Source organism: Amblyomma americanum, chromosome 2, assembly GCF_052857255.1.
Source record: "Amblyomma americanum isolate KBUSLIRL-KWMA chromosome 2, ASM5285725v1, whole genome shotgun sequence".
NCBI lineage: Eukaryota > Metazoa > Arthropoda > Arachnida > Ixodida > Ixodidae > Amblyomma > Amblyomma americanum.
The window spans coordinates 145,324,934-145,396,657 of NC_135498.1; the positions used below are offsets into that span (position 1 = coordinate 145,324,934).

General features: G+C 45.7%; 3 protein-coding genes across 4 annotated transcripts in view; 2 read left to right on the forward strand and 1 right to left on the reverse strand.

The window, feature by feature from the left end:
- The first annotated feature begins 2,039 nt into the window (after positions 1-2,039).
- On the forward strand, positions 2,040-18,463 carry LOC144119149 (glutathione S-transferase 1-1-like). Its single transcript, XM_077651845.1, has 5 exons — positions 2,040-2,402; positions 6,698-6,756; positions 9,860-10,001; positions 13,205-13,375; positions 18,295-18,463. The coding sequence occupies exons 1-5, from the start codon at positions 2,262-2,264 to the stop codon at positions 18,430-18,432; spliced, it is 651 nt and encodes a 216-aa protein (XP_077507971.1). The 5' UTR covers positions 2,040-2,261; the 3' UTR covers positions 18,433-18,463.
- Positions 18,464-26,561: 8,098 nt separating this feature from the next.
- LOC144121863 (glutathione S-transferase 1-like) lies at positions 26,562-36,684 on the forward strand. Its single transcript, XM_077655279.1, has 5 exons — positions 26,562-26,864; positions 29,124-29,182; positions 30,638-30,779; positions 31,342-31,512; positions 36,266-36,684. The coding sequence occupies exons 1-5, from the start codon at positions 26,724-26,726 to the stop codon at positions 36,404-36,406; spliced, it is 654 nt and encodes a 217-aa protein (XP_077511405.1). The 5' UTR covers positions 26,562-26,723; the 3' UTR covers positions 36,407-36,684.
- An 8,507-nt stretch (positions 36,685-45,191) lies between these two features.
- The window catches only part of LOC144121864 (monocarboxylate transporter 14-like), a 30,689-nt gene continuing 4,156 nt past the window's right edge, over positions 45,192-71,724 (reverse strand). For both annotated transcript variants that reach the window (XM_077655281.1, XM_077655280.1), the window contains 5 exons: positions 69,583-69,830; positions 57,500-57,643; positions 49,266-49,561; positions 47,798-48,386; positions 45,192-45,458 (listed from right to left, as the gene is read on the reverse strand). In XM_077655281.1, the coding sequence (XP_077511407.1) occupies positions 45,283-45,458; positions 47,798-48,386; positions 49,266-49,561; positions 57,500-57,643; positions 69,583-69,805 (1,428 nt within the window). In that variant the 5' untranslated portion in view covers positions 69,806-69,830 and the 3' untranslated portion in view covers positions 45,192-45,282. The remainder of the gene's footprint in view (positions 45,459-47,797; positions 48,387-49,265; positions 49,562-57,499; positions 57,644-69,582; positions 69,831-71,724) is intronic.

Consider the following 71,724-nt stretch of genomic DNA (forward strand, 5'->3'; position numbering starts at 1 on the left):
CCCTTCCCTTACGGCGCGGTTCAGGTGTCCAACGACATATGAGACAGATACTGCGCCATTTCCTTTCCCCAAAAACCAATTATTATTATTATTATTAACCTAAGAAAGCAATTCAGCTCTCAGATTTTGCAAGCACACCTTGTAGTCTCAACTCTGATTTCCAAATCGGCAAAGAATGCGTTTATGTGCAAATAGAATTGCTGGTCGCGGCCGCCATCTGTCACAAACGAAGTATACAAACGCCTTGCTTTGTTTTGTAGCCTCCGAGATGAACAACTTTTGTGTATTATCTGCAAGCTCAGAGGCTGGGCCTCACGCATCGCACTTCAACTGCAGCTCGGCAGGTGGCGCTAGCATTTAAGTGTGAACAAAGCCCCAAAGCATTCCAGTATTATGACAAGGCTACGGCTACATAAAGGAAAATGAAAATTCGTTTTTTGAGGAAAGGAAATGACGCAGCAACTGTCTCACATATGTCGGTGGACACCCGAACCGCGCCGTAAGGGAAGGGATAAAGGAGGGAGTGAACGAAGAAAAAAGAAGGAAAGAAGGAAAGAAAGAGGTGCCGTAATGGAGGTCCCCGGAAAAATTTCGACCACCTGGGCATCTTTAACGTGAACTGACGTCGCACAGCACACGGGTGCCTTTTGCGTTTTGCCTCCATCGAAGCGCGACCACCGCGGTCGGGTTCGAATCCGGGTGCTCCGGTTCAGTAGATGTGCCCCTTAACCACTGAGCCACCGAGGCGGGTCGGTTCAAGGAGCAGACGGAAAATGTGATGGCCAAATCTACAGGCTCTCTGTCGAGGCTGTAGTTGCGCACTTCCTTTTATAGTGCTTTAAAAGAAATTACAAAAATGATCTCATCACAAGGTAATCAGTTTATTATAACCACTACATGAGACGAAATATTCTGGGATATCCGCCAGGAAAAGTGTATGGGAGGTTGGATGGTTTCATTCCTACCAAATAGTTATATTATCTCTCACACTGCACACTAGGCAGTTTTCTCTGACACATTTTTAATTGAAGTTCTTCATAATTTTTAATCAGGAATTTCAAATTTGACATCATGCGACGTTAAGCAGCGTCATTTCAACTATTCTGTTGTGAACACACATAGATTTTTATTTCACCGCAGTTATCCTTCGTCGTCGTTTTTCTGGTCTAAGCTGCTCGCCACAGCAAGGAAGTGAGGAACAGGTCGGCAGGTTTAAAGCGGAGTCAGAGGCACAAAGGAGGATTTAAGAGCACGGCTTAGTAGCATTCCTCGTGAATGGTTAGAAGACTCTGGTGCGAGTTTTGAGGTATGCAACTCAAATAGAAGAAGCAAAACGCACCGCCCCGCTTTCTGGAAAAAAAAACAAAAAACATCCAGCGCAGCTCCACCGCAGGCTGTCTTAAGAGGCAGAAACAGAAAAAAAAAGAAAATAAACGAACAAAAGACATCAATCTGCAAGGTAAAAAAAGTCAGCAAAAGTCGACATAATAATAATAATAATAATTGGTTTTTTGGGGAAAGGAAATGGCGCAGTATCTGTCTCATATATCTTTGGACACCTGAACCGCGCCGTAAGGGAAGGGATAAAGGAGGGAGTGAAAGAAGAAAGGAAGAATAGGTGCCGTAGTGGAGGGCTCCGGAATAATTTCGACCACCTGGGGAGCTTTAACGTGCACTGACATCGCACAGCGCACGGGCGCCTTAGCGTTTTTCCTCCATAAAAACGCAGCCGCCGCGGTCGGGTTCGAACCCGGGAACTCCGGATCAGTAAAAGTCGACAGCACAAATTGGCCCCTCAGTTCAAATACACCTGCAGCGATTCCTAGTCCACGACCGGAGTGCCATGTAATGAATGAGATAATATCTGCGAAACAAACAGAATGTATAAAGGGACGGTAGGACAGCTGCACTTTGAGTCGCACCGGATGTGCAAAGAGCAGCTTAAGTGGAAAGGGGGGGGGGGGGACGAACAGATTACATTCACAGCGCCCTCAGACGGACTACACGGCGCTCAGAGTGAGTGAGCAAGTGGCGACACAGATAATGCATGGCAAAGCATATGGAGGTCTTTCCCTTCGCTCTCAGGTGTTTGCTTATTCTTTTACGTCTTCCTGTCGCAAGCGCCAACTGCAGAGACATTTCGACAGCGACAACGTGGCATAAAAAGCGCCCTTAGTCTGCTTCTCATCCTGCCCCTTATTTGTAGACTGTTGAAGAGTGTAGAGCTGCTTTACGTGCACCATTGAACCGCGGGCTGAAAAATGGCGATAGACCTGTACCTGGTTATAACGAGGGAGCCATGCATCTTTATACGGATGCTAGCGAAGCACATCGGCGTTGAAGTCAATTTGAAGCTTTTGACCTACGACGACCAGGGTCGTCTTCCCGCTGATTATTGCAAGGTAAGTCGTTTCAGGAGCCGTGACGGAGGAGGAAATGAAAAGGAGACGCTTACAGTGAACGACAAAACTATCCGGGATTTAGTTTTACTGAAAATTACACTTATGTGCGGTCTGGCAAATGAGGCCGACGAAAAGCACACAAGGATGAAGGAACTTGCGTACTTTATACGCTAGAATAAATAACACTTACTGGCTAGCGAGGCAACGCAGAAGCAAATTATTCGCCGCGAATCCGGATTTCGCAAGCTTTTGTCCATAACTGTACCTAGTGCGAGACTGCTACCTTATGTGTGGATGCGCTCGAAAGAATCGAACAATCTTGGAAATTAAGAAACGCATTGCGATATGTATTGTTGTTATTTATTGCTGATCTTGCTACAAATGCATAGAAATTAGGTATTCAATGTATGTAAGAAATAACAATTTAAACGGGAGGCAAACGACCGTAATAAAATACAAAAATACAAAAGGTGTTCCACGTCCGATACATTGGTAAATTTCCCCTTTCGCGGAAGCGAACAATCGCTTCCTTCAAGAGATCAGATGGGCGACTTTTTTGCAGTTAATATCAGGAAACTGAGCAGAGTCACGGAAGTCAACGAAGTAATGCATAGAATAAACAAGCACTCTGATTTCAAGTTATATTCGACCATGAAGGATACAAGCAGTTAAGTTTAGACACATGCGCCATACCTTCTCAAAGTGCGCAGAAAACGCAAGTGAATCATATATCCTAGCAATGCTTTTCTGAGAACAATTAACCGGAGCTCCTTATCAGTGCTCCGGCCAACTGCTTCCTCTAATCGAGATTCGCCCGCTGACTACGTCCAGTATAGCAAGATGTCAATAAAGACATTTTTTCAACATGGCCATGGCCACAATGGCATCCAAACACCAGTAAATTTCCGACATGCCGCACCCTGACTGGGAAGGAGACTACTCGGCAAACTGCAATCAACGAGTTTGAACCCTTCACCTCCTATAGTGGCATCAGCTGCGCACCGCGTAAACCTGAGGCCACACACATTCATGTCCGCAACCATACTTCGCATAGGATTTCGACCTCTGTAAACATTGTCGCTCCATAGCCGAACGTGGTCTCATCCGCGTCTTCGCCTTATGGCTCCAAGATAATGATGGCCTCACTTTTACCATCGCCATCTTCCGCGCTACAGCGCTCAACACTGCCCGCATCAATCGCCTGGTCGCAGAACCCTTTCAGCGCACGCGTGAAGAGTATACCCTTCTCTCGGCCAGTGCTCCCATCCTTAGCCGCATTCATAACGGACTCCCTTATCATAACTTGCAACGGATGGACCTAAATAAGGTGGATGACTTCCTCACAACACTTCAAAACCGCCCTGGGACTCCTGGCCTGAACGCCCATCACGTGTTTTTTAGCACTGGGCGCATACTATAACCCCTGCGAAGGAGCTATAGAAAGAAGCGGTTCTGACATCTCACAATATCCTTGCCTTCTCGTCATGCCAACCGGCAGGGCGATCTTGCATCGCATAGGAGACCCCTTAGGTCAACAAGCCATGGCTCTGACGAATAATATCCCACATGTTATCCCACTCGCACGCCACATGCATCATGAACTTCACTCCGCACGGCGCCAGGCATGCATTCGCAACCTTCGTCGAGAAATACGACATGAGAAATACGTGGTTTATTTGTACTCTAACAACTCAAGGAGTGCTAAGAACGAACGCCTTTCGATGGAGTATACTCTTGTCCCATTTTTGATTCCTTTTTCCAGAATCGCTGCTTTCCTTCAAAGCGTCAGCCCTTTGCAGGAGTGGATATACTCATGTATTAGGAAACTACCAGAAAAAAAAATCGCAGGAGCGAGTAATTGAACCGCAGAATCTTGTGCTGTGAGCTGGCTGCGCTACCACTTTACTATCGCTCGGACATTTTTTTCCCCTTCATTGCATTGAAATAGTGACGAAAGGAAAAATCTAAGCTTGTTAACGCCACAAAATACCACGCCACTGTACTCCTGCACGTCCCTCCGCTCCCAAACAGGAAAAGTCTGGGAGGCACACACATTCATCTAGATAGGGGAGCCAGCTAGGCGGCTCTTCTAAGGCAGCATATACTCCTCGCACCAAAGAGCATTGCTCACGAAACAAAGCTTTCGACGACCGTGCTGATTTGGCGTGGCGGTCCATCATGCAGCTCCTCCAGAGACCCAGTGGTTCCAGCAACATATTTGATCATATGGCTTAACGCAGTTTTTCTCCACACGCTAAAAATGGATACTGTAGGATGTGGTGTCAATGTCCTTCTTAATTGTTCGTTGCAATGTGTCCCAGAAGAACATAGTATCATTGCACAGAATAAAACAATGGTCAATTCTCTCTGTTGTATTGCTCAGGCGGCAAGAATCTCCTTCGCTGGGACAAGTCAGTCGTTTTGAGCCCCGATAAATGCTTTCATTATGTGTTCCGCGGTGGCTTCCTGCGTTCGTTCTGAGAACTTCTGTCGTTAAACTTCACAGATCGCTGCCGCGTTAGTTGGCACAGCTCAGTAAACGATGAAACAATTTAGACAGCAGCGGCACGCCGCGGATAATCTTCGCTCGGAAGGAATTTCGTGGTGCACGGTATATTAAAAACTCGCCCTTCGTGAACGAGATAACTGCTGCCCTGTTGCATAATTATTTTAATTAAAAATGATGTTGAGCTTCACTTGAGTGCTCGTCGAGCATTCGCAGCGTAGCAGCCCTGCAGTAGGAAGTATTTAGAGTGATGTTTCGCGGAGAATCGAGAAGGTTTACGGAATCTTATATAAGTGTTTTCCTTGAGCTCAAGCATCGCTCGTTTCTGCAATGGCTTTTTCCTAGGAAGGTAGCTGTTTTGAAACAGATGTACCTAACAGTGAATGGCAGCTCCGAAAGGCCATTCACTGCACTATGTTCGATAAACGATAGCGCTATGTTTCGGATAAATTGCGACACTTACCAAACAAGTCACTTCTCATACGCATGTACGTAAAAGCATGCTTTCTCCGAATGGTGCTTATGCAAAACATTTGTTTAGGCATGTCGCTTTTTTACTGCAGGTCAAAAGTAGAGGGCTTTATTTACGTTAAGCGGAATCGGGGTCGTAGGGATGGTATAGGGGACTATATAGCTCGGCTGCATTAAAAAAGCGAAAAAAAACATTCTTCAACTCCTTCTGGCCTTAGACAGAGTGCAATAACAGTTGTACTCTTTGCCGAAGGAGGTGCTTCACTCCTTGTTGCTAGAACTGTTGCTAGAAAGAGTACAGTGGCCGGTATACTCTACCAGACAAAGTAGCAGTTTATAAAGTGTGGGTGCAGCTTCGCACGAACCCGTACACAAATATACCGTGGCGGCACACCAACAGCTCACGAGACGACAGCCTCATTCACTCACCAATCCCCCTGGGGCGGAAATCATCGCTATCGCTCTTACCATTAAAGCTAACGAGATGCAACACCACAGCTCCCAAATCTTTACGGACTCTCAGGCTGCCTGCCACAACAGGTAGGGACACTGCCTTGCTGTACGCGCCTGGGGCGCACGCTAACACAATACCGCTTCCTTGCGCGGACCCCAGGTCACGGAATCTTATGGGGGCGCACACAATTAAGGCTCACGCCCAAGCTTGCAACTACACACACCGAGCGGGGCTCCCCTGACATGACAAATACCCCCTCTCCCAGCTCTAGTCGATGAGTCTTGAGACTGCCACAATACCTGCCTATATCCCCCACATCACAGAACCCTATCTACTGGCTCAATGGAGATGACCAAGGAGGCGCTCGTCTCCATCGAGTCAGCCCGGGCCACTGGGGTCCTGGACTGCGTACCCAACCAATCCCACTACTATCCCCACCTTCCCGAACTAATAAATATTTATTCTTCTTCCTCCTTCTGGTAAAAATCAGTGCGCACTGTGGGGCTCAACAGAGCATTCTACAAAATACCTTTTCGGAACACATTTTCGCTTCTTTCCGGTCCAATCATACTGCATGCCATCAAAGCTTATTACCAATCATAATCGAAAAGCGACGCTCGCATACCCAAAATGCGCCTTCCTTGTGAAACAAATTTTTTCTATGAAATCCTGCATGAATTAGTCTGTGTCTTTAGAAAACATCCGTTTATCAAACAATACAGTGCTATTGAATGTCATTGCGTCAGAAAGCTTTGTACAGAAATAAAAAGAGCGACCTTTGACAATGGCCTTCCTGAGTGAAACCTTCTTGAGTTACCTTCCTGACCTTCCTGAGTTAACGGTTTTCTGGTATTCTTTTTACAGATTAGCCCTTTGAACAAGGTTCCGGCCATGGACGATAATGGCTTTGTTCTTTACGAAAGGTGAGGCTCAGCGCAGCTACAATGCGTGAGGTAGCCGCTTTTAATAATCCAAACCAATTGCGGCAATAAAGTTTTCAATTTGTCTTAAAGCTGAAAATATCGTTCATAACAGCATGAAGTTGCTCAACTCGCTGAATTCCCACCGTTACTAAGAAGTTCTGCATTAAAAGAAAGAAATTACCTTAAACTACAAATTATTACATCAGTTAATACGCTATGTCCTCATTCTTAAAAATTCATGAATTAGAAGCTTCTTAGTGTGTTGTTTTTCTTTTTAAATTTCGTTACAGGTCACGAGCCGGCAAAAAAATTCTGAGAGGCGAATATTTCGTAGCGTTTAAAAGACCTCAAAATCGAAAATATAAATGGCATGGCCTGTAATATCTTCCGGTCAGTTAAGTTGGCTTTCTCGGCCATTTTCAAAGTGATGTTATAAGCTGTCCGAAAGAATTTTTTTTTTTATTCCAGAAAGCGGTAATACGTGCCACTTCGCCTTGCAACCATGTTCTAAAAACAAGACTAAAGTGGTAGTAGTACTTGCAATTTTCGTTTCGATTGCACAAGGTCTCCGTTGAAAACAGTTTCTTCAGCCTGCCTGTGACCATGAATGCAAATAGGAATTACGTGTCATCATATGTATAGGTCTTGTGTACGCGGAGCGTTGGCTCCGTCGCCCACGAATCTTATTACAAGAACGTGTTAAAAAATAATTTTTTTCCGCTTTGAAAATGCGGGCCATGTGTTACGTTAAAATTGTGATTTTTGCATCTCCCTGTTTTAGCAGTGTTGTTCATTTTTCTTGCCTTTGAAAACGTTTCGCAGTGTGCTCACTTTTCTGCGTGCTTCTCGCATCATCGACGAGCCTGTTCTTCGCGGCCAAGACCCGCCACGGCTACACTTCTCGCGGTCACTGAATGCACTGACATGTTAACCGCGACGCCATACACCTCTGGCATATGTTCTGTTCTGTAGGAGCGGTCACGAATTATGGTAAAGCATGATATGTGCATGTGACGTCACTGTGATGGTTGGGACGAAAATAATGGTCTTTGCACCGATTTACAAACACCTTGCAGAAGCCGTGCTTGCCAAGAGCTGCTCAGAATCGGCCAATATCGGCTCGGGGGAAGTTATCATTATGTAGGGCGTGCCTTTAATGATCTTTGAAGGATATAATGCAAAAGGTGGTCTTTTTAACACCGCCTTCAGCACGACGAAACGCCTAGTATGTTGGGAAATGGTTTCCAACAGAAATATGATAATTATGGCTGCCGAGTAAATAGAGGAAATACGGAAAAAATGAAGAGAGACAGAGAAATAGAGAAAGTGACCCAGGAATGTGAAGTAGAGAATGACCAACTTCGCGTGCATGGGCATTAAAGCATTAAACCTATCTCAAGCTAAAAAAGCTAAAATATACCCTGCATTTTTTTTTCTGGTACAGCATGCCAACAGACAACCCAAAAACCTCTGCATGCCAGACGCACATGCCAGACGCATGCTAAGACGAACATAAAGGAAGTGAACGCGACAGGAATCCCTCGCAGGAAGCGCCGTGTTCCAAATCGAAAACTAGAACAACGCCTGTCATTGCGCAGACCTGGAAAGGACGCAAAAATGGATCACTCGGCCTAAGGAGGCACTGCTCGGCGCCGTAGTGGTGCGGTTTCGGAGACTGGATGCTTTCCATGGAAACAACATCAAGGCAGCATGCGTTGGAAGCATGCACGAGAACACTGATAGCAAATATACACAGCACGCGAACGAACGCATGCGAGCGGTGACCAGCTTTTGTTTCAAGGCGTCTGTTTTCCTCGTCCTCTTACCGAGGAGGCACAGCGCTGCTAGTACAGCTTTTACGAAACATATTTTGACCGAAATCGCGACAGACGATGCGGCCTTTCGATTCTTTTTTGAACAGCGCAGGCAAGGCTCTCACCAGAACGCCACGTGGAAGAGCCGAGACCGCCATATGTCTTGAACATTCACTGCTTGCCATGCTTTGGGAACACATGCGGTGGGAGCGTTCCTGCGCGGCGGGCGCGTTCATGCTCTCGGTGTGCACACAGCGCTTCGGCATTGTAGGGAGCCTTACGTTTCAAAACACTTTTCCACAGTACGAGAGCAGGACTTTCGAGTCGTGTTTTAGGCACTAACCTTTAAATTCACGCCGACTGTAATGGGTTTTGTTTGTCCGACTTGGGGAGGTTCTCGGCAATCAATATCAAAGTCAATGTTCATTAAGTTTACTTACTGCGTAATACGCGTAATATGCGTGCAAGCGTCGTCTACTCTAGGCCTGGCTCTCTAAAAACCGGAAAACTTTGTCGCAGTTTATTTTATGGCGTAGTCAACATATAAAGAGGCATTCTAGCCGGAGAAAAATTTCATTGCAGTTTGCCTTCAACGTGCACTGGCATGCTCCCGTGTACACAGCACGGGAGTGTGTTGGTGGTGCGCGACGATTCTGGAGGGAAGAGTGGGTTGGATGTGTAGAAGTGGATGGAGATTTTGAAGGGACAAGGTGGGAAGGGGTTGGGAAGTGGATCGTAACTTCTGATGGTTAAGTTGGTTGAGCGGTGGCTGGCGGGAGCGACTTACGGCGTGTGGAGGCTTCACTCAACGACTCTTCATACAGACAACGCGGGCATTTTCGCCAAGTGCACCGTTACTGCAATCCCAGTAAACAATCTCCTTGGGACAAGCCACAGACTCAACGTGGTGGTTCATTGCTACAGCATGCATTCTTGAACAAAACACAAGGAGGTAGCTTGTTCGCTAGGTGTAACGGCGTACATTAGCCCAATGAGGAGGAGATGAAAAATTGTTATCGATGGACAAACTAGACAAAACTTGAAAACATCCTCGGATTTTAATACTGAACGCAGCGTGATCGGCGGCAGCCATGTATGCTTTCGCAGAAAAAACTCTCAGGCCTAATGACCAATTTGGAAGCTACTCGTGCAGAGGCAAGTGAAATTTTCTGGCAACTCCAAATTTCACTCATGTGTACAAAACTTTCCCAATTCGAATAGCACAAACACAAGAGTAAGTGTTCAGCGTCGCCTTGTAGCTAATAATATCTTCATACGTGTTCCTTCAGCACGGCCATCTGTTACTACCTGCTCAGCAAGTATGCCCCGGCAAGTCCCCTGTACCCCAGCGACTTCCAGAAGCGGGCTAAAGTGGATCAGATCTTGTGGACCGTATCAAGTTTCCTCCAACCGGTAGCCTCGTCCTACATTGTAAGTGTGGATGCAACACTTATGTCAAATTTGAACAGGCTTGTTCAGCACCGATTGGTGCACTCGTTACATCAATGAGCTTTACCATTTACATTTTATTCCGCGAGTGGCTGGGTGGGGACGCGAGGTTCTTCAGCGAAAATTTTGAACTAAACGTCATCAGCACCACCTTATCGGTGTCTGCTGCAGGAGAAAGACCTCTCCCATATTGTTCCAGATAAAGGGCGATTCATTTAATCGTGAGCGTGTAAACGGCCAAAAGGTGAAAAAGGTAATTGTTAAGGTCATTACTGTGGTGTTCTTGTGAATGATTGTTGGGGCAGGAAATTTGGTGAAATACATTTTTTGTCCTTTAAATATAGTAACACAAAGAAACAGTTTTCCCACTTTTTTTTTCCTCGTGGAAAGTACGTCCTTGCCAATTCTTAAGCGCACGTTCGTTGGTACGGCGGCGTAAGCGTCTGCGGTGCCGTTGGTCTTGGAGTTGTAACCGGTGGAACGAACGTAGTGTTACTGAAAAGGTTCCCAGAGTTTCACGTTTGTTTTCCCTGCGCCGCTCGCGCCTCCATTAGCCAAACGCAATCTCGTGGCTGAAAAAGCGTTTATGCATTGCGGAGAAAACTTCTCCGTTTCGTCCAGCACCAGACTGCTGCTGACGGTCAATTGGCACACCTACTCTTCTCGTGCTTTGTGGGATTTAATTTCTTCGCAACGCACGTGTTATTGAAAAAGATAGTTGTTGATCAAATGCAAGACATTTTGAGACTTCGTTATTTGAACAAAAGGAAACGTTTACAACATCTGACGTTTACAATGGATGATGATATCCAACCCTACGGCGAGTAATTCGTTCTTAACTCATTGAGATGGGTCTCACTGCACCCGACGCATTACTAACTTGCTGTGTCATTCAGTGCAGCGGCATTTTGGCTGGAATAACGTTTGACAGCCAAAACGAAGCGTATTTAGCTTGCACTCGCTGTAATCGCTGCACCAAATGTGTGTCTGGCATGCAAGGTTTTTGGCTTATGGGGGTTTAACGTCCAAAAGCATCTCAGGCTATGAGCGGCGCCGTAGTGAAGGGATCTCGGAATTTCGGTCACCTGGGGTTGTTTAACGTGCATTGACGGGCCTCTAGAGTTTCGCCTACATCAAAAGTCGCCCACCGCCGCCGGGATCGTACCCGCATCTGTTGCGGCTTTCCCTCATAGGCTTGATGCTTGTGTAAACATTACGGTGAACATACGCGTAGCTCTGACAACCTCTACAGTAACTCTAAGCGAACGAGCAGCACCGCGAAGGACGATAGACAGTGAACGAAGCAGTGCAGAGGAGGATAAAAGAACGGCGAAAGCGAATATAGCACGGGGAGGAAAACGGAAGAGAAACGTGGCCGCAGCCTGAAGACGGGCTCTACGGCGGCGACCCGCTCAGAGATGGCACCAGAGTAGCACACGCTGTCATCTGTTCACCGATGATAGCACTATCAGCAAGGTATACAGCGAGTGCTTGTGAGGAGTGGTAGTTGTTCCCGCCTCTTGGTCAAAATACTTCAAGACCTGCGCCCAACTTTCGCATTACTGAGTAGCGTAACCGTCGGCTAGTTTTTTTTTCTCTCAAGAGAGCAGCGAAAAGCACTCTCATATGAGGCTGATACGAAGATAAGCAACGAGCACGGTGCGCTGTCGCCGCGCAGACTGTCGCTTCGACGTGAAAACGCAGTTTTTGCCATTCAGAACTGCCGCTGCAAGGAATGCCTCTCGAACGTCGGTGACCGTTCTCGGTTAGATTTAAACAAGCTGGCGTCTTAAATCCCGCAGAGGCGTGAGGTTTTGATGCCGTCCCAAAGTGTGCTAGATGCGGCGCACAACAGCGAGAAAGCCTTTATTGTGTACGATAAAAAATCAGGCATTCCCAGCACACATGCAAATAGACTGTCCTTAACGTACATCATTTTGCATTCTTCAGCACGAAGCTTCGGGTCCGCGGTGCTGAGTTTCTCGCGACGCCACCGCAGCGCCGTTGTGTGATGCGGTGTACGGACCGTGAGTAGGTTCGAGGCGACACCAAGGGGGAGTGGGTGCTTTCAATTCTCTTGCAGATTAAAGTTTCTACCACAACCACCGATTGCCGTCAAGCGCTGTTTGCTTCTCATATTAACTACTGTGGTCTAGAATTGGCTACAACGACAAAAGAAAACGTTGCAACGAGAGTAGTACTTCAAAAGAGGATCATGCGACATATTGCTGACCTTTATTACCTGTCTCCCCTGCGAAGTGCTTTTATAAGCTACAACATAATTAGTGCTGAATATATGTAGCCGTATCACCTGCTCTACTGTTTTTAGTTTTCCACTGTAGCTTTTCAAGATTTTTTAGTGAATCTAGCATCTCTAAGAAGAAGACTTGTTACACTATCTACACGTAATTATAACATTTCGCTCCGCCCGAAATTTCGAAATAATTATAAAGTTCAGTCAACATAATTTGCAATTTATTCTAAATGAACATAAATGTGTGATCAGCTACGGAGTAAAAGAACTGAGAATATATTTTCTATCCAAATAATAAATGGCTATGTGTGTTTGCCTTTCTTTTCAAGTGCTGTTTTTCATGAACATGTATGGATTCTGTTTTTCTTTATATTCTGTCTGCTTAATTTTTTTTGTTGGTATTGTGTTGTGTTCACAACTATAGAAACAATTATTGTAGACAAATTTTGAAATCATCTGCTGTTTATTCAATAATTTTATTGTACTTCTTGTACTTTATAACTCATTGTTCTTCGCATTTCTTGATGTCAATTTATATCGACCCTACCTGTTGCTGTAGACCACTACTCCCGTGTAGAAGAGGTCATGGGCGTATTTAAGCTGTCGAGACAGCTTTCACCTCTTGACCGTTTCCAGGAGCCATAATTTCTGGAAAAAACTGAATTGAATTGAATTAATGCTCGCAGCTCAGAGCTTCCTTTGCTTTGCTCGACCAATACGACGTCATAATTTTCTTTCGTTGCTATGGTTCCTGAATTCAGAGGATCGACCTATGGCGACCAATGTGCGAGTAAATATGATAAAAATTTCAGTCCAAGGAGAGAGCTGTGCTTTGTGCACAAAAATTATGAAAAAACTTCATTATTTCTACATGCACAATGGAATACGACAATAGCAATGTGGCCAATCGATGCTATTTTTATTTCTCCAGCGCGCTGCCATCGTTCGAAGGAAGAAACTAACCGCCGAAGAGCTCAACGCATTTGAAGCTACAGTGTTGAGTCCACTTCAAGAAATGGTACACGGAAAAAAGTTTGTTGTCGGAAATGGACTCACCGTGGCGGACATCAGGCTGGTCTCCATTATGGCTTGTTTTGTTCCGGTAAGTATATATATCTTGGGAGCGCAGCTACCTTTTATAGAAGGTCACACATTATGTAATAAGGAAGCACGCACTTCATGTCAGCCGACCGTTGTTTCTTTCTCTTCATATTTGTGGATTGCAGACCGTATTCACAAACATTTGATTTCCTTCCACCTCCCTAAGCGACGAAGAACAACGAATATCGCTTCAGCCGCGTATTCGGACGCTTCGTGCGAATGCGAGGGATACTATAATTAAGTTCAAGGCTCGCTAAGGGCCATGACCTCTCCCATTTCAGTTTCCTTTTTGCATAACGAAAACTGAGGAATCGTATTCCGTTAGAGCTACAAACAGGCCCGGATTCAGATCTCCTCCGGAGGCCTCCGACGATAGGATCGCCGGCGATTTTCTCCCCCAAACGACACCATTGGGTATGTATAATTTAACAGAGAGCAAGGTCGGTAGAAAGTGACCGGTACTTTTGCCGGCGGAGGTCGAATTTCCATGGAGGCGAAATTCTAGAGCTCCCTGTGCTGTGCGAGTCAGTGCAAGTTATAGAACCCCAGGTGGTCGAAATTCCCGGAGCCCTTCACTACGGCGTCCCTCAAGCCTGAGTCGCTTCAAGACGGTATACCCCCATAAAACCTAAGGCATGAAGCTACTTTTGCCATTTGCTACGGCCTGCCGCTAATCGAGGGCGGTACAGAAGCCTTTGTGATGCAGACTGCAGGCGGCCATCCTGCGTATCGAATAGCGAAATTGAAGACAACCGATTAATCGGCCGGATCATCACTTAGATTGTGTGCAGCTTGAGCTCAGGACGGTAGTTCCCTAGCTTACGAAAGCGTTCCTCAAGTCCGTATTCATATGTAATACGATAAATAACATAATACTGTCCGGAGCACGTTGCCAGTGTCTCCTAGAATGAAGTGCGACGCCGCCAAATTCTATATTCACGGCGTCGTTGTTTTATTGTCATGCTCTTGAGGCTGATTAACATCCGTCACTGTCTTCTTCCCCCTATAAGAAAGAGGTTAAACTATAGGATACTTTTTACCGATATTAGCATGCTACAGGGCTTTCAGGTAAATATGCGTAAACAGAACAGGCCTTCGAATTGTGGCTGCTATTCACAGGTGCTGATGTCCGGAAAAACAAAGACGTAGGTCGTTAGCATATGCAGACGAAAATTCTTGTTTGAAATGAGTGAAATGTTATGCGTCAATGTCGAGAAATTACGTCGAAATAAGATAGTTTTTCTGCTCATAAAACATTAAGGGCCACTAGAATTTCATGAATAGTAGCCACTGAAATATTGATGAAATTGCATTTAGTACTGCTGTGTTTTGTTGGGGAATTTAGGGAACTGCCGCTACACATAACATAATAAACAAATTTATATGCATTCTTTCCTATTACTCCGGGAGGCACATGCTGATGCGATTCGCGGGGCACATCTTCAAAAAGAAATTCAGGCGACCGGTGCTCACAGTTTAATGCTGCAAGCTCGTGTTGATGTGGTGCCGCAAACATCCAGAAGAGGATATTATGTGCAGATCACACGCACACACAGCGTAGAAGATTGCACACGTGAGACAGTAAAACATGCCTTGACTGAAAATCTAGTGATGCCTATTTACATGTTGCTGTTGTGATTGAACGAAGAATGGAAAGGAAATTGCACGGGCCTGCCCACTGGCTAGAGCTGAGCTGCAAATGCTGCCATATGCATACAGAGAACAGTTGGAAGAGACGTCTTAGCTTTATCTTTATATTCTACAAGGGTGTCTCGATCAATACAAGTGATGAAATGCCAATCATCAAAGTTGTGTAAATTATTATTGGTTCTATTTGTTTATGGTGCGTGGCATAGAATTTTTCAGGCTCACATTCCATGTCCTGTTAGTTGAATATCTGGATTCCTTCAAGAAAACCAAAAATGAACCGAATAGTAAGAGCCACTTTTGCATGAACGCGCATATGAACCTCCATGAAACGTATGCCTGTGGCACACTGTAGCATCGGAACTTTTGTTTCCTGTGAGAGAGAGAGTTTGAGCGGCTTAATAGAGTCCTTAAAGACGCTGCGTTCTCACTGAGCATAAAGTACATGGTAAGACTGAGGTGCGTCAGGTGGCGGTGGTGGTGGAAACTTTATTACATACAGGGGTGCGTCATGCTCGATTAGATTAGGCCTCCTTTTTTAAGTGAGGCTTAGCTACATCAACGCCTTCACAACTGAATCTTAACAATATGTAGTCAACTAATAATTCTCTGTAATGTACCCAGCGAAAATTTCATTCAGGCTTGTTGTTTAAACTAAATAATTGTTGAACAAAACCGCATCGGAACATTAACAGAAAATCAATACTCAATTTTGTAAGGCTATATATGTAGACACGCAGGCTCACTAACGGGCTGCCTTCTGTGCGCCGGGCACTACGTCCACGGCGACTTTGAGCCATACGCATTAGAGACAAAATACTACCTTTGGGACAGTTCTAGATGTTGGCAGTTGTCTGCTGCGTCCTTCCTATGTTTACGTTCAAAAACCGTTTCGGAAAAGTGCAAAGACGAGGACGTGACAAACTGGCAGACAAAGTTTTTTCTTACAACTGATTTTATTGAGGCTTTGCCATTGCTTATGTACTGCTGCAAACACAAGTGGAAACACCATAAATTTCTATAACACTGCATGTGGCAGCGGCGACGCATAAGCGATTGTACGCATTTTTTCATCCCATTACTCAGAAAACGCAGTGCTTTCTAGCACAAAGTCATCGAGGCGGTGCTTAGGTAGTTATCTTGCTGTCTATGAATTTTGAGCGCTTGCATTGTTTTTTTCGTCGTTTTGTTGTGACTTGTAAAGATCTAGCACTGCATGAAAATCGTGTATCATTCCTCTTTTGTACTTTTCTTTTTCATTTTTTATTGCAATTTTTGCAGTGATCATATCAACAGCGTGCGCGATTCGGTGGCTGGAGTTGCACGCGCTGTTATTGTGTTCGTGTAAACGGTCATTGACGCATCTACCCAGAATGGTATCATGTAGCGTCCTGTCTGTTTACCTGTTTTCATGTGCTCGAACTTGCCAGGGCTTCTACTTAGTTTGCAAGATCACTCGTTGTTAAAAGCGTGCGCAAAGTGATAAAGTTCGACAATGGTCGTCATATCAGCTAATCTTTCCATAACAAGTATCTTGTTATACGCATTGTAGACCGAGACACGGAACAATACTGCCACTGTCGACAGTTCAGGTGGAAACTGCTGTTTATTCGTCTAATCAAGTCTAGAACGTTGACTTGGGCTATAGCCTGCTTTCAGAAGGCGGCCAAAGACTTTAGAAGCGACTTGGTTTTCTCAATTTGTTTTGCCGGCCCGTAGTTTTGTGCATGAAAATATCCGCTGAGAATGCGTGGTGCAGAACAGCGGTCACGAACAACAGAGGCGGTGTCAAGTGTGTCTCACTGAGCGCATCTCGAGACCTCATGGCGCAATATGGCTCTCCTCAAAAGTTATGAAGCCCCTTCACGCGATACGAAAGGAGTGGCCCTGCTCCGAAAAGCTAATGCACAAGGTCTAACCCCGCAAGCATACGTGCAGCAAAGAAACACAGAGAGATCGTGCACATTTCATGGTCGGGCTCTCTCTGCTTAGATTTTCGGGATGGCAGCCCAAATATGATCGTCACATCATTTCCCTTTTCACGTATTGCGTAAAAGGAAGTTGACAGTTGGCGAATATACGACTGGATACATGGTTGTGTTTCCGTGCTAACAATGCGTAAGCGCTGTTGTGGCAGACTTAAGAACACTCAGAGGGAAGAATGAAAATGAAAAGCAAAGGGACTTATGAACTCCTATTATCTCATGGAGATCGGTCTTCGAACTTGTCTTCAAGGTGATCGAGCCACAAAGCTAATTGCAAAGGTGCCAAGCCTGTTGTTCTCTGCAAAACACACAGGCTAAACCATGCAGATTTTGTGGTCTATGGTGCCAAAAAGTTTGCAGTTTGAACCCGCATAGAATTTATTCCTCTCAGCATTGACGAGACGAGTAGTTACCTTCGGCAGCTGCCAAGCCAAGTATAAAATGTAAGAAGAGCGCACATAGCTATACAAATGAAAAAGCAAAAAAAAAGTTTATTTACCGCCGTTGTTCCCTGCACATTCCCTGTATATGCGTTTAACTGCAACTTGTAAGCATGAGTGGTGTATTAGGATCGCTCATAAAATTATGATGAAGAAAGCATACTCCAGAAAAGATAAGTGCTTTTCGGCAGATGTGATTGCTAATCATGGGCGTCAAGAACAGCCTACCGGATACTGCAGCAAAACAAGTTCAGGTAAAGTTCTTGTTGGGGAGAGACTTGATGTCTCATGCAGCGTAGAAACTAGAGCTCGGAATTGAATTGTTGAAATTGTGTTCATTGGTTAAAAACTGTAAAACGTTCCTTCAAACACATCCGCAAAATTGCAGTCGCTTACGTTGTAGCGATGTTAACACAAAGCTCACTTCCGAATCTACAATCAGTTATCGCTTTCACCCTGCAAGCCTTAACAACATGCGATAAATGGAAGCTTCTTTATTTACTGGCCTAATTGTCACATCCCGCAAAATTCCTTTCAGTAGAGGTCCAATAACACTCTTCGTTAAAGTGGTTTCCTTGCTAACGGAAAACAACAATGCGGCCATGCAATTCACGGAACAGCGCAGTATGTTATGCCTGCGCTGGTTTCTTCTGAGCCTGAAACTTTTAAAGATACATCCACTTTATTTTTACAGTAAGCGCATATCTTGGTTTTTCCCAAAAACGCTCTGGCCCAAAGAATATAGAAAGGAGAGCACTGAATTCACTCACAGGATAGTATTTCTTTGCTCCTTACAGTAAATATTTCACAGCGCGTAACTAATTCGCAGCGCATGTTTTGTCCTACAGCTCCCAGTCGTGGACAAAGAAAAGTTTAGTGCACTGCACTCCTATTATGAACAGACGCGTGCCATGGTGCCGAGTTTCTCTGAGGTCTACGATTGGATCCTGGAGCCTCGGGGCAAGGAGTGGGAAACGTACGAATAAAAGCACAAAAATGTGCAACTCCCGTGGAATTGTTTCTGTTGACCTCTCACTTTCCTTCCTCATGGAATTTTACATGATTCAAATCACTTTTGTTTGTATTAGCATCTGCACTCGCTTAGCAGATTAAAGTTCAGCGCGGAGTGTCTAGAGAATTTGCGTTGTCAGCTATTTGTCTCGACGCAACAAAAAACACTACAGAGAATGTTTAGTACATTAGAATTGGAGTGAAAGCACGGATTTGTGCGGCGTAGAAGACGACGGTGAGCGGGCAGTGTCACCAAAATGCTGTCTGTTATTTTATTTAACAATTTTTTGGTCGTTTTTATTGATACATTTTCAAAATTCACGCTTGTTGCTAAAATTTTGTTGTTGTAATCCCCTAAAGAAATTTCCTTGTTTATGCGATGACACCTTGTCCAATCTCCCCATATGGGTATGTGCCATGCTTCAAGAGGAAGGAGAAGTGCTGTGGGACAGAGCAGATGGAAGTTGATGAAGACGACGCTCTCCAATGCACAGCGCGAGGGTGCGGTGCAGTTTAACACGAGGCGTGTTGGCTGCGGCGATAACCTAGTGGTGTTGACTATCGGTCCATAAAGGAGATCTGTTCGCGCATCCGCGGGTTCGACTCTCGGTAGTGGATATTGATTCTTTTTCTCTAGGCATGAGGTCCCGCAGTGAAGCTCTGGATTCAATACCTCACCACCTAACTACGCCCTTTTTTACAGGCCCAATATCTTGGCACACTAAGTGCTGCATCTACACTGAACGCAGGTTTCAGGCTTTTCTTTACTTGAGTAAAGCTAGCCGTCAATACATATAAAAGCTACCACGTGCTGGATCGTTCGGAATAGTAATGAATGTGCGAAGCTTCAACTTGCACTGTGACATCAGGAGGACTCACAATAATGCGATCATGAAGTGTATGTTATTGTCCGTCCCACAATAGTGGAACCAAATTGGCTTGTTTATTCTGGTAGCTCTCATTTCATGCACTAAATGCTTTTAGCAATCATCCTCGGCAAACTGAGGGACCATCTTCCTGGACTTGAAGCAGAACATAAGGCTGTACCTGAAGCCGAGCCTTCCCGAAACTTGGAAAATTTCCGTCCCCCTCGCATGCAGCAGGAAACGCATTCTCATGCGATAGCCGCTACACGGGTACGTTTGCATTTGTGTAAAAGTTGTAGTCGACATTTTTACTTTGAATTCCATGTGCTGGTGAAAGGGATAATAGTTTTTTTTATGTTTCTCTTGCCTGCTTTTACCGTAATTACTTGTAATCTACTTTTGCAGCCTTGGCTTGGCACTCCCTAAGATCATGCCTAGATTACTATTGTCTTCTGCTCCGGTCTCTTTGCGCGAGTATGTTGCCATCCCATTCGTTATTACTCAGTGCATTCATTTTAAATTCATGCTCACCCGTTTTTAATCTCCTTCCGCCCCCTCCTTCCCAAGGAACTCAATAAGGTTGGCAATATATGCAAAAAGTGGTCAAATATTACGTTCACAAATTAGAGCAGACAGTCAATTGATCGAAGCATTGTGATGTTTGGCATTGTGCTTGTAGATCTGAACTGAACAACTGGACGAAACTACTGCAGCGTGTGACCTTGTGTTACGGCGTGGTTTCAATTTACCCATATCATAATCACTGATGTAGATTGGTTCTTAGAATACTCGTTTCCAGCGCCTAGTACAACAGCCATATTGTGGCCTCGTTGTTCTCGCAACAAACAGAGCTTTAGGAAATTGGGCCTCAAGAAGTCATCTTACGCTATTCCTTTGTACACCCAGTATATGTCATTGAGTGTCTCATTGAAGGAGCAGTAGTGCTTGACAAAGAAAGAAGAAATAACAAGGCACCGCGGCGAGAAAAAAACGCGATAGCTACAGCTGGCCAAGTGGAACTTGTTCAGTTGAATTGCGAAGTTAGTCTTTCGCCGTTCCGTTTCGCTGGGCGTTCCTTCTTCATCTTTGTCCCACTTGACACGGCGCATGCGCACAGCTATGGCAGATCGGTTTCGCCGGCTCGCCGCTCCGCCGGCAGTAGCAGCTGCTCCGCAACACGTGACCAGTGGTTGGTCACGCGACCAACCACGTGACCAGACACGGCGCTGCGCCGCCCGCATCCGCTCCGTATCACGTGACCAACCACGTGACAGCGTGGCGGCACCGCCATCACCACGGCGCGGCCATGGTGAAGGCTCGAAATGCTACCGTAATGTAGCTATCGCTAGAAAATAGTTCAACGAAACATTCGATTCTATACATTATTGCACGGTACACACGGGATGCTAAGGCGATGACCGAGATTGAAACAGTATTGCGAAACGAATTTGCTTAGAATCGTTTTCTGTTCGGCTAGTTGCATTACATTGTTAGCTGTTAAAGGACACATAGAGAAGGGCATTTAGATCAAAATTAGCTGGTTACGTCCAAGTTGAGCCTGCACGTCGCCGCCATGTTCTCGCGCCTCTTCTCTCGCTGCTTATTCATTTGCGTGCTTATTCCATTCGGCCGCAGCCTAAATGCCCGAGTTGTTAAAAAAAACGTCATGAAAACGTTGCAACATCGTTCTGCATATGGTTAGCAGATCACAAAGAGAAAAGAAGACTGTTCTCTCTTGGTGCTTCGCGATCTGCAGCAGCTACAGGGATTTCAATAAAATTTTGTGGAAATAGGGTGGAAAGGCACACTCAAGGAGCTCAAATTTTCAAGCGCTCTAGAATGTTTCCAGATTGCCGACTGTTCCTAACAAAATCATGCAGTATGTCTCCTATAGATACCATTCGATTCTCATTTTTATTACCTCGCGGGTTCGTTGCCATGTCCATACTACCTAGCAAAGCTTGGGTGGCTAAATCTTCCCACTAAGACCACTCATTGTACTTGTAATGAAATGAAGCATTTGTAAAACCAAGAGTAGGGCAGAATCGTGCTCCCAACCGGTTCTGAACCGATCTTCCAATTCCCTCCAGTTATATTTTATTTCCAAGATGGCAAATTAAAAAAAAATGGTGGTTTTGTAAGCTTGCTGTTGAGCACAGAAATAAGCGTCCAATTGTGGTTTTCGGCTATGTTCGCGACCCGGTCCAACACCAAAGGTACACCTGCAGGGAACCTAGAAGACCGTAAGAATGAATAAAGAGATTTATGATAATGCGAAAAGAGCTACTTTCACCTTCATGGCCCAGCCTACAGCATGGCAAATGCTAGTGTACTAATACTGTTCGTACCCCGGTGTCCGTACCACGACAATAAGTAGTCTCCGCGAAGACCTGCCCTTGCTGTAAAGGCTCCAGAGTTCAAGCCGTAGCAAACCAAGCGTAAGTTTCTCAAATTGCTTTTTTGGTTTACTGAATTTGCGCTCGATCGCATCAGGACGGTTTTTATATTATGCATTTGTTCTGGGAGCTTCCAGCGTAGTGTCTGGGCGCTTTCAGCGAATTTAATTTTTGAGTTTACTTCTGTACTTGCAAACAAATCGTTTTTACTGTTTCTGTGCGCGAAATCTTGTCTCTCCAAGCGACCGTCCCCGAATGACGCTACGATAGAACGGCAGCGGAAAGGCTACGTGCAAGGCGCACGTAGTGATAGTGTGATCAATTCGGCCAGTTAGCAAATCGCTGACTGCGTGTCGCAACATGCTGAGGTGCGACCACAATCAGAGCCTGCGCACCGAGGCACCACCATACACTTCCAGTTACCATGCGTCAGAAAACCAACTTCAAGCACTGCAACTTAACAAGCGGCAAACCCAGACTGGTCACCACACCTCGAAAACCATAAATAGTTTATTGCGAACAGTTCTGTCAATAAAGTAAAAGCAAAATTTAAGATGGACGTAGGTTTACAGAGGCTTCATGTAACTCGTGTAACATGTTAAAAAATTCCCACTAGAGCTAGGAGGACTTAGTGCAGGAAGGCTACTTCTGGAAGGTGATCAAGACCCTGCCGACTGAAACCTAAAATTTTGAGTTTATTGAGGTGCGCTTTTGCTGCGGATCACAGGACATGCGCTTCCAGACGCAATACCATGCCTTCCTTCAACGCTCCCTTACGGCGCGGCTGAGGTGTCCCCCGATATATCCCCACGCCGCCTACAAACGCCGCCGCTTATTCGAGCATTCGTTGTCGTCTTGGTTAGTCCAGTTAATTTCGGTGTTGAAATTGACCACCTTCCTTTTCTCAAAACGCGATTGCATTTTTTTTTCCACGCACAACGTTAGCAGTCTGACAAAATTATCAAGTAATGATGAAAAATATGACTAAAAAGCAACGCTTAAACCAGGTGCAGTTCAAAACGGCTAAACGAGCCGCAGGAGCATTACGTTCTCTCGGTATAGCTTGGCACCGAGTCAAAATATAAATGCTGTTGGTCCGCTTCCTTCAGTGCTGCCAGTGGCAATAGGCGATGCGCCTCACAGTCGACGAAGATGTGTTTTGTATGTCGGATGTCACACTTGCCTGCGCTTAGTGCGCGGATGAAGAACACTCAGTCTCTATCCTATTTTGGTATTCTCTTTGCTAAGGCTTGCCAAAAAAATTCTGAAAAATACTGCCCTCCGGCCCGCACTAGTTTCATACAACGGGCTTAAACCAACTGTAAACAAAAAAGAATCCGTCAAAGAGAGGACATTTCGGTTGTTGTGCACCCTTGGATGAAAGTGAAACGTTTGAGAGCACTGCGGTGACCCGCCCTGGAGAAATGCGAAAGCACGTGCTGCTGCAATGACAGAGCGCCTATACTGTGTGCCTAGGCGCCTTTTTCTCACTCTTGTCATGTGACTTTGGTATGACGTCATCACTTTATCACGTGACCTCACAATTTTTCAGTTATCTAGTCACGGGATATTTGTATGCCATCATCATCACTTCCATCATTGTTGTGATCTTAAATCTCATTTGCCTTCATTAAATTTTGCTAACTGCCAGAATTTAATTATCCTAATTAGCATTAACTAATTAACTATAAGACGTCATTAAAGTTCTTAACGGCACAATACACCGCTCAATAATTTATTACTCAGTTATATTACCTTCACACACAATCACACATTCATGCTGTGATGTCATAGTGCGGACACATATTGCCGACATGTTTTGCGGGCATGACCTTGAGATTAAGCCATCTAATGCTTTTGCATTAAAACGTAGGAAAAAGCGACAAGACAAGTTTGACCCTCGGCCATGAAAACAACGAGAGGAAAGCAGGTAAATAATGAAGGCGCGAACTATTTTCAGGTGTCGCCCTCCTTTTTCGAGGACGTAGGCGTTCTACAGAAACACTCTTTTCTAACATTTTTTTAAAGAGTCTAGAAATAACCTTCTCGCGACTAATAAAATACCAATAAAAATTCAACTACTTTTCGACTGATATAGCCCTCGTCAGCTTTATTCACGCAGTTACGAGGCCCTAGCCAATGGTATTCTCGCTGGTGCCGCATCTGCTGACCATCGCTAAATTTTTGACACCAGTAACCAGTATTTTCTTTTGCACAAACTACCCATTTTAGAATTTGTGTCCACCTCTGCAGATCAAACTAAGCCGTTAAGCTAAGCGACCCACATCTTTCAAGAAAACATGACCATCTCAACTGCAAAGCCGGCAGCCGTGGGAGTTCCTTAAGACTGTATCTTAGGCTCTTTAATATTTTATACATATATATCTACTGAACTGCTTGAGTAACGTCAATTTTCTTTTCTGCGCAACGAAACCACAATTTTTGTACCTGAAAGATATCGGAGCATATTTCAACAAAAAACAACAACAAACACGTAAAAAGTTCTTTGCTGTCGCGTAAATATAACCTGCTAATTATGAACTCCACAAGAGCGAAAGTCTTAATTTTTTTACTTCCTTCAGGTTGCGGTTTCTCAATGTGCGCTACTTATCAATTTCCTACAACGCCACATTTCTTACTATAATTGCACATAAATTTTGAAATTTATTCCACAAGCTTAATCGTCACTAAAAAATTTCGTTTGGCCATCGTAACACGAGCCAGAGTTTTTAGTCCCAAATTATTTTGTCCGCACAAAAAGCTCACATTCATAGTCATTTTTATTACTACTTGTCTTTGTGGGCTATATGTACTGAATACGTGTAGACCATCAGCTAAAACATTCACAACCAGGAATTGACACAAATGTTTTTTAAACTTTTTCAACCATTACCTTGATGGTTTGGATTTTCGTCGACCTTTTGCTTTCAAGTATTCGCTCATCACGCACCGACTTATAATACTTGATTATTCAGCATATATATTTTTCACCCGTGACCATTATAAAATTTAGACTACATATTCTGAACGCTCTAATTTTCTTCTTCCTGAAGTGAGTACTCACAATGGACAAGTGACATTATAATATTAAACTTTATAATATTAAACAGTAATATGATTTCTTTATTCTTAAAATTGTTTATTAATAAAATATTAAACAATAACTTCGTAATATTCTAACCGCTGATGACAAAATATCACGTACATTCCTTCCACTCCAACGCTATACTAAGCGGTATTTTACGGGAAAACTGACTGTTGCCTAATGAATTGCTTAGAGTCATCTCCTTGTAATGCATTTGCTATTAGCTTTCTATTGCCAGCTGAAAATTTTGATTCATGTGCTATTGTTACCACTGTTTAATGCATCCGGCATCACTCTTAAATGTTCTAAATTTAGGAGGCCCCACCTCCTTTCACAGCCAGTTATTACTTTGGGGATTCCTAATTCAACACACCTTGTCTATTTACTGCTAATGTACGTTCAACTTTGAAATTTACCTTAACTTTAAAACACGACTTGGTAGCTGTCGGTGGTGCCATGGTGACTGCAGCCGATCGAATCTCGTGGAGCTAGCCTCGTAATTTACTCTGACCGTTATTTTCCTCTCGCCGTTATTTGGAATCAGTTCGCGACAGCGACTTCTACCCTGCTGTGCAGCATATTGTGTTAAATCTATATTCGCGCCTGGGCAACGTTGCAAAGAGAACCTCGCTTCATCCTTCATAACTTTGAAAGGAATGTTAGAGACGGTAGCAGAAGAAAAGAATTGCGTAGTCACTCACTGAAAAGTAAAGGCAAAATCTGCCATGCTTCCTTTCAAACGCGGTGGTTTACGTACAAGCTCTTAAAAATTTATCATGTGGCACGTCTTAAACATGTGCCTGTCTAACAGCCAAAAAGAATTAATCTCGTTAGCAATGCAGTCCGGCTTGTGAGTTCTGTTATAACATAACATTACATTTCTATATTTCGAAATATAGTGTACACTGTTTCGAAGGCGACAATTTATCAAAGGTTTCCCAGCGTATACGCCACGCCTTGCTTACGTTATATGCCGCAATGAATGGGCTTTCTTCAACATTCTTTTTCAAGCACGTCACAGAACAAATTTCATTCTTGGTGTATAAAGAGGAGCCACCGATCAACAACGGGGCGCCGGAAAATAAATAAAAATGGTATTGAGGGGACAGCGCAGGAACCTGAAACATGGCACGCAGAACAAATTCCCATTATGCCGAAGTTTCGAAAGCGGTTTATTTGATTACAAGTAGATAATTTTCATGGGTGCGCAGCTTACAGAAACACAAATATGTAGAAATTGTCCAAATTATGTTCAACAATATCTGACTCACTCGCAGTTTATTGAAACTGCTGCGTAGTGATAATAGGGGCCTTTATTTGGTAAACAGACATCAAAGATGGTTCTTGTCTTTTACGTGCTCCCCTCTTTCTTCGCCTTTGGCGTACGCGCCCACAGAGACCTTTCGAACTCCACAGACTAGCACAGCATACACGTATCACAGTGCCCCTGGTACCATGGCTGTCGGCAAAATCGCCGTTCGAGCGGGCGGATGTGAAACGAAATTACCAAAAGGGAGAAATCATGACCGCCGGATGCGAGCTCCAAAGCGGTGCAGTTGAGCCGGGCTTATACATGTGCACAGGAAGTAGAGAGCGCACTGCCCGTTTCATTTCCTGGGCAGCTGCGACAGCACATGTACGGGCAGAAATCCACCGGCGAAAAAGCACGAAGATAGCGAGGTTCAACAAAACGAACCTAAAGAGCTGTCGCCCCCCCCCCCCCCCCTGACATTTCCTGTGACAAGGCAGATGGTTGGAAGTTTTGAGCTTGCGCACCGTAAAACACGTGGCGGCTTCGGACTGGCTTGGTGGAGGCAGCCAAGCGTGTCAAAGCCCTAGCGAACGCACAACGCTCAGTCGGAGGCAACACTTTGCAGGACTGAACTAGACTGCTCGTTCGAAGGGAAAGCAAGGCCAACATGCCGATCCAGCTGTACATGTTTCCGGGCAGCGCGCCTTGCACCTTTGTGCAAATGGTGGCTAAGCACATTGGCGTCGACCTGAGTCTCAAGGAGCTCGACTTTCTAAAGCGGGAGCATGAATCACCCGAATTCACCAAGGTACGTGCAGATTGCTTCAAGGATGGGTAAGCTTAATGGCGAACTAGGCATGTGCTGTGAACGAAGTTTCATTTAATGTGGCACTTTCTCACTCTTCCTCTGCACCCCTTCCCTCTTAACTAAAAAAAAAAAATCTCAGGATTCATTGCACCAGTTGCGCACGAATGTACTCGATACAGCGAAGCCAACTTAGCCAGTTTGTCGAATTTAACCCGAAGTTTTGCACTACGGCATCTCTGATAGCTTGAGTCAGTTCAGGACGCTAAATTCCATGTACCACCTGCCACCACTCCTCAAGGTACGCTTCGGGTGTCGATAGAGAAGTGAGATAGTTGCTGCTCCGTTTCGTTTCCTGAGAAGTAATTTTCATTTTAGTGTAGTTTCCCTTCGGCACAGAATCCATGGTCAGTGTGGCATTCTCAAGCCTCCTCTAGCGGCCCCAGCAGTTCAGAGCGGACCGGGGCACCTTCCGAAGCATCCTCCCGACACAGAAGGCGCCTTCTCTGCAACCGTCGGTGGGCGGGTGCACAGTGGGGAGTGGAGTAAAAGATCAATCTTCAATCTACAAGCCTCCATTCACATCCAGTCATCTCCACCTTCCAGAAGCTCTACCATCCCTCATCCACCTCAACTCTACAGAATCCTTTGCCCGCCATAGCTCACTCAGTAGGAGTACAAAAACAATGACGAAATCAAATTTAAAGACGCAGTGGAAAGAAGGTCATCAGTGTAGAAACGAAATGTACAGCCTTTGTTAAAAGTACACAGGCAAAGGGGTTTTCTTTTGGGCAATGCTGTCTATCTCCTTTCGCATCGTCAGCATTCAAAATTCTTCGAAGGACAGAGTGGCACTCACCCTCTCCTCCTGGCTCAGGAGCTCCAGGCGTGCGAAACGTGCTTTACTAGGCTGCTTACAAGCGAAATACTTGGAGGGGGGGGGGGGGTGTATTTGTGACGGAGGCTGTACATCCAATACTGCAAGCACAGATTTGCCGCATCACCACTTACAATTAGTTGATCTTTTTAGTGTGCAAACGCTAAAACTCCGAATCTCAGATTTCGCCTATCTTTGTCTGTTCTAAGTCGCTGGCAGGCGGCCCACGTTCGAGGTGGGCAGTTAAGGTCAGGCTATATAGCGAACTATTCGAAATATTTAATGAAAACACTCTATGGCATCCAGCGGGTTTGCAACCCATGGCGACCCCACAGATAAACTTCTCTGACCACTGCATTAGATCACTGCGCAATCTGCGCAGCCGGATGCCGTCGTCTTCCTCATCTTCGATTCGTGTGCTATAGATCCTGAATCGAGCGTTCTTGCATTGCCCTCTAAAGCCAAGCCTACAAACCCGAGTACTGCACGGCACAATGGCCGCTCCGTGCGCCTGCGCCAGAAGAAATGTCTCAAGCAGAGATCACTTGCAGGGCCTGCGAGTTATCTCCCATGTACCAAATCCTAATGTCATGTCCCGCGTATACACGGTATCGGCGCTGCAAGGGCAATAAATGCGCTGGCCCTCTCGACGTTAGGGCGTATACCTTAAAGTATGGGGTATCACATAGTTTGTCACTGTGTGCGGCCCACACTCGACGCATGTACAGTCTTTGTCAAAAGTATGCAGCCCAGAGGGCCTGCTCCTCAAGGACATACTCAGGGACACTAATCTCACGAATGCGGGAAGAACTTAAGTCATGAACCATTCCAGGCTTCAGACTGGCAAATGTATTTAACAGCACCGCTACAAATCTTAGAAGCAAGCCCCTTCGACTGTATATTTTTGACAGACTGTACGTAATAAGACTTGCAGGCCGCTCTATAGCGCACTCGTTGCTTGCAAGGGCACTGGTATAATTTTATTAGCGCCTGCATTAGAATGCTCTGTTATCGTGCAACAGGACTGCATGCTAGGATTTTGCCACATTTGGGACACATATGAAGAAGTGACAGCCCGCTCGCAGATAAACAAAAATATTCATGTAAAATGAGTTGCAAGCGTTGGTGCATCACGCAGCCGGACCTATCCTGTGCCTTCATTGTATTCAACTTCTCAGTTGCAGTAATCACTTCCAGTAGCCTTGTACAGGGAGCACAGTCCCTGTCAAGCAACTAACTGGCTTTTTGACTGTGCCCTCCAGGTTCAATGACGTTGAATAAGTTTTATTTGATTTGATTTGATCTTTGAGGAATTTCATGTTAGAAGCTTACGGCACTGCGCGCCTTGAGACAGCATGTGCTTCATTTCGTGCCTTCTCCTCTAGGTCAACCCGTTCCAGAAAGTGCCTACAATAAATGATGCTGGCTTCATCTTGTACGAGTGGTAAGTGTCACGTAGGTTTTTTATGATTGCATGCCGGTTCTGCACACACAAGTTAAATTCGTCTTACTAAAAGACATTAGTACCCGAGATGGACACAGCTTTTGCGTTTTATAGACCGCTGAGTGAGGTCACTGGAAGGCATGGGAATGAGCTCTTTTCTCACGGCCGCTCTGTCATTCGAGCCTCTCTTTCTCTGCCTTATCACACTCTTCGCTGGTTGAAAACAAGTCTCCAGCTTGCAGGGTATGTACGTACAGTCTGTGCTGGCAACAGCTGCAAGCACAAGCCTGGTAATCTGCATACACAGTTGAATGATGATGATTTTCAGTTTTATAGAGCAAGGGCACCTCTGTGCAAGGGCTGCCATGACACAAGATATTTTCTATTACTAAAGTAGGGGTCAAAGACCCATTTTGAAATGTTTTCAGTCCCAATAAGTCGAGAACCAGGTCAGGGGTTCGGTTGTATTCATTGCACCACTGGTCGGTACCTGGCGGCACTGGAGATCTAACCGCGAACCTCTCACATGCGAGAAGGGTGTCCTTGCACTAATCCACTGCTACGGTACGCATGCGCAGTGAGCTCCCCGCGGAACCTGATCGCGCTTGCGACGTGCACGCGTTTTCAACTAATTTTACTGCGCTGGTATTAGAAGCCTGATGGGGCTAAACTCCATGGTGGGTAAAAAAATTCGCCCATTGGCTGGAGGGAAGTGATATCACAAGGCAGGGTAATTCCTGTTGACCGAAGGGTTGTGGCGTCGCCAGACTGGAAGTGACGTTACTTTAGGCAAAGGCATCGGCAGCTTCTAAGTGACGCGACCGGACCGATAGTGAGGTTAATTGATACGAGGGCATCGGCAGCTTATGATGCTCCCGCAGTGACAACAGAAGGTAATTAAGAGTGGCTGTGAATTTTTTTGGTAGCACTAGAATCTCTCTCCTTTTTTGGCGAAACAGACGAGTTTTCCATTGCATGAAAAGGAGGCGGATTGTAGTTAGAGAAGAATTAATATGACTTAACGATTTTTCGGTGCGCTTTTGGATAAAGCGAACACTATAAAGGGTATCGCAGCTACCGTAAGTCACAGGATAAAGCAACTAGCGGATGTGAACGCAATGGAGTTCAAACAGGTGTGTTTCAGTGGTTAGCGAACGCTGACAGGGACTGCGGCTGCTCTAAGCGCTTTTTGTGAAAGCCCACTACCTAAGAGCGATCCAAACCACCCTCATCTTACAGCATTCTCTTCAGAAGTGGCGAAATGAAGAACAGCTGTGCGCTTTACGTTGTCAGCGCACAATGAAGAACGCTATAGGGCGGTCGATATTATTCCGAGCGCTCCTGTACGGTGCATCTCAGAGCCCATGCGTAGCTTAGTGACGTTAAACCTTTCAGTTTACAATTTATATATTTTTTAGGATTGTGCTAAATTCATTTTGATTTTCCTACCTGCAGCAACGCAATCGCCACTTACCTGGTGAACAAGTACGCTCCAACCTCTGAGCTCAATCCCAAAGACGTGCAGAAGCGGGCATATATGGACCAAATTCTATCCGTGGTGGCGACGCACATTCAACCAAACTTTTCCGCATTCTCTGTGAGTATTTTTGGCTTGTTCGACATGCCTAGAGTGGCGTACGTAGTGGTCCTTAGTCTCCGCATTGAGGTTGATTAAAATTTAACATGCGGAGTCACGCAAGTGTCTGCGTGAAGAACAAATTGGAACATGGAAACAACCCATCCCTAAGCGTACATTAGATTAAGATTTTGACGGAGGTCCGACCATTTGCGGAGGCAGGTCCAAAGATGCCATAAGCGGATAAAAGCGGATAAACTTTTGTGCATACAGCGCGACGGTAAGGAATGAGACTTAGTGTGTCAGCTTCAGCAAATAAATCAAAACATACCTAACACCTGTAAAGTGAAGCTTTCCAGACAGCGAGCGTTTCTCGTTGAAAAAAAAAAAACAGCAGGAATAAGAGGCAGGCAGACTTAAAATGATTCTGATAGCTACCATCGCAGGCTCCGGTGCACGTGGTTCCAATACACAGCTGTGGTTTGTTTTTGCTTTAGAAGGATAGAGGGTACACTCCACCTGTCTATTTTTCAAGGTGTGTGATATGTAAAACCATCCATACTGTGAAAACATTTCTTTGCAGATACCATCATTTAGAACGAACAAGAAGCCCAGCGCTGAGAGCATCAAGAAGTTCGAAGATGGGGTCCTGAAGGCGTTCGATGTAGTCGTTGGCGATAAAAAATTTGCAGTCGGTGACAATCTCACGCTCGCCGATATTCGCCTGATTTCCCTGCTGGCCTGTATTGTTCCGGTGAGCAGTGCACTGGTGTGCGCTCATATATTACATTATTACAGGAAGCACTCGCCCTTTTTTATTCATAGCAAAAAATCGAATAACAGTCTACTTTTATATGACATCTTACGCCCACCAAAACGAAACCTTTACACGATGAGATATGTACGTATTGAACTTTATATTACGCGCGCTAATGAGATTGAGAGCCTATTGTTTCAACAAATCCGTAAAACTTGCGCGCTATACTCTACATAGACCTGTAAATACACGATTCAAGCCTTACTTGTGCTGTCAAAACAAAAAAGATTTTCGTTCTTCGCATGGTTTTCTACATCTATATCATAATCGTGTAATTTTTTCAAGCGATGCATTTTGCGATGAGATTCCAAGTTGGGCAAACCGGAACGGCTAAGAAGATCAGATATCGATACATGTCTTCCGTAGGCGTTGAAAATGAAACATAATGCTCTTATTTGGACACGCTCTATACTTTTGGCATCCGTTTTCGTATGCTGGTCCCATACTACGGCAGCATATTCGAGTAATGGACGCACTAGCGAAGTGTACGCCACAAGCTTTGTGTTATTGGAAGCATGTTTTAGCCGCTATCTTATTAGCCATAGTCTTTTAGATGCCACTGAGATTATGTGATTATTTTGTGGGCTCCAACTTAGATTCGAAGTGATGGTTACGGCAAGGTACTTAAATTCGTCTACTCGTTCAAGGTAGACGCTGTTAATTTTTTAAGAGTACAGCAATGGAACGTTTTTCCAGGTTATGGTCATTTGTTTGCGCTTACTGACATTTAACGACATTTTCAGGTTGTTACACCAACTACTGACATCACCTAAAAAGTTATCTATAATGCGTTATAATGAGCATTATAATGAGCATTATTATGCACATAAACATACCAATGTCGAAGCACAAGCGATGTGGACATAGCAGCAGCGTGAGCATAAGAAAAAACATTGAGAAGCTCCTCTGGGGTGATGTAGTTTTAATCGCAAAGCTTCATACTCTAGTATCAGGTCACAGGGGCAAGGGACTCTTTGCTTTAACAATTGTGAAACTGATTTCAGAGCAGTAGGGCACCGTTTGCTGCGCACTTATCTTTACGATTGCTTGATTGTATGCACATGTGCAGTAAACTGGAGAGTTGATCTGCTTGGTACAATGTGACGGAAAAACCTGCGAAACGGCAACGTACAGCGAAATAGAGAGGACAGGCGCCGGTGAACTCTACTTCTCTGTCGTGGTCGTTGTCTTTTTCATCAGGATGCGCAGGTACCATGACAAATAAGAACACATTTTTGTCTAACTGAAGAGGAGACTACAGCACGCTACCAGGCTTTATTACATGGCGGCAGCGCATTGAAGGAGCCCAGCTGCCAGGCTGGTGTTCTTAGCGGCCACATGGCCGCAATGGGGCCTCGGCGGAGTTGATCGTGCGAGTTGTATATCGAAAACAGAAGCCCATTTTGCAGTGGTACGACATTCCACTTCGAGCGTTTCTTCAGCGACTGTAATCGCGGTGACTCAGTGGTTACGGCACTCGGGTGCTGACACGAAAGACGCGGGTTCGATCCCGGCCGCGGCGGCCAGATATCGATGGAGGCGAAATTGTAGAGGCCCTTGTACTGTGCGATGTCAGTGTACGATAAAGAAACGCCCGGCGGTCGAAATTTCCGGACCTCTTCACTACGGCGTCCGCCATAGCCGGAGTCGCTTTGGAACGTTAAACCCTTATGAACCATACCACTCATACAACAAAAATAGAGCAGAAGTTCTTCGGGAGCCGCCGGAAGCAGGGCACAAGCTTCAAGATACGGATCAGCTGGCCAAAGAATTATTGTCACAGGAGGACTGGAAATAGTTGCTGCTGAAAACGTGACAGAGCGACATGTTTATATCGTAAACAAGAAAGACAAAGCGCCAAGTATGCGGCTTTGTAGTCAGTAGGTTAGAGAGTTATTACAGAATTGATTAGAGCCCTTCCTAGTTGCTGTATTCTATAGAAGTGAATGAGCGAGGGAGTAAGTAAACGTTTATTGAAGGAGATGGTGGCTTCAGCGCATGTGGGTGGGCCGTCAGCCCAGGGCTGCGTAGGCTTCTGCCGACCTTCTGACGATAAGGAGGGCGGCCTGGTCGCCGAGACGTGCGCTGGTCAGCGTCAGCTTCCTCAGCGTAAGGGCAGCATGACGCGGCTTTAGATGGGAGGGGGGGGCGGACATGTCCACGTGATGTGGGCTAGGGACGGGGTGTAGCCGCACCACGGACCTTTGTCTTCGTGAAGTGTTCGGTGTGGGCCATGTGAATAGTGAAGGCAGGGATACATATTTGTTTGAAGACGCCGTAAGAGGCAGGAGCCTTCAGAGGAGAAAGAGGGATGAGGGAGAGTGTAGAGGCGTCTATTGAGGCGTTGGGTATCGACCCGGGTGGCGAAGTGGGCGGGTAGAGTGTTTAGGGCGAAGTGATTGACTCCAAGTTAGGCACTGGCTTGAAGACCGCGAATACATCCTGGCTTTATATTCCGTGCAATTCCTTGCTAATACCCCCGCTTTGGGTAAAATATAACGGCCGTGGCCACTGGCGGAAGGAGAAGCACGTTCTGTACACACCTATCATGCAGCCGAAAACAACCATGGAGCGAACCTCGGCGTGCTGAAAAACTATATAGTTGCGGCATTTAATATAATAATTGGTTTGGGGAAAGGAAATGGCGCAGTATCTGTCTCATACATCGTTGGGCACCTGAACCGCGCCCTAAGGGAAGGGATAAAGGAGGGAGTGAAAGAAGAAAGAGGTGCCGTATAGTGGAGGGCTCTGGAATAATTTTGACCGCCTGGGGATCTTTAACGTGCACTGACATCGCACAGCACACGGGGGCCTTAGCGTTTTGCCTCCATAAAAACGGAGCCGCCGCGGTTGGGTTCGAACCCGGGAACTCCGGTGCAGTAGCCGACCGCCCTAACCACTGAGCCACCGCGGCAGGTTGCGGCATTTCCCAGAAAACGTTTTCCAGAGCAAGCTTCAGTTTTCATGTCTGCTTCGGCCCCTGTTGGAACATTTCTCTTGATCGCTTGAGCACGCAGTCGAAATGCTCGCTTCTGTCCTTTCTCTAGAGGGTGCAGAGACAAAGGGTAACTTAAGATTTTCGCCATGTTGCGCCTTGTTCGCAGTTCCCTGACGGCGCCAAGCGTATTGTCCGGCTCCAGTAAACGCGAGGAGGCTGGTTGGTAGTTTCAGACTTCTAACCATAAATTTCAAGCTACAGAAATGTGTGCCACAAAATACCCCTGCCGCCAATACTCCCTTGGAGTGGGCGCTTATATGACGTGCCCAAGCCTGACTCTTAGTTTTTATCAGGTCGCTCGAGCTTATTCAATCTAGGGCTTTTCAGCAATTTAGCAAGTGTACTTCGAAGAGTAGAAACAATGGCAAAAAGTTTTTTAATTTTATATACAGACAACCATTTCATTTAGGAGTGCAAATCAAGCGCTGAGCATATTTTGCACATCGTTGACCAAGGCGAAATTTTTAATTTGCCGATTGTTGAAATTTTTTTTATTCGGAAGCTGAAAGCGTTTATGATCCAGGCACCCGCCTAAGATACAGTTTTAGCTTGGTTTTAAATACACGTGCCAAGTTTCGCGAACAAGAAAATCGTACTCGACTGAAGACGTTGCATAGCGATGCATAATAAATAAGAAATAAAAACTTTGTCCCAGTGAAGCTTCAATATGCACTAATAATTTGTGTTGAAGAAGCCTATTTCTGCATCTTTCAGTGGGCTAGGAAAGCGGTGATTCAGTTTCATGCGCCTGTTAATTTTTTTTATTGAAGCAGATGCAGAGAAGACAGTATTGTAGAGGGAGCCGTAAACAGCCCCGGCAGCCGTATGCAACTTCACTGTAAAAGCCCAACCAAAACTTAAAAAGCGCGGACTGTTGGACCAGTTGGTGCATGATTAGCAACAAGAAAGGAACCGGGCTAAATGAATGTGTAAACGGTAGTAGAAGCGCACAAGAACTACACTCCAACACAAATATTTTAAATCATTTAGGAATTAAGTCTCCCACAGAGCAGAACAGGCGTTTGCATATAGATCGACATGAACCATAGACAACACAAATAAAAACCAAGGTTCTCACAACTACCCAGAGGCACTGGTGTCGCAACACGTTTTAACTATGAGTTGCTTCGAAAAACTTGTACTCTTTCCATGAAATTGAATCCGAGCGGTCATTGACGCACCCGACGCCTACCTCCGGAATTTCAAGGATTTCCAAGATCTACCGCTCAGCTGGGTTCGATCATAACTACTAATTCTCCCTTTATAGACAAATATCGCTCTGATCACTGATAAAAATTCATGCCAGTGTTTCTGGGGAGCTCTGACTGGTTTATATATTTTTCTCTGTTGTGTATCATTGCTGGCGAGCCATATGCGCAGCCTTGTCCTGCTCTGTTGGACCCTTTCTTTGAAGCAAAGAAAATATTGTGCGCTCCGTCGTCGTCCTTGTGTGCTTCTAGGCTCATATAAGCTCTGCCGGAACCGCTGCGCCATCTTGTGAGCGGCAGCGAAACGAGGACCTCAGTTTCACTCAGCCCTTTTGCGAAGTATGATCTATTAAGGATACTGCAAGCGGTGTCCAAGACAACGCGGTTGCGCGTTGTTATCGACTTTTCTGAGGTCTGCATGCATGGAGTAAAAGTTGCTCGGTAATAAATTCACGATACTCAGCCTGTTTCTGTTATTTTACAGCTGGCAGATATTTTCGACAGGTCAAAATACCCAAAGGTGGCCTCTTACTACGACAGAGTGAGTGGCCAGTTGCCGTACTTCGAAGAGCTGATCCGTCCGCACATCGATGAACGCGCCAAATTTTGGAAGACCCTACAGTGATGCCGAGGAAGTAACAGATCAGCCTTCACGGATATTTTCTGACCTCCCATCCCCCTTCGTTTTTTATGAAAAGCGAACGAAGTCTTTTTGTAGTGAATACATATCCTGGTTCCCTTGAAACAAAAGGTTAATAAAGATAAATTGCTGACCTTGTTTCTGACGCAACATGGACATGTAAGGTGTTCGAAAAATGCTATCCGCTCAAAGACTGCGCTCAAGCCTGTTGTGGCCTTGCACAAAAGTTATGTAGCCACTAATAAACATTTATTTCATTTTCATTTCATTAATTTTTTTCCTTAAAGGCCCGAATGCATTACATAAGGGGGGGAGCAAAATCTAGGTCAGAACAGAAAAAGAATAAATTGATAAAAGAGAACAATAACAAAAAATAACAGTTCAATGACCTTGTGACGCGTATACAATGGAGAGTGGAATGCACTGGGTCGAAACAGGAAAAAAAAATTGTATATGCAACACTCAATCAATACAAGAGAAAAATACATTGCAATAGGCATGACATATAAAAAAGAAAAGTAACATTAAACAGTTGTTCAAAGTGCCGAGCTGAATAACACAGAAACTTTTTTCCCCCATGAAAACATTTAGAGGACGCTTAAGCATCGTCTTTAAGAGTGAGATGCCACAGCGTGTTGAAGCGTTGCCAAGGAGTGCACGGAACGCCATCGCCCGTTCGGCGCGACGCGTGGCCCGTTGGACAATTTAAGGAAAGGGCGCCTGTCTCACATATCTCGGTGGACACCCGAACAGGGCCGTAAGGGAAGGAAGATGAAATGAACAATTGGTTTTAAGGAAAGGAAATGACGCCTGTCTCAGTTCTCGCTGTGCACACGTACCACGCCGTAAGGGAAGGAAAATAAATCCCTTCCCTTACGGCGCGGTTCAGGTGTCCGCCGAGATGTGCCATTTTTCGCTCACGGCCAGCGCCGCCAACGCCAATGACACCGGCTTTACTGCGACATGAGCTCCTTAACTTTTTCGCGTTAAATGATCGTTTAGCTTATCCCGGAATTATTTGCGGTTAGTGCATGATGGATGGTATTTGGCAGGCCATTCCATAGTACTATCGCGTCCGGAAAAAATGACTTTAGTGCTAAGGTGCGACAGTTGATACGTGCAATGCTATGGTCATGGCTTAGGGGGCTAGACGTCCTGTGCGGGGTTGTAGCTTTTCGTGTCTGGTGCTTGGGTGATAAAGTAAATGATCAAGAAGGCAGAGGCGAGATATAATGCGGCGTGACTCGAGTGATGGAATGACAAGGGAGTGTTTCAGCGCGGTGATACTGGTTTTCCTTGAATAGCGAGATGTTATATATCGGATTACGGCTTCAAGGTCACACAGCGAGGTACGCTTGTGATGGGCTCCAAATGGATTACGCATATTCTTGTTTTGGGCGAATGAATGTTATTATGCTAGTTTTTTTTTCTTTAGGTCAGAGGATGCGGCCTTCAAGTTACGGCGCAGGTATCCGAGTGTATGTGAGGCTTCAGCGCAGATGTTTTGAGCGTGAGTTACCCGTGATAGCGATGGTGTTAGATAGAGGCCAAGATATTTGTAGGATAATGATGGGTCAATAGAAAATGAGCCAATGCTGTATTGGTGATGATTCACCGTGCGTTTTCTGGTGAAAGACACCGATTTGCATTTGCTAATGTTTAAGGATAGGAGGGATTTATCGCACCAAGAGGAGAGTGTGTCAAGTTCGGTCTGAAACAAAGATGAATCGTTTGTCGCCATAATCACACTGTATATGAAGCAATCGTCGGCAAAAAGTCGTTAATTCTAATTTTATATTGCAAGGAAGGTCATTAATGTAAATCCGGAATAGTAGTGGTGACAGGCGGGCGCCCTGAGGGACTTCCGATTTCACATTGGAAAGAGGAGAGTGGCTATCATTTGTAGAAGTGAAGTGCTTACGCCCTGAAAGAAAATTTTTGATCCAACGGATTAGGCTGACTGGGATGAATGCCGCTCCTACTGCACCAAAAACTACCGTCTGCTTTTATGAACGTGAGTGTTCACAACTACACGTTATGTTACAGATTCGATCCCATCTACACGTAACGGTTCGACAAAGCAAATATAGCGGTCGAAATGAACGTCAGAATGCGGCCTGCCTCAATTAGTGCTAATGTATACAATGTACGACATATCAAAAAAATATTACGCGCTGCATGTGGCTGAGCTACAGCATGGAATTTGTTCTTGCTAAATAACGCTTGAAGTCACCCCTCTTCGTAGTAGGCAAAGCTTTGGAAGCTGTCGTGAGGAGCAAAACCGCAAAACAGGACGGGACTGAGGCAGGCGACCACACAGGGCGGTGTGTTGTCGCCTGCCTCCGTCCCGTCCTGGGTGGTATAGACGGGACTCAGGCAGGCGACAACACACCGCCATCTCACACCTCACAACGCACCTCAGTCTCGTCCTGTTTTGCGGTTTTCCTCATCTGGTTTTGCCCATCTGCTCATGCGGTTTTGCCCACCTGGCTACAACCAAGTGCTTCTAGCTTTGGAAGCTCAATGATTTGGAAAGAATACCGGTCCTCTCTTCGTGAGTGGCGCAAAACCAAGGCAGCTGTCGCGAACTGTGCAGTTTATTTGGGTAGATGCAAAAGTCTCAGGAAAGCGTCATCTCTTGTTTCTTTTTCTTCACTTCGTGTTTTTTATTACGATTTCTATCAAAGCAGATAGTTTCTGTAGGACACAGGGCAGTAAAAATGATGCTTGCAGCGTTACTCTGAACCTGTTACAAACTGAATAAAAATAAAAAGCATGATATGGTTATTATAAAAAGTAAACGCGAAAAAAGAGTGCTTAAAAATTATAGAGAAGTACAAAAATAGGGCCTTAATCCGCTGCTCAAGACATTTCTTTTGTTTTAGTGTCGCAAATTTAACTATTATATGGTTAAACAACACAAATAACCCCCGAAGAAAAACTTTATGACCGTGTTTTGTTTTCAATTAATGGACGTAGCAAGAAGCCACACTTGACACATGCTCAGAAAAGGATAATGCGTTGTGCTAGTTTTTTGTGAGAGGAAGAAAAGAAGGCATTGGGAGGAAGTATCTGGGATAAGGGCCGTGGCGCCTAACCTCGACTGAAGGTCTAGCGTCTGTCGCGAAAGTGTGGAAAGAAGGCGCCGTCCACAGTTTCAGAACTTGCAACGTATATAGTGGCCGCTATGTGCACAATAGGGAAGGTATGTCCTGATTTAGGCAGTCTTGCAGCAAGTGGCAGTTGATAAGAAAGCAATCTCTTCTTCCAAGATTGGTTGCAGCTGCGTGGAATCTACTGAAGAAAATTCCTTCATTAAAAAATGCTGTAGTAGACTTAGCGAGTACGGCTTCTTTTAAAGGGATACTGCATAGAAATTAGAAAAAGGATGGAAACGCTGAAAATGAACTCTCAGCATGCGATTATGCCGAGATGCAGTTGCTCTGCCTGTTCCTAAGCCGACGGTTTTAATTTTGACGCCAAGACGCCTCGACAAACGCGAGAAGGAGACAGTCACTTCATGATTGCGTCCGCTGAGAGGTAGCTTGGCTGCGGTGAAACAGTGCAGTGTGCGGTGTGCAGTGAAACCGAGGACAGTGGAGGAGTCACACGGTACAGACCGGCAGCATTTCAAGATTTTATCTCGTAGGCTCAATATTTAGGAGGCGCGTACAGAAGGCGGAGAGATTAACATTTTTCATCGGTGATTACGACGCACCTAGGTTTGGAATTTACACGTAAAAAATTATATGCACTAAATATAAAGTGCCTACACCTGGAAGCCCAAAGATTTTTGTAATCGAGAGAATCGTCATGATTATCATCACACCATCATCATCATCAGCCTGACTACAGCCACTGCAGGGGAACGGCCTTTCCCATGACTCTCCAATTAACCCTGTCCTTGACCAGCTGCGCCCACCCTATGCCTACAAACTTCCTAATCTCATCCGCGCACCTAACTTTCTGCCGCCCCCTGCTTCGCTTGCCTTCACTTGGAATCCACTCCGTTACCCTTAAGGACCAGCGGTTATCTTGCCTTCGCATTACATGCCCTGCCCAAGCCCATTTCTTCCTCTTGATTTTGACTAGGATGTCAATAACCTATCTTGGTTCCCTGACCCCCGCTTGTCTCTTCCTTGCTTTTAACATTGCACTATCATTTTTCTTTCCACAGCTCGCAGAGCTGTCCTGAAGTTAAGCAGAACCCTTTTTGTTAGCCTCCACATTTCTTCCCCATAGGTGAGTACTCTCCATATTAAACAACTTATGTCAGCTACCTTGCGCTTATTTATTAACTTTGATAGCTCTGCCAGTTCTATTCCGTCTGTAAGGTTACCCGCTTTCATCCTTTGGGATTTTTAAATCGGATCTTTCTTTTCCTGAGCTAGCTTGCCGGTGTCCTGTCGAATCATCCTATCGCTTACTTCTGCTGCGCACTCTGTAATGATAGCTGTCAGATTATCATTCATTGTATAAACATTAGGATCGTCTTCCTCAGTTGAAGTCGAATACCTATTCTACAGCAATGCCCTCAATTCCTCTACTTTCCCTCTTTGTGCTGACTCGATAATGAGATTCTGCTAGACTTGTTTCTTCCGTTTCCTCTTCGAGGTAATTCGCGACCTTACCATTCTTTCTCCGCTACAACACACCTTTCCGAGGACTTCCGCATCCAGAACATTACCAGGCTGAGCGCATAATATGAAGTCTACGCCATGTTTAGACTCACCACTGGGACCCTTCCCACGTGCGCTTCCTGTTGTCTCGTTTGCGGAAGAAGGTATTCATGATCCGTAAATTATTTTCCTCTGCGAACGCTAGTAATACCCCCCCCCCACCCCCTTGCTATTGAGTACTTCAGGAGTTGAGCCAGCAATAGAAGAGACATCTGGCCTAGTTGGTGCGGTGACATAATGAATAAACAGTCGTGCTATTTTTTTCGGGAGATGGAGGGTGTTGAAAAGAGAGAAGGTAAAAGACCTGTAGTTCTGCCACATGTACATAGCCTATAGCCTGTCACTTAATTTCAAAAATGAGGCCAGAAGGCATGATGTTGGTGTGGTCTCCTCAGCACCAAATAAGTTGTCGAAATTATGTAGCATGGTTCAGAAAAAAGCAGCGATAAAAGGTTCGGGAATGAAACACCTGTCGGGTGAAGCATCAGTATGCTTATGTTCCTTGTAAAGTGGGCGTGATATACAGAAATCTGTTATCTTGTGACAGAGTGTATGTGGGTAAAACTGGCAGGTGTATCAACGTTCAGTTACGGGGACACGAGAGATCACTAGAGATCGATAGGGGGCCAAATCTGGTTACGTATTGTAAAGGTTGCAAAGGCGGCCATCCTTTTCTTTCACAGGCAGTTATTTTGGATGCCCTTCCGGCGAAGATCAACCGGGAAATCATTGTGGCCAGACATATCGTGCTATTTGGGGAAGAATGTGTCAGTGACCCTTCCATTGCTTTAGCAGTTAATGGGGTTAGATTTTTTGAATAGGGCAGGTTTACGGTGTTTTTATGACATGGTATTTTGGTTTTTGATGACTGTTTGGTTTTGGTGCTTCTTGGATTGGATATATCCTGTGTTTTCCTCAATAAACGCCAGTTGGGAGTCAGCGCTCGTCTTGTTTGCTCTTCGTCTATGTCTTTAGCGCTGTTTATTCCTTAAGTTCAGGCAGAGAGGCATATATTACAGCTTTGTCAAAGCGTCATTCATTACTTCACTGCTTCTTTCGTCCGAAATGATTTCGGTTACCTTTGCCCTTACCAACACACACCGCACGAAGCGTGAACAAATTTCAGCTCATATCGGCTTACAAACGCGAACGCACGCAAACGCGGACGCGAGCTCACCAGTAACCATGCATTCCACAATAAACAAAGCCAATTCGAAAACACGTAATTAAACGAAGAGTTGATTTAAGCACGGAGGTAAGCATTGCGCTTTCCTACACTAACAGTGCCTCACTCTAGGTATGACAAGCAAACCTCAACAATCTTCAAGAGGTGTTTATTATTTAGCTTATTTGTTGTTCTCTACGGCAAGTACAAGATAAGGGCAACGTGAGGAACTCTCCCGGGCTTTTGGTCACCAAGGTGAAACTCCCGGCCACAAAAAGCGGAGCAATAAATTAGCATTTATTTGCTGTTATTGGCTTTAAATTCAGCATATACAGATTTTGTTCATTTGTTCTTTGTTTCCTTGAGTAAGAAACTACACGTTGTCCACACAAATGTTGCTTACTTACACCTGACTGGCTCTTTGGCCCCTTACAAAGTGTACGCAAAGGAAAAAAAGCGCTTTAAAAAGTAAGATATATAATTCTTTGTCTCCTCCTACAGGAAAAAAATGCAAAGAACGCATGCACAGAAATAAGGAAGCAGAAACAGAACACAAGAAGCAGTGCCTGTGCCTTACCACGTGCAACGGAAACATGACTGCAAATGCGGAAGAATATAATAAAAAATGAAACCAACAAACGCATGCGTAGAAAGAGAAGGGCATATTAAGTCAACGCTTACCCGTTGAAGTGAACAGTAAACTTTAAATACTTATATGGTCAGTGAGAACAGCTGTGTTTAATTATTGTTCTCACTAGACATTTACTCACTGCCTCATTCTGGCTGCGCTTACTTCAGTACGGCAGCAAAAAGAGACGTTGAAAGGCGAAAAAATTCGATTTAAAATTATTCCCGCCAGTAGATTCAAACTCCTCTCGCCTTGCGCGAAATGAACAGGTTGGTACCCTTTTCAAGTGCATGGAGATTCCACGACAAAAAAATGCTCTTGACGCTTGCGTTTTATCTGCAAAATTGGCCGGTTATGGCGAAACCTGTGTTAATTTTTTTTATCGTTTTTGCCTATAAAAGCTTCATTTTCGAATTGCAGCGGAATCTCTGTGACTCCAACGCGGTACAGTATCTATACAGGCCAGTTTTTATTTCCTCTCATTTGCTCCTACAGCTCAGGCGCACAGACATTTGAGCGACTTGGTGCATGGAAATCACGTACAAGCGGAAAAACGTGGACAAAGAGAGACTTGGACAACACGAGCGCTCCTTGTTGTCTAAGTCTTTCTTTGTCTACGTTTTTTGCGCTTGTACGTCATTACCCCTAGAGACAGATGCAAACAGGCACAGGCACAGTTTTTTGGTACCCATTTGTTTGCCTTTAAATAGGCTGACCGGCCTACTAATTATGAAAATGAGCTCAAAACATCAGCACACAGTGTGAATAATTAATTACAAAAGATTTTGTACCGGCAGTTTCGGTCTCCGTCGAAGCCAGCTCTGGCTGCACCATGACGTCACTGTCGACCTGCCAACCTGGTTTACCACATTGGGGTGACGCTGGCGTAACCAGCAACCACTGGTTGTTCCTGTGAATAACCACTGGGGTCAATGAAGTCACAATAACTGGGGCAAGTGCAAGTATGTGGAAATGGCGAGCGGCTGCTCGGAGAACATTCTCAGACATATAAAATATGCTTCTCTCAACGCCTGCGGCTTGAACTTGGTGCAAGGCATCACCTTACGCCTGTAAAATAAAACGCATTTTTTGTTTGCGTTCAAAATTTTGTGTTTTTGCCGTTTAAAGAAGGATTATTCCAATAATAGCCAATGTTAAATGCAGCTACTGACGAGTGGTGGTCAGGTGTTTTGATCAGATCCTTATCTTTGTTCAAAACCATAGGTATTTGATATTTTGGTGTTTTAGAAAGCTGGTCAACGTTCATTAGTCTGTAGTAGTGTCGGAAAGACTGTGTTCTTTCGCTGTGTTTTCATTATTCTATGGCCGTAATATGTATTTTTGTGCGAGAAATAAGTTTTTATTATTGGGTACAATAGTGGCGCTTCAAATCAGTATACAATAACCAAAATATATGATTGAATTGCTGAAAAAGTAAGCATAGCCCCGAACTTCCTTGTAATTCGAGTTCTTATTTTCCAGAATGCGCCTACTACTCTGGATACATTTAGGCTCAACTAATTAAGGTGTGTATTGCATGACAGGTACTCAGGAAATAAAAAGCAAGTCGGCCCCGATTTCGTGAACGCATTGTATCGTGGCGAACTATTTCAAGCGTTAACTGCTTGATGCTAGTGATGGAAATGTTCTGAAAGAAAGATGTTGCTACATATCACAAAATGGACCATTGCCTTCATTATTTCCATTACGATGCCCTACAATATTTCAATGTTTATAATTTTTTTCCGAGAATATTGGACATGCGACATGCCAACGCCCACGATGCTGCTGTTGCCGTTGATCAGGACCCTTCGCGGTGTCGCGATATGTATTTTGCGCAGTTTTTTTCCGCAATAATTTTTCGTAATAATCAGTATTAGCAGTTCAGCACTGGATTGGAATAAAAACAACATCTGCACATTTTTCGTTAAAGTCCCATTTAACGCTAAATAAGAGTGCTGGTGAACACCAAAAGAGGACGGTGAAGCTCACACCTGCTCAACTCAAGCATAGGCATAACATTGCCCCGCTGCTGTTCTAGGCACTGAACTCATCTTATCTGCCTTATTAAAAAGAACGAACGGTATTGAACTGGCCAATGCTGGTCAACAAGAGTAGGTTTTGCTGAAGCGGCGCTTTTTTTTTGGTTTTGGGAGCCACAGCAACTAGTGGAAGTTGATTCCGTTCTTTCACGGCAACATGTTATGGCAGCTGCTAGTCGCAGAGCTGTCAGCGCCATTTTGAAACCTGCTAAAGGCAGCTCATCTTTCAAGGCAAGCATTGACAAAGCAGGTAATTTATTCGATGTATTTGCTCCAGTAAGCACAGGCAGCCTCGCCGTGGTATTCATCTGGAGGTTCTAGCTGCGGCGACAAGTAGGCCGTTGGAATTAAATGGTGGATCCATAGCAGCCAACTTGGGCGGCCGAATTGTCCAGTCGCCGTTTTTTATGATCCGCTCTCTCGTGGCACACAAGGCCGAGAAGTGTGGCCGCGACCAGGATCGCCAGGGCAGCGATGAACCGGAAGAGGTTGTCGTACGAGCCCATGTGGTCGCGGAAGAAACCTGCGAACACACGGTGGGGGAAAAAGCCATGAAGAATCACTTGCGTCACTATTTATGCTTCGGTTAGCTTAAAAATTCTAGTTTACATGAACTGTGTCTATGCAAATGTGTTTTGATGGTGGTTACGGTAAATGAATTTCTTTGCAAAGAGAAAGCAGTGGCCCCGGATTTACATCAATCACCTACGGTTACTAAACGCCCACTGACATCGCAAAGCACACAAGCTTTTCGTTTAATTTCATGTCGATCGGAACTGGTCCCCACGGCCGGGGTTCGATCTCAAAACAGCGTGGCCTACAGAAGAACGTCCAGGGGAGTCACCTGAACGGGTATTGATGCATAATTTTGTGCGGCTACAATTCGACATCAACGCTTGATAAAATACATGTTAACTGCGCTGGAGGCCGCCTCTCAACCCATGCTACCGATGTCCGTTCGATGTCGGTGGCACAGCTTGAATGCCGAATAGTGAATTATAAAATTTTCAGCATTTACGCACTAATAACTGCTTTTCTTTTTTCATCGCCTTCATATCCCATCCTTAACTGCGTTGTTCAGGTGTCCATCTAGAGCCAGACCGCTCTCGTGTCTTTGATTTCTTCGTAAATTTCTTCACCTCGTCCTCCTGCTCTCCTTGCAGGGTATAAAATTCTTCTATGCATGCTAATATACTAATATAGAACCCATTATTACGCTGTCCTATTTAGAGAAACTAACGAAATGCGAGTTCTAGGTGCCGCTATCCTTGGGTTAGAAGACGCAGCTAAGATGTTGTGAACGAAAATAAAAATATAACGCTTTCTCAATAAATTGAACAAGTCCTATCTTAAGCATACCTGTAGGTGGTCACACTATCGGCTTCATAGGCAGGATTATATTTTCTCGAAAGGATATTTCTTCGTGTCGCTTTAGAGGTTTTTCACTGTCGGCTTGAAATTGGCAACATTTTTAGATCCGGAATATTATGCCTATTCTATCAACATGAGGCAATTAGGACCTTCTCCCCTATGTGATATTCCCCTGACACGTTAGGACCAGTTGTCGTTTTATTCAGAGTGGTATGTTTAGTGAGAATTTTCAGCTGTCAGACAGCATCTGCGTCCACATTATAGTACGGTGTAGCAAAGAAGTCCTGTCCGCGTTCCCTCGCAGGAGAAATGGTACCTGTGCTGGTGAGCCGATGATTTAGCGCTCTCTGCAGCGTCCACAGTGTGGTAAAGTGGTGTAGGAAGGACAAAAGCCGCTTTCGCTCAGTGACCTTGGCGTAGAGTTTCTGATGTCAATGTCGCGTGTTCGACAGCGTCCGCGGCAGCTGTATTTCGATGGATACCAAATAAAAAACGCCCGTGTGCGGCGGGATGTGAGCGCACGTAAAATAGGTCCAGTTGTCTAAATCAACCCACAGCCCTAATCTACCCTCCAGCCGACAGTTAAGCTTTTGTTTATCTAAGAAAGCATGGCTGATTAGACTCCCGGTATCGGCGCTCCATGAGAGGGCTGTCGCTGACATTTCTTCACACTGGATAAGAAGCAGAGCTCTGGCAGCTTTTTGTTTTTGCAGCGGAGCAGTTCTTTCGCCATTTCAGAAAGCCAGAAAAAGGGAAATGTATGCTGCCAGCCACGCCAACGTCCATATTGTGGAAACCAATCTTAGAATGACTGAAGCAGCCGTGGTACGCAAGATGCAGTGATTCCAGCAAATGACTTGAGCGAAAAGTGCAAGAGGCCCACTTAGCAAGTTAATAAGCACAACTAAGGTTATGCCAGGCATCACATGCCCGTCCTAAACGGGCTAGCTCTTTTACGTAGGTAATAGTGATCCTTCGTGGCATAATCACTGCAATGAATGATCATGCATGGCAGATTAAGCATGATCATGCAGTGATCATGCAAAAAAACATCTCGTCGCATAACGTGTTCGGTTCAGGCTTTGTGCGCTGAAGCCGCTTAGTAGACTAGCAAGTCGATCTTGCGTTTTGAGCGACACATACAGATTGTATGCTCGTGTTATAACCTACCCAGATATTATTACTAATCTGATAATATTTTCAGATTATATTCTATTCTAAAGTTGGTTGGTCATATTGAAAGAGATTTGTGGGCTAGCGACGGTGTTTTAAGCTTCATGCATTCTCTATGTGCGCTGCTCCTTTCTCAAGAGCCACAATTATTTACTGTTTCCATTGTGTGTACTTAATTGAATTTATAATTCTTGTTTCCGTGGCAGTGGTTGCCGCTTTTCACACTATTGGTTTCTTCGGCAGGTGACAAGAGTAATGAGAAGCCCCTTTTAGAGGCGTTTAGAGTACAACAAAAGGTAATGACCAGAATTTACGCACCTACAATGGCAGGGTTACCAAGCAGCAGGGGTAGCATCGCCACTCCCGTGATTCCCATCGACGCCGGTATGTGCTCGATGCCGAGGTAGTCGGCAACCAGGACACCCTTCATGGTAAGCATGCAGCCGAATGGCGCAGCAGCCGCGAAACACACCAGCCAGACAGCCACAAACGATGAGACGTGAGGCAGGGACATCAGCGCGAGCGCAATCACCAGGTAGCAGAGCGCTACCAGGGCGCTGCGACTGAGGTGGCCTCTGTCAGCCGCGAGTGGAAGCAGCAGCTTCCCGACGAGTCCCGCCAGCGATATGCACATTATCAGTGACTTGGCAGGTTTGACACGCCATCCTTTGTCCACGGCGTAGTCCACGATGATGGTGGAGAGCACCATGTCCCCGTAGTCACTCAGGGCAAACGCGGGAAGGAAAGCGTAGAAGATGGGCGCCTGGAGAGGAGTGAACGCCGAGCAAACGGACTGCCAGAACGATCCGCGCGAATCGTTCAGCTCTTTCTTGACCTCGTCGTTGACTTTGACGACAAGCTGGTTAGAAAGTTTAGGTGCGTTGCCAGCGCCGTTTCCAGTACTAGGCTGCACACGGAGGGCATCACAAAAATTATTTAATAATAATGTAATAATAATAATAATAATAATTGGTTTTTGCGGAAAGGAAATGGCGCAGTATCTGTCTCATGTATCGTTTTACACCTGAACCGCACACTCAGGGAAGGGATAAAGGAGGGAGTGAAAGAAGAGAGTAAGAAAGAGGTGCGATCTTTGCAAATAGTGTGTGATCTTTGCAAATGAAATTTTTGCGAGATATTATTTTCAGGATTACCTATGTAGTACACTGATGAGAACCACTGGTATCAATTTGTAGGAGTTACCACAATATCCCAAAGTTACAACTCCTCAAAAATTAACAATATTTCTGTATTAAGGAGCATTATACTTAGCACTGGACTAGAGTCTGTGCGGAGAAGGAAACTCAATCGGTTTGTTTCAAGGGCAATAGCGCCAGTCAGACTTTTCCGTGATGCAAAGGTGTACGAGGTAATAGGGGGAACTTATTTGTGCCAATTGTGCAGTTTATTTTCTTTCCAAAAAAGAAAAAAAGAAGCCGAGACAAAAATCCAGTAAGCCTAACGAGGTCCCTACGCCCATAACAGTAACCCATAACAAAAAACAAAACGTTTATTAACCTAAAATGAAAGGACCCGGTTAGGTGATATAAGTTGTAATTCCCTTCAAGGAAATGAGCGTACAATCGCCACTCAAACGCGGAATAAATTTTCGCAACATGCCACATTATTGCTCACTAAAATCATGCCACAAAGACTTACAGATATCTCACAAGGAATGTTCAATCTCAGTGAGGTGTCTCCTTCAAAGTAGAACGGTAGGAGCAGGTTCGTCAATGTTCCACTGAGTGGTACATGAAATATAATTGTCGTGCGCATAGTATATTACCTGAAGCAGCAGTGGTTGCCTACTCAGCTTCCTTCTTCCACAAGAGCAGCAGTAGACGGGCCTTGGCCTCTCAAGTAGCAAAATGAAAATCATTACGTTCATAACTATGGCACCGCAAAGTAACATGCCTCCCTGGAAGCCATAGCCATCGAAGAGGTAGCTGAGGATCGGCGGGAAGGTCAGTCCTGACAGGGACCATCCGACGAACTTGAAACCTGTGGCTACGCCCCGATACTTTTCAAAGTATGTGGCATTGTACACCGACAGCATTATCACCATGGTCCCCGAGCCGATGGCTGAAAGAGGAAAAAAAATTTTTGACTAGAAACTGGTCTTATGAAATTTGGTTTATGAAATTCCCCTTTCGCGCGGTCGTTCCCATGTAGGACAAACCGGGTGCTGTGTTCGTGAGGGAATCAGAGAACACGAACGAAAGGTAGAGCAAAAGGAAAATGGCCCAAATTTACTGAAGCTTATTAGATTCTGCCCTCCACGCTCTGTGAGCCATGCTTTTCAAAGGTGCGGATTCTTGCTGGGTGTACAAATATGAAAGCCAAATAACTCATTGAAGCGTTCTGTATCAACAAGAAAGGCAGTTTGTGCATCAGGGAAGCATCGAAATCTTTGTCTAAGAAAGAAAAAATTTTGAGCGATAACTATCATGGTAAAAGTGATGCTTGAACGGGTTCCTTACGCAGGCGCTGGCTGACGGGCGTACAGAGCTCTTAGTGACCAACTTTAGTTGCCAACCTCAACATTTGACGAAAAAAACAGTGATTGCCCATTTTGAAGAACTTGGCCAGCATGCCGACCAATGTGCCTTATCCACGACGGACCCCGGAACAAAGGGAGAGGGCACGGCAACAGGCATTAAGACCGACGTGAACCCGGACTTTCTGACCAATCAGAAACGCCGCGTGGACGGTCTGAATGACTGTTTCCGCGACTCTTTTGCGTCAACTTCCAAGGTTCGCCAGACGCCAATAACTAAGCACCGCATTATCGTCGGTGGTGACCAAAGACCGCTATGTCAGCTTCCTTATCGGGTTTCGTCGAAAGAACGTGATGCCATCCGCCCCCAAGTTGCCGAAATGCTCCACGACGACGTCATACAACCATCGACGAGCCCCTGGGCCTCACCTGTTGTTCTCGTCGCAAAGAAGGGCTGCAGCCTATGGTTCTGCGTGGATTTTAGACGTCTCAACAACGTTATCAAAAAAGATGTCAATCCGCCGCCACGCATTGATGACTCCTTAAACCGCCTCCACCACGCAACCTACTTTTCGTCTCTCGACCTGCGTAGCGGTTATTGGAAAATCGAGGTCGACGAACGTGACCACGAAAAGAATGTCTTAGTTACTCCTTAAGTATTGTCCGAATTAAAGGTGCTTCCTTTCGGCTTGTGTTCAGCCCGTGCAACGCTTCAACGCATGATGGACATCGTGCGCTCTGACCTGAAGTGGCAGTCCTGCCTTGTGTACCTCGACGACGTCGTGATTTTCTCTGATACGTTCGAGGAGTATCTAAAGCGTTTGCGCGCTGTTTTCAAAGCAATTCATTCCGCGGGTCTGTCTCTCAAGCCTGAAAAGTGCCACTTCGCATTTAGGGAGCTCAAATTTCTTGGCCATATCGTGAGCCCCCATGGCGTTAGCCCCGACCCAGAAAAGACGGCCGCCGTCGCTGGATTTTCTTAGCCAACAGATAAACGAAGCTTACGGCGTTTTCTAGGGCTTTGCGCCTATTATTGGAGACTCGCTCAACACTTCTCTAAGCTCGCAGAGCCGCTGACTCGCCTGACAAAAAAACTCAGAACCCTTCTTCTGGGGCCAGGACCAGGAAAAAGCCTTCACTGAACTTAAGGCCGCCTCCAATATACGCCTCTTCTTGGCCACTTCGACGAGGAAGCCGACACGGAGCTGCACACAGATGCCAGCTATGTTGGCCTCAGTGCGGTGATTGTGCAGTGTCAAGACGGTGTGGAACGCGTGATCGCATACGCAAGACGCACTTTGTCCCATTCCGATGTGAGTAATTCCACCACGGAAAAGGAGTGTCTCGCTATTGTGTGGGCAATCACGAAATTTCGTCCGTACCTGTACGGCCGCCAATTTTGAGTCGTCAGCGATCATCACTTCTTGTGTTGGCTTGCGAACCTGAAAGATCCATCGGGGCGACTTGCACGGTGGAGCCTTCGGTTGCAAGAGTTTGACGTCACCAGTGTGTACAAGTCGGGTCAGAAACATAGCGATGCTGACTGTCTATCCCGAGCTCCTCTTCCGTGCCTATCGTATGAGTCCGACAACGATTCTGCTTACCTCGGCGCTATCACCACATCCGACCTTGCCTACCACCAGAGGGCCAACTGCGAACTGCTGCCTTCAGTCGAGTACCTCGAACGAACCACTCCGTATCCGCCCCGACTCTTTTCGCGCGGCCTTTCGTCCTTTTGCTTAAGAGATGGAGTCCTCTACAAGAAAATCTACGGCCCGACCTAAACTGCGAATTTCCTCGTTATCCCAACCGCGCTTCGTCAGGAAGTTCTCGATGCATGCCATGAGGACCTTTCTTTTGGCCACCTTGGTTTTTCCAGGACATTGGGACGCCTCCGCCGCAAGTACTGCTGGCCTCGGCTTGCTGATGTTGTCCAACGCTACGTTAGAGTGTCAGCGACTGAAGGTACCGCCGACAAAACCGGCCGGCCTTCTGAAGTGAATTGATCCATCGCAAATTCCATTTCAGCAAGTCGGCATGGACTTACTGGGCCAATTTCCAGTGTCCTCTATGGGTAACTGGTATATTATTGTTGCCACGGACTACCTCAGCCGCTACAGTGAAACAAAGGCTCTTCCCCGTGGCACCGCGGCTGACATTGCACAGTTATTTGCTCACCACATGTGCTTCGCCACGGCGCCCTCGTGGTTGTATTAACTGACTGGGGAACCGTGTTTACATCGGCTCTTACACATGAGGTCCTGCGTCTCAGTGGCACCAGTCATAGAAAACAACTGCTTACCATCCTCAAACGAATGGACTGACTGAGAGGCTGAACAGGACCATTGCTGATAGGATGTCTATGCATGTCGCCGCTGTCCATCGAAACGAAGATAACTTAATCCCTTACATCCCGTATCTGTATAACACTGCCCTCCAAGAAACGACGTGCTTCACACCCTTCCGTTTGGTGTATGGCGGTGACGCCCTGACCATGCTGGACGCCATGCTGCTCCCGGATTGTGCCCCCTCGTCTGTCGAGGGCGCTGACCAATTCGTTCGTGACACAGAAGCCGCTCGCCACCTTGCTAGACAACAGATTCGACACCAGCAGAAAACTGACGCCCGGCGTTACAACCTCCGCCACAGGGAGGTGATTTACAAATCCGGCGAGTACGTCTGGGTATGGAACCCAATACGTTTGCGCGGACGCTCTCAAAAGCTTCTGCGCTGCTACTGCGGTGCTACGTCAACTCAGCGAGGTGAACTATGAAGTGTTCCCGTAAGGCGTTGTCCGCTCTTCTCGACCGCCTAAATCCGAAGTCGTCCACGCGTCGTGCATGAAACCGTATTACGCCCGTTAGCCCCTGCCGGGGTTCACATTCAGTGGCGACGCCACACGCGCCTTCGCACTTTCGATGACTCCATACTGCTTTGCCCCCTTGCCGGAGGCATCGAAGCGATGCCTCTTGAAAGGAGGGGGGCAATGCCACACTGCTCACATTATGCGAGCGCCGCCATGCGGCCGAGCGGCATGACTTGGTTTGTGAGGGAGCGAGGAAGACGACGCTTCTGCTGCGGTGCGCGCTGCTGGTCTACTTGGCCGTTCGATTAAAAAGCCCCCTTTGAGTCGCGCTACGTTTGTCGGCGACAATATTGACAGTGGGTAGTTGTAATAGTCGGTGCAAATCTGAGAACACGATTACAGAACGGGACGTTGAGACAGGCCATGTGCCTCGGAAGTGGGCCACTTGCTACCCTATTGTCAGCGTGTTGTTTCATTAAGAAAGCACATCTATGCTTTGTGATTATACAACGAAACCCTTCCAGATTTATTTTATTCTCTTTTCCGTGGAGAACTAATGCCAATAATTGACCACAACTAATTACAATAGTTCTTGAAGGGGTGCGAGACCACCGTGCCACCGTACCTTACTCCAACAGCGTTGCCGACGGTAATCGCTCCTTTAACGCAAAGAGGAAACGAGGCGGAAAGAGCAGAAAGTACAGCGAACCTTCGATACAGCAGAATCCGCGTCATATTATTATCAGGCGGTTGCAAAATTGTGACAGCGAGCTTCACTTTGGCGCAGTGCTCTGTCTCGTCACCTATCGTGCGTTGCAAGACAAACTGAGCGCATTGATAGACTCCAACTCGTGCAGCTTTTACGCCGGTTCACTGACGAAGGTGAACGCCCCTTGCTAAGCTTGATTTTCTGAATATTATTTCAGGAACACATGGCTCCAATTACACATATAGGCCCACACATATGCCATGTCGAAAATGTAATGAATAAAGCAATGAAAGAAATTTAGCGGCTCTGCTGCATCCCTGTAGAGATAAAACCAACAACAATGTGAACATTGCTCAGCAAAGGCCAGCCATGAATGCTTGGCCGTAAATGATATGGGTTGTTCTGTGAGGGTAAGAACCACGAAGTCACAGTCTTATTAAGGAAGCCAAGCGTAATGAGAACCAAGGAGAGCATTGAGGAATGTTTGGTTTATGGGTTTGGTTTATGGGGGTTTAACGTCCCAAAGCGACTCAGGCTATGAGCGACGCCGTAGTGAAGGGCTCCGGAAATTTCGACCACCTGGGGTTCTTTTACGTGCACTGACATCGCACAGCACACGGGGCTCTAGAACTTCGCCTCCACCGAAATTCGACCGCCGCGGCCGGGATCGAACCCGCGTCTTTCGGGCCTGCAGCCGAGCGCCATAACCACTCAGCCAACGCGGCGGCCCCGCATTGGGAAATGTGTTTTTTATTTGTTTTGTTTATTATTCGGACGTTAGTTGTGTAATCACTTTATGGCTGAAACATAATTCACAACAAAGTACAAAATATGGGCTGTGGTTTATCTCTGGTTAGCCCTAGTTGAATTGCGAAAGCTTCGTTTTTTTGGCAGGTCGTCTACGCAGTGTCTCCTTCCGGCGCTCTCGCAAACTAGAACCGGTCTCTTCCGCAGTTCAAGAGTCACTCCGGGACGTGGCACGACATCTTATAGCCGGATCTTCGTTACGACGCTTCTCGAGTCGTGCGGCGCGATTTTCTGGCGTCTCTTGAGCGCATGGTCTCTTCCTAGCCTTGTTCTAACGTTGTTTCGTCTCTTTCGCGCTCTCTATAACGACTGCAATACACTGAGTGGGAGCGCATAATATATACCCCCCGCAAGGCGACACCCCCTCTCCCTCTACCCCAGCGGAACACATTTGGTGGAGCGAGCGGCGACGGCAGCGGCGTCGACGGCGGCGCGATCTAGATAATTGGAGCGCGGCTGCGGCGTTGCTAGGCACTGGCGGCTCAAGGTCGCTCGTGGGCCACGGCATACGGCTGAAGTGCGACCACGCGACGAGCCGAGCTGGCTGGCGCAGTGTTGCTTTCGCAAAATAAACAACCACATGTAACAAGTGGGATCCGAACCAAGAATCTGCTCAATAGCTTAAAGAAAGCCTCGGTTCTGGTAGTAGGTACCATAGGTAGCATGTAAGAGACTTCTGGCACAGCTGCTGTCCCCACCGTTCGAGCAGGTTCCACGTGCCACTCCCGGTAACGCAGATGACGGAGGCCAACAGTCGGCGAAACCAAGGCATTTTTTTAAAAATTTGCGGTGTTCATCAGTGCAAGATTAATAGAGAAATTATTTAAAGGTCATTGATTGGAAAGCAGAAGAAAAACAGCCCCATTAAAGCCGGTGGAATCAAAACGCTCTACCTCTGAATTTCACGTCCGGTGCCCTACCTACTGAGCTACGGCGACGGCTGTCCAGTCTTCTGCATTAGCAGGTACTAGCGCAGTGTGACTCAACCGTGAGAGCGTTCACCAGCACTACCCTCGTCCATAGCAGCGGACATAGTACATGCTATATTACAGCCACATGAAACTTGATCGAACGGTGAGGGCGGATGCTGTACTGGAACCCTCATAGGCTACCTATGGCATCAACACCTCTAGAACCGAGGCCCTCATTAGCTATTGAGCAGACAATGGAAGGGGAAAGTTGTTGGCGACTGTTGTCTTCCGTCATGTTTGTCATAGGGAGCCCCTCTAGTTCCTTCCTTTGTCTGCTCAATAGTTATCGAGCGCCCCTTTACTTTCATCTTGATGCCACAGGTAGCATAAGAGGGCTCGAGCACAGCATCCACCCACACCGTTCGATCATGGTTCATGTGGCACTCGCGATAATAAAGGACGCACTACATCCGCCACTATGAACGAGGGTGGTGTTGGTGAGCACTCTCAAGGTGCAGTTACGCTGCACATAAATACTTCCGAAAGCAGCAGATTGGACAGCAGTCGCCGTAGCTTAGTTGGTAGTGCACCAGACGTGAAATTCCGAGGTCGTGCGATCGGATACCACAAGAGATATGTGGTTGTCTTCTTCTGCTTTCGAATCAGTTATCTGAGTAATTACGCCGTTAATATCCCATTGATGACACAAAAAATTAAAGGTTAAAAAATTAAAAAGTCCCTTATGCTTCTTTGTTTTGGGCGACTATTGTCTTCCGTTATGTGCGTCATAGCGTGCCCATCTTTTCCGTTCCGTTCTTTTCTCGATAACGCAGGACGTTATATGTCCGCCACTATGGACGAGGGAAGAACGGTGCACAGTATGGTGGGAAGGTTGCACGACACATAAATAGCGCCGAAGAACAGAAGAATAGATAGCCGTCACCACAGTTAGGTTGGTAGAGCATCGTACGCGACAAACGGAGGTCGTGAGTTTTGATACCACTGGTTGCACGAGGTGGTTTTTTCTTCTAATTCGTTGTGAATTACTCCTCAGTCATAAAGTGATTACACTATTACTTCTTCAGAATAAACACAACATATTAAAAACATTAATATGGATTAGCTCAGCTAATCAAGGATATACAAAGCGAAAGATGTCGGCGTGCACTGTGTTCATTGGCGTTGGCGTTGACAATGTTCTAGATGACGATGGCTTTGTGGAAAGGAAGGGCGCATAACTGGCTCCCTGGATATGTGGACGCCTCATTTGTGCTTTGATACATGTGGCGGTGGTGAGAGACAGATGTGGCCTGAATGCCTTAGCGCTGACAGTGTTGTGGCTGACATGCGGCACTGCAGCAACAGCTAGGCAGCAGAGTTCATTGGTGATCAATCTATCGCGATCAACCATTAACTGCATGCCACCTCCCAGGTTGGCAGGGAAGGCGCGCTGCCTATCCAGTGTGCGGAACGCAAGCAAAGCAGGCTTTTGCAGTTGGACACCAACGCCATGTGCATGAAAGCGAGATTGAGGTCTCCACTAACCCCCGGAGCCGGTTGCGCGCCTCTACTTTCGCGAAAATGAACGGCCTTTGCAAAGTTTTCAACGCCAATGAACTCTATGATTGCCGTCAGCTCACTTATTTTTTGTCTGGCTTTTGAGGAAAGGAAATGGCACAGTAACCATCTTGCATTTCTCGGTGGACCCCCGAACCACGCCGTAAAGAAAGGGATAAAGGAGGGGGGGAAAGAAGAAAAAGAAGACTGAAAATTGAATGTTGGATTTTGAGGAAAGGCGCGGTGCTGCGCAGCGGCGGAACACCTGTGGCTCTGTGCTACTAGTGGCGCATGCGCAGTGGTGACTAGGGAGGGAGAGAGAGAGCGAGAGAAATATCCGCGGCGAGGCGCGCGTTGTGACGTCATCTGCCTCCTCGGAGCAACGCCACGGCAAAAATCGCAAGTTCGCGGGCAGTAAAGCGTTAACTTTAAAAACATTCCGCTATCATTTCCTTAGTTTCCATGACTATTGGCTTCCTTAATATGTATATCATGATGCGCCCTTTATTTCCCTACCCGTGTTTGCTCGAAAGTTGTACTCAGTTCTTCCCTCAGCTGAAATATTTCAAGCCATGGCACAAAGTTCATGGTACAAGCAGTGCGAAAACCTTTTGAAATGTTTACATAGTACATAGTTCTTGTGCAAATATTAGGCCCTCATGTGCGAACAACAATGCTAGCCTCAAGAGTACAAAATTCATTCAAACAATGTGAGTAGAATCGACTGACTTACCGTACACAGCACCCATGGTTACGGACATAGTCTCAATGTTGGGCGCAAATGCTGAAAGCACGAATCCCATCCAAGAAAAGATGCCGCCTATGAGTGTGATACTGTAGATGGACATCCGCTTTTGTAGAACAGCGAGTATAAGACCTAAAACCGAGAAACATGAACAAATGTAATATTCGATTACGCAATAAAACGTTCATAAAAGCCAGCTCAGCCCTAATACATCGCAAGGTTGCTGCAAAAAAAAAATGTCGGCTCTTCATAGGCAAGAAAATTTACGCAGTGGCTTTAAGAAACCAAAAAAAAATCTGTCGGAAATGTTATAGCTGATCCTTAGTTTCTTTGCGTTATTCGAAGCAGAACAGAGCCAAAACTCTCGCGCATACAAAGAAATCAAGCTGAAGTGCATGCAACTCTTCCTTGAACGTGTTTTTTAAAGAGGGATGCTGGAGGCACCCGGCGTGGGAAAAATAACGTGTTGCGTGCGTGGTGGTGCTCTAACGCAGCTGACGTCGCTGTGACTGCTGAACAAGAACCGCTGTGTGCATTGCAGGTATGCAGTGACCTGACCACATCGGACCGCCACCCTGATGTACAGCGCCTTCGCAAGCCGCAGCACCGCGACGGTTACGTACCGCAGGCTCCGACTGTGAGGACGCCGATCTATACTCCGGAGCAGCGGATTCGCATCACCCAACAACCACCACGTGTTCTGAGTGCCGCCAGACAAACGCGTTCTTCATACACTGTCGCTGCATACTGTAGAGTCGTGCGGAGCGCCACGGACCCTCCCATCCCCACCGTACCACCCGGGTACGCGTCTGTGAATTGGTCCCCCGTGTAGTGCCCTCGTGCCTTCTGGCATAAAACCGACCGTTTAGTACGGTCACGGTGTTCTCTGACGGGAAGGGCGAACCACCGCAGAGGGCTACCGATCAAATATTTGCCACGCTCAGTTAACCACCAGCGAATGCTTTCATCCTTTTCAAAAAAACTAGCTTGTCTAGAACTAAGACCGCGGCAAGAGTTTGGGGTATTTAGCATGAAAGGATACAGGGATAGTTTTACTTTGCAGGAGACAAGACAAATGACCTTTGCATCAAACTCAACATAAATAAAGAAATCAGTAGACATCACGTAATCCTCATAGGGCACAGGTGCATACCTATTACGCGCCTGCTTTCCTTTCAACAGGCCGTTATACCTAACTAATAAGATTTGTCGCTAGCCAAAAAGTCAATGCTCACCAAAACAGCAGCAAGGAAATAAGTTACGCTAACAAATAGCTGTTATGTCACTCTTAATCGGGCCCACTAAGTACACCCTGCTTTCCGCGATGTATAAATCATGGTTGTAGCACCGAAACAGCAGGATATCTACATATTTCGGCTCTATTTTAGGAGAAACTTGCAGCAACTTGAACAGCATGCGGACAGATCCTCACTGCTCAATAAAAATTGGAGGGACACTTAAGCTCCACATCGCTTCTGCATCGCGTCGCCTCTGCCCTGTTGCCCCTGAAGTCGTTCAGTACATCCGCTACTGAGCTATTTATAATAATAATAATAATAATAATAATTGTTTTTTTGGGGAAAGGAAATGGCGCCGTATCTGTCTCATATATCGTTGGACACCTGAACCGCGCCGTAAGGGAAGGGATAAAGGAGGGAGTGACAAAACCGTTTTATAAACTTTCCGACCGCCATACAACGCCAGCAAGAACGGAACTGCACGCGAAAGGTTGCTACTGAAGCGACAGCGCTAGGCTCTGGTTCTCTTACGTTACGCTGCTGCTTGAGCCCAAGGGTACCAATATTGTGGAATCTTGGCGAGAAATAAATTTGCTTCATGGCTGACATGCTCTTGCTTTCAAATTTAATTGTGCGTTTGTGCACAAGTGTATTTCAATGCAGTGAACGAGCATGGATGTCAGGCATCTTGTCTGAAGCAGTTAAGTGCCTGTGTTACAATGTGCGTAAAGAAATTTATTTATTTGAAATACCTTACAGGCCCGTAGGGCATTGTGTAGGGGGGCGGCAAAATATCATGAATAAATTTAAAGGGGGATGAACAAAAACAGGGAAACAGGGCACTATACATGATCAGTAAAAATTTGAAACACCTCAATATAATGCAGAACAGTTGACATAGGAACACAAATAAGAACGCACGATAAGTAAAGGTTAAGTTGACATTGAAACACCGAAACAAATCCGAAAAAAGGGACACAGGGTGCATCCCACAAAAAATAATATCAAAAAGCACATGGCACGTTTACTAGTGTCAACAAAATTTGGAAAACAGAAATACAAACAAAAAGAGAGAGAAAAAGTAAACGAGATGCGTAGCAGAAAACGTAAATGAGATTGCATCAACATGTTAAGATGGCTTCAGTGAAATGTGCAATGAGTTGGTGATGGAAGGTATCAAGATCAGACAGTGAGGCGATGTTGTCTGGGAGGTTATACCATAATCTGATGGCTCGCGGAAGTGCTGATGCACTGAAAGCTAATGTGCCACCATAGATGCGTGTAAAACTGAGAAGATTGTGCAATCTTTTGGATGCGCGAGATGGGACATCTAGGTGAAATGAGCATGATCTATTGGAGTGCACGTATTTGTGAAATAATGTTAGAAAAGCGATGCCACTGCGTATGCCTAAAGATTGCAAAAGAAAGATCGGTTTTAATCTGAGAGACGCTTGAATGGTAGTTATAGTTTTTTTAGATGAATCGGGCTGCCCTATTTTGAATGGTTTCTAATGTGGTGACCATGTTGTTGTAATAAGGAGACCAAATATAGGAAGCGAACTCAAGCTGTGGTCGAACAAATGTTGGGTATGCTAGTTTCCGAATATTAGCAGGAGAATTTTGTAAGCTACGGCGTATGCACCGTAATGACTTTGAGGCCACAGCGCATATGGATGTGATATGAAAAGACCATGAAAGATTGGACAAAAGGCTAACACCAAGGCATTTGTAATGGGATACATGGGAGAGTACGTCATCTTGAATATGGTATGTATAGTTAGAATTATGTTTCCGGCTGAATGAGATGATTTTACATTTTGATACGTTAAGGGTCATTAACCATTTACCGCAACACTGTTTAATAAGATGAAGATCTGATTGGAGCACCAGATGGTCGTTAGCAGATTTAATATGGCGGTATATAATACAATCATCCGCGAATATTCGCATAGAGGATGATACGTTAACAGGTAAGTCATTTATATATATAAGAAATAATAAAGGGCCGAGTACACCGCCCTGCGGCACACCGGAGGTAACCGGGGAAAGGTTAGAGGACAAATTATTAACAAATATGAACTGTTGGCGATCTGTGAGGAAGTTACGAAGCCATGAAAAAGTTAACGAGTCTAGACGGAGTGATGATAATTTTGTAATCATGCAGCAGTGAGCTACGCGGTCGATGGCTTTGGCAAAATCAAGAAATATACAATCAGTTTGCAGGTTATCGTTCATATTAAAATGAAAGTCAGTGGTTAGTTCGAATAACTGTATTTCACAGGAATGACCCTTTCTAAACCCATGTTCATTAAGGTAAAAAAAGTTATTGTGCTCAAGATGACAAAAAACATGAGATGCAGTTGTATGTTCTAGCATTTTGCAGCAGATGCACGGAGAGACATTGGGCGATAGTTTTCCACTGAGGTTTTGTTTCCAGTTTGAAATATACGTATAGTTTTAGCTATTTTCTAATCAGAGGCAAGAATTCTTGTAGTTAGTGATTGCTCAAAAATATGTAATAAGAATTTACTACTCAATGAAATGGTATTTTTTAATATTTTAGAATTAATGCCATCAATACCAGCTGAAGTAGATACCTTAAGATTATTTAGGAGACACAAAATACCTTCCTCAGTTATTTCAATGGCTTTCATGTAGCGATAATCGAGATCGAGAACTTCGAGTGAATTAGAGTGGTCCTCAGAAGTGAACACAGGTGAGAAGAAGGTGTTCACTATTGCGGGGCACTCATTGTCTGGAATGGGGCTGTTGTTAGTTTGTAAGGAAAGGAAACTAGAGTCAAGTCTAGGGCGTATCTGCTTCCAAAACTTTTCAGGATTAGTTTTCATAAGTGATGGAAGATCGTGTGTGAAATATTTATCCTTTGCTGATGATAAGGCAGAGCAGTAATGTTTTAGGCAGGCACTGTATCTGTTCCCAAGCAGGATGGGTATCCGCACGCTTAGCAGTCCGGTGTAGTCTCTTTTTCTTGTTCCTTAGTTTCTTAAGTCTCATTTTAAACCGAGGGTTAGTTTTATCTTAGGTAATTGTGATCAGACGAACATGCTGGGTGACCAAGAATGAAAGGCTGTCTTTAAAGATTATCCAGTTTTCTTCAATTTACCGGCTGTTAAAAGAGGGTAGAAATTCATGGTAAGGGAAGGTTTGGAGTTCAGTGTTGATAGCTGTGAAGTTACCTTGACTGTAGTCGCAACTTTTTTTCGCCCCATAGCCCATAAACGGAACAGGAATTTCTAAACTTAGTTGAAGTAAATGATGGTTGGTTGGTTGGTTTATAGGGGTTTAACGTCCCAAAGCAACTCAGGCTATGAGAGACGCCGTAGTGAAGGGCTCCGGAAATTTCGACCACCTGGGGTTCTTTAACGTGCACTGACATCGCACAGCACACGGGCCTCTAGAATTTCGCCTCCATCGAAATTCGACCGCCGCGGCCGGGATCGAACCAGCGTCTTTCGGGCCGGCAGCCGAGTGCCATAACCACTCAGCCACCACGGCGGCTTGAAGTAAATGATGATCACTAAATATTTCCAAGTGTCTGACTTCTCGTATCGTAACGGGTGCTGTTGCAAGTACTAGATCTAATATGTTGTTTTCGCGGGTAGGTTCCTTAACGATTTTTAAGAGGTTGTAATCGAGGGTCAAGTTACAAAATTTTGTTGAAATATGACAAGATGGTTATAGTTCAGCACAGTTGATTAAGGGGTAATTGAAATCTCATATGAGATAGATGCTATCAGCGGTACATAGTTCGGTTGCCTTCGTAATACTGATGCGCAGCTCATTAGCGAAAGACTGACTTGAATCAGGTGGACGGTAACAAGCGCCTACAAATAACTTAATTGAAGACATTAGACAGGCCGTCCAGACAATTTCAAGATTTGAATCGGTGTGGATTGCATATGATGATTTTGCCTTCTTTATTCCCAGAAGAACGCCACCGCCTCTTTTATCAATACGGTCACGCCTGTATATGTTGTATGAATATGCACCAAGAAGAATTTCATCGTCGGTAATGTTAGGATTCAACCATGTTTCAGTAAGAATGACGATGTGCGATTCTCTATCGTCTAGAAACGAAGAGAGCAGATCGCGTTTTGGCACGAGGCTGCGGATGTTGGCGTATGACAATGATAGTGCATAATGCTTCGTACTTGCACTCGACTCGCGGGAATCACTTGCACGTTTACTGTGGTCTAGCTATCTGCTTGTTGGCACAACACTGTCTGTAATGGTGTCATAAACAAAGGTCTTTGCTGCCATGTGCAATTTACCAAAAGACAACCTGAAAGGCTTGTTTTGTGCTTTGGAAAATGTGTACAATTTCTTTCTAATACTTCGTGTTGCTGGCCAGAAATCTTCTGCGGTGGAAAAGGAAGTTCCTTTCAGTTTACGTGCACATGGAAGAATTTGCACTTTGTCCTTGAAAGACATCAGTTTTGCTATAATCGGTCTACGCTTATCGTCCCCATATTTCCCTAGTCTGTGTACACGTTCGAACTGTGTACTTGTTGCACTTTAGCCGAGTCTTTCTGAACAAAACTATGATTTTCTGCTCAGACGCTGCCCAGCCTTCGTCAGGATTGTCATAACTCCCAAGAAAAGAAGGTTGCACCGACGAAACCGATTTTCGGCATCGTCGCACCTAGATGCAATTAAGGAGAGCTGGTCCGAGACAGAACTAAGAGCGTGTTCGGATGTGCCGGCTTCTTCTGAACGTTTCTTGGCGACTGATGTTTCTAGCGTCACTATCCTTTGATTTAAAAGTTCTACTTCATTCTGCGAGGCCGCTTCCTGGTCTTTTGCTATTTTAGCTTCGCCTTCATTAGTCTCGCACGCCTCTAGTGCAGCCCCCCTTTCATTCAAGTGTTTCAGTGCGTTCGCAGCGGCAGCCTTCCTCTCCCTGGAACACTTGAGCTCCTTTAACAAAGTAGCTTGGCCTTCTTTCAGCTTACGGGTTGTTTCTAGTAATGACGCACACGTTTCTTCCAGTTTCTTCAGTCCTTCCAAGGCAAGGGCAAACTCTTCAGATTCAGCCTTCGTCATGGGACCGGGATTAGTTTCAGTAACACCCGAAAGCATCAAAAGTACACCAGACAGCAATTGTCACATCCACTTCAACAGTCCGAGTAACCACTTTGACACATCAAGGAGCTTTGCTGGGCAAGACACCACGAACATCGGTACATGCATTTGCTATTGCATGCTATTCATGGTTACGTGCACATCGTAAAGAAAGCCACGCTATTTTCAAAAGCGACATCGTGGTAGAAACACTATAGAAAATAATCAGATCTTATTCTCTTAGAACCTTGCCCCTTATGATTTTAATTATGTAGGTCTATAGAAAATGACAAATATACTCAATAATGAGCACCGACAAGACCAGAGGATCTGCCCTGTTGCCCCTGACGTTTTGCCCCGACAAACAAACGAAGGCCCTGCAGGTGACTGCCTCCTGAAACGACACAGTGTCGCGACTAACAGGCGTTGTGCAACTTCCCACAAAGATTGAGCGACTGTCCCTAACAGGCCCGAACCAAGCTGGACAGCCGCTTGAGCTGCGGTTGCGCACAGGGTATACCAGCCAGCGGCGCCGCAGGAGTGTGCTTCCACCCAGCCTCCCCCATCTCCAGTCGCTGCGGACACGTCGACGCAAGCTGGTCACATGAGCCTTTTGCGCAGCAGAGCATGGCGACATCGCTTCGCTTTTACGGACGGTGCTAAGGTTATTCAACCACTTCTCCTCGCAGATACCGCAACAGCACTATCGTTTCGTCCTTTGCAAATTTACCCACTTCAGTGCATTTGCGATTGAATGAGCGACTGAATTCATGCCTAATTGCTTACTAAATTATAAATATGAGACACTCAGAGAAGTTAGAAGCAAACGTAACGCTATTACGAGTTATAATGTAATTTCTCGTGGTTATTAAAGCGCCGAAAAAGTTCACGCGATGGCACTGCGCTTATAATGCTCCGCTAGAGATCCGAAACATCCGGATTCAATTCCGGTCATGGCTGCCGCATTTCATTGGAGCCGAAATGCTAGAAACCCGTGGACATTACGGCGCCAGCGCATGTTAAGGAACCCCAGGGGGCTGAAATTGTCCGAAGTCCTCCACTTCGGATTCCGTCATAGCCAGAGTCACTTTTGTGTACGTTATAGATCATAAAGCAAGAACCAAACCAAATCGTAGACAATGTCACTGCGTGAATAATGCAGAATGAATGCTTTACTGCGGCTGTTAAGATCAATTACCGGTTGCATGCAACTGTTGACCGTAAGATGACACCGTACACAACACACATGTTAGGCTAGCTTAACATTTACGGGCGTCATGCATAGCACGAAACCCTAAAAACAATGCCAGGAGTTGTATATATCATATGTAATGAAGAGAAAAATTAAAAAAAAAGAAAACGGCTACAACCTTCAAGGAAGTTCGGCAGTGTTGCTATAAATGACAAACTCGTTCAATGCCAGCACCACCGCTCTGTTAGCCATTTATCCCTAGCATACTGAAGCACACGCTATCAAGTTGTCTTTTCGACCCCAAATACAACGGACACAAAAAAGTCACGTTGTACTTCACATTGCTGAGCATATCTATCGGCAATTAGAAAATTTCAAATGGGTATCTGTTTTTGAAGTGACATTTTTTCTGCACAACAGAGATGAGGGCAGTATAAACCTTACGGTATACTTTATGGATGCCTTTCAGTTTTATTCTAAACACTTTGCGTTCCCTAAAAAATGTTATTCGTTCATTATAATCTTGAAAAAACAAATCGGCATTGATCGTGGGACATGTCATCGCTTCCTTGTATAACATCAAGCTGTTACAAGCTAGATTTCCTCTTTGCACAACATCCTAAATATTTTTCACTGCACGAGAGACTGGGACAAAATGCGTCACAAATTTGCAGAATATCACCTTATTTTTGTATTTCAGAAATATCAACAGATACATATTACTCGAACACCTGCTACCTTCCAGGCATCACGTTTAGTGAACATCAACAGTCTAGCTCAAGCGGAGCTTCTAAAAGTTTTATAAAATCAAAATTTCAATGGATGGATGGATGGATGGATGGATGGATGGATGGATGGATGGATGGATGGATGGATGGATGGATGGATGGATGGATGGATGGATGGATGGATGAATGGATGGATGGATGGATGGATGGATGGATGGATGGACGGACGGACGGACGGACGGACGGACGGACGGACGGATGGATGGATGGATGGATGGATGGATGGATGGATGGATGGATGGATGGATGGATGGATGGATGGATGGATGGATGGATGGATGGATGGATGGATGGATGGATGGATGGATGGATGGATGGATACGGCTGAACCCTTTAAATCGGGCTGTGGCTCGAGCCACCTAGCTATGACTTATGAAATTTTACTCTTCTCTTGATTTTAGCCATCAATCAGATAACCTTGGCTTGGTTACTTCTACCCGCTTAACATCTACCTTCCCTTCACTGTCCTTAAACCCTAATGCCTTGAATAAATCAGCCCCACTGCTTTCCACTGTAGTGTGAAGCCATTTACAGAAAAGTATCAAGTGTGCAGCCGTTTCCTCCTCCTCTCTGCACGCAACGCACAACGTGTTTATCTCAAGGTACCTGACTCAATATGTCTTAGTACGCAAAACTCCCGTCCTGTCCTCAAACAACAAAGATCTTCCCCTAAAATTATCATAGATATTTTCTTTGGCAATTTCCTGCTTAAAAATCCTGTATGTTCCAGTGCTGATTTGGTCAGCATCCCTGTTTTCCACAAAGCTCTCTCTGTTTCTTTAACTTTTTTCTTAACTGATAACTGCTGATTTGGCCCCCTACTGCTGTCCAGATATTTGCTTGTCAATTTTCTTGTCAAAATTTTGCATTTTGGCTCCATCTGTGGGGAAAAATAAGACGGCACTCTAAAAGAAACGAAGTGCTCTGTCTTGCAAAGAATGCTCGTTAAGTTGGCTCGATGTGCTTCAAAACGATCGTCCAGCCGCAACACGGCATTGTTTTGTCCCATGGACGACTTATAATTTCGTAGGTTTGAATCCTAACTTCGATTATCGTGGGTTTGAATCCTGCCGACGGCTTGTGGTTTCTGTTTTCTTCTACTTTCGAATCAATTTCTTCCAGTAAGCAAACAATTGCTCACTTATTTCTCATTGAATAATAATAGAAAAAATAAAAACATCACACTATGCTTTTCTAGGTGTCGGCGACTGTTGGCATCCTCCATGTGCAGGTTTAACAGTTGGGTAGAGCCCATCCAAAAACGTCTTGCTTTGCCCCGCATACCCATATGCACCAAACAAGCACTTCTATTCCTGTTGCAATGACTGCTATATTTTCATCGTTGTTTATAGCTTTGAAAAAGAAATTGGTTTTGATAATGAAACATGCCACTGCCATCGTGTATAGCATTAACCCTTCTCAGGCGTAATTACTTCACTGAACACCATTTTGGATACGTTCTGCGATCTATGCATCAAAAACTATTATACTGCTACTATAAATTGTAATTAGAAATAAGCCTTATTGATTTGTTTACATCAGACGATGACAGGTACTTAAATTTCACTTCTGCATTTAAATTATGCGGCCAAAGAGACCCAAAGTGATATTATAATTGTAACCGTCAGACATCTAATTAAGTCTAATGTATTAGTTAATTTTCATGCGAAAGCGGAAGCGTGAACGTTCATATGGAAAGCACAGACACGGTCGTATTTGTAGACTACCCAGTTTGGCACAATTCTTATAGCGCACGCATGTTCAGAGATATTCGTCCCTACACAGTCAACTGATTTCGCGTTATTACGCACGCAAGGCGGTGGCAGCTGGAGCAGAACTGCTCCCTAATATGACGCAGCGAGTGCGTCGGACGTTGATGCCATTTAGATAGCCGAAAGTGAAAGCGACACAGCTATCATCTTCACCGGTCGCTCTACGCTGCGGGAAGACAAAACGACGCGTAACACCAGGACGAATTCAACGCTGGTCGTCGCCGCCTTGCATGCGCAAATGCGCAGACCGAGCTGAAATTTATGAAGATAAAACGCAACAAAGTGCGGCCCACAGAAGAAAGGACGAAGAATGAAACAGAAGATGAAATTCGGCAGCGAATATATTGGAACACACGGCTCCTCAAAAAATTTCGCCAAATGGAAATGAATACGACTGTATGAATACGACAGCCTCCAAGTTTCAGTTGCAACCATTCACTCTTACTCCAGTCTCTAAAACATTCATTATTCGATTATATTCAATGAGGTGCCTGACTGCGACAAATATCTGAATTTGTGCCCCCTTTCCCGCGCAAGTTTTCTGCAGAGATGAATTTCACGCACACAGGTGGCCCTAAACTAAAACGGAGAACGCGTGCGGTGGTCGAATTGCATCCCATTGCGTTCTGCTAGGGGAAGAACATGCAGACAGGAATCTGAAGATTTCATGCTTGCCTTATCGCCAACACAGGCGAATCCGAGCTGCCTCCATCAATGTTCGTCAGGGGCTCATTATTGTTCTATGCAAGGATTTATTATCGCTGGCACACATCGTGCTCCATGAGTTTCTCTTAGAATTTTCACAATTTCCGCTGCTGTAGGTACGCGTTTGAACGCGCGATGTACATCACCGTCTGAGGGGTCCGGTTTTTTACTATCGTTTAGAAGGCTACCTTAAGCGCATGACGTCGTGATTCAGCGGTTGAAGAACCACCGCCAAGCCAAACGCGAACCGCGGCGGCCACGCGGGCAAGCATTGTGAAAGTGGTCGTATTATTGACGTATTAGGAATGCGGGCCGCTAAAGACCAACGCTTTCGGCACGATGCGTGCTTACGATATACCTTCACATGAAGCATTCAATGCGCCCCTGAAGAGCACTGATTTAACCAGCGCGGCTCAGCCCATTCTGGCAATAAGGCGGCCTCAAATCTGTAGGATGGGTCCGTCGGACCCTCGCTCTCAGCAAGCGGTTGCGCTGACGGAGCGCGCTGATTAGCAATTGGTCTACCGCACGAGGGCTCCGTTTTACTTATGCGACACCTGTATCTCTCAGTGCCTGATTTCAAGAGATCCGCAATGCTTAACATTGATCGCTCTGTATTTTCAGTTAATGCAAGAAATGCCTGCAGGACCGACTACAGAAATAGGCCAGTTGCCCAGTCCCACCGTACCGCCAGTGTAACTCGAAAACACAACCTCGACTCTGCTGTGATGTTCATCCCCTTTTGCTGCCATGTGCCCTTCATGCCCATCCTGCAGTCTTTGAGGGAAGAGCTGTTACTAGTACGTCCCCCGCTAGAGCGCGGCTGCAGACTGCGATCACGGGACCCCCTATGCACGCGTTCCGTGGTTTGCGCAACTTTCCGCTGTCGTAAGACGCTGTCATATGAATGGAAACGGCCCTCAAACGCTGTACATAGATGGGAGATCGGAATCCACGAACACAGCGAGCAAGCGCTTAGTATGCTGCCGGTGCACGCACTGGCCCGCAGTGCGCACTCTCATACTGCACTGCATATCTCATATTACGCACGTCTGTGCCCACTTATATGTGGGAGTTTAAGGAATGAGTAAAAGGGTAAAACATTTCCAGCTTGAAAAAAAATTGTCGGCGTTTATTCCTCCTCTCGGTCATGTAGTATATCGCAAGCGCTGTCAATTTACTTTGCTCATATGTAAAGATCCTGGACTGAGTCGTGTAAACACTAAGCCTATATGCGGCTCTTGAAGGGTTTAACGACACATTTCAGAACATGTCGAAACGTTAAATTCCGTACCAATAACGTGGGACACAATACAGTGAGTGCTTGCGGGCCAAGAAGCTTCCTCGCGGGAGATCCGGTAGTGTTCCATGTATACGACATAAAAGAAGCCGTAATTCGACACTCCCACGGTGCTCAGAAAGGCGGCACCGGCTGTCAAAAGCGGAATGCTCCACAGCCAATCCAGAAGGTGCGGCTGGGCGACTGTGGGCCCCATCGAAGCCGACGTACTGCTCATCCCCTCGTCTTCGCCTACAGCCGATCTGCATGAGACATGGACACTCGGTTATTCCGACTCGGCAGGACCTTCCTGCGAAGGCCGGTTATGCATTGGCGGTTTGGGTTGAGAGAATTGTCGCTCTGGAAAAGCTGCCAGAGGGGCACATGCACCCGAATTTTACGGCGGCAGCTGTATGGCCTACACATTCGGCCATTCACATGTGCTGCTTCATTCTTCATGAATGAATGGCATGAATGGCATGAATGGCAGTTTAACAATATACTCCTCAACCGCAAAGTATACACCAGCTATATCGTTTCGGTAATCACCTGCCGGGAAAAAACGTTGAGGCTAACGAAAAGAGTTCAGCTTAAGTTGAGGACCACGCAGGGAGCAATAGAAAGAAAAATGCTATGTGTAATGTTAATAGACCGGAAGCGGGAAGAGTGGGTGAGGGAACAAACGCAATTTAATTACTATTATGAGACACAATAGTCGAAATCCAGGGGAAGAATGCAATGTCAGTGCACGTTAGAGAGCACCAGGTGGTCGAAATTTCCGGAGCTCTTCACTACGGCGCCTCTCATAGCCTGAGTCGCTTTGGAACGTTAAGCCACCATGTACCAAACGGAATTAAGAGCCTGGGCAAGGCATCTAAAGCGAAGGCAAGGTAACCTAGTCTAAGTGAGACAGTACGCATCACTGCTTGTGCAGATGACATTACACTCTACTTAACGGATGAACGCAGTCTGCTCGAATCTTTAAACATTTTTCGTGAATACGCGTCCTTGTCGGGGGCTGCTCTTAACTATTCGAAGAGTTATTACCTTTTTGTGTTGTCTCCTCAGAGACGTATTCCATGTGCGATACCTTTGCAGTGGTGTGCGCAGATGCGCATTTTAGGCGTGACCTTGGACTGTGCTGGAATGTGGGATGGTATGTGGTCTTCGGTCGTAGAGGGCATTACAGCTCGTGTGCGGATGGCGCAGAAATTTGACCTACCTCTGCTTGAGAGGCACTACCTGGTTCAGTCGGTCGTGCTGGGTGCCTTCTGGTACCTTTGCCACATTGTTAAACCACCCCTACGCGTCATAAGGTGGGTGCAGACTACAGTTTATTTCTTTATTTTTTTTTTGTCAGGCGGAACCGAGCTTGTGGCTCGTGCTGTTCTTGGACAACCACGCGAGAGAGGCGGTTTTGCCTTTCCAACTTTGTCCATCACGTCCTCGTGTTTAGCTTTGAAGTGCATTTTGCGTATCCTGCTGGGAGACGCGTTTTTGGCACGAACTCTAGCGCGGTAGTTTTTGGGCCCTTCTTTGCGCGTTTTGAATCCCTCGGGCCCTGTTAATCATGGACCTCAATCAGAGCAGCCATCCACTTTCTATGCTACGTCAGTGGCCTTTTTTAGACATGTAAGCGCAGTAGCACCTGGTGTCAACATCGTTGCAGACTGTGTGGTGGACATTATGGGCTCGCTGTTTTTGCCTGCTATGCCGGCGGCTCGCCGCTCACCAATGCGCCGCTTTCGTTGGGCGCGCATAGCGTCGACGCCTCTCCCAGACCATCTACGCGACTTTGGAAACTTGGTTTGGCAGTGCCGCCTACTTGTGATCGGATAGAGCGGTGGGGTGTTTTACGCTCCACTACCTGTCCGAATTGGCCGCTTCCGGAATCTAATCGCCACGCTGCAGTCACCTGCGTGGAAGCGCGTGTCTTTTGGCGCGTGGTTCATGCGGGATTCCGTGGGCAGGGCATTGCGAGCTTTGTCTCCCGCGGCCGCTTCCCCAGCGGCCGTTTTGCTCGCCTGTTAATTGTTGCGGGTATTTTTAGTTTATGGCGCAATCGATGCACCGCGGTCGCTGGTGGCTTTCGACACCGCGTAGTGTAGGCATTAGTTGGCGGTCTTCGAAGGGAGCTGATCAGTTTCTTGTCATAGG

Bases quoted from the DNA above. Each gene is read 5' to 3' on its own strand.
- LOC144119149 (XM_077651845.1), top strand. From the start codon at position 2,262: ATGGCGATAGACCTGTACCTGGTTATAACGAGGGAGCCATGCATCTTT. The intron at 2,403-6,697 runs GTAAGTCGTTTC...TTCTTTTTACAG, and splicing joins TTCCCGCTGATTATTGCAAG to ATTAGCCCTTTGAACAAGGT. The intron at 6,757-9,859 runs GTGAGGCTCAGC...GTGTTCCTTCAG, and splicing joins GGCTTTGTTCTTTACGAAAG to CACGGCCATCTGTTACTACC.
- LOC144121863 (XM_077655279.1), top strand. From the start codon at position 26,724: ATGCCGATCCAGCTGTACATGTTTCCGGGCAGCGCGCCTTGCACCTTT. The intron at 26,865-29,123 runs GTACGTGCAGAT...CTTCTCCTCTAG, and splicing joins AATCACCCGAATTCACCAAG to GTCAACCCGTTCCAGAAAGT. The intron at 31,513-36,265 runs GTGAGCAGTGCA...GTTATTTTACAG, and splicing joins TGCTGGCCTGTATTGTTCCG to CTGGCAGATATTTTCGACAG.